The sequence below is a fragment of the Pseudophryne corroboree genome, assembly GCF_028390025.1.
Source record: "Pseudophryne corroboree isolate aPseCor3 chromosome 3 unlocalized genomic scaffold, aPseCor3.hap2 SUPER_3_unloc_43, whole genome shotgun sequence".
Classification (NCBI taxonomy): Eukaryota; Metazoa; Chordata; class Amphibia; order Anura; family Myobatrachidae; genus Pseudophryne; species Pseudophryne corroboree.
In genome coordinates this window covers 16352-88440 of record NW_026967534.1, presented here as the reverse complement: position 1 = coordinate 88440, position 72089 = coordinate 16352, and the positions used below count along the sequence as shown (strand labels likewise).

At 46.6% G+C, this 72089-nt stretch overlaps 1 protein-coding gene across 1 annotated transcript; it reads left to right on the top strand.

Moving 5' to 3' along the window:
* The first annotated feature begins 41277 nt into the window (after positions 1-41277).
* Positions 41278-55883, top strand: LOC134984246 (gastrula zinc finger protein XlCGF26.1-like). The gene is made up of 2 exons (XM_063949870.1): positions 41278-41619; positions 54341-55883. Exons 1-2 carry the CDS (start codon positions 41349-41351, stop codon positions 55708-55710), a joined length of 1641 nt encoding a protein of 546 aa, XP_063805940.1. The 5' UTR covers positions 41278-41348; the 3' UTR covers positions 55711-55883.
* Positions 55884-72089: the final 16206 nt, after the last annotated feature.

Here is a 72089-nt window from a genome sequence, read left to right as displayed (position 1 = left end):
CTGCAGTAACGTCGTTGAGAGGGCAATGCTGTGTAACAACTTCTCCCTGGATGGTGCTTTGATCAGCAGGTTATCCAGGTATGGTATTATGTTCACTCCTCACAAGCGGAGGAGCAACATCAACTCTGCCATCACCTTGGTGAGCACCCGTGGTGCCGTGGAGAGTCCAAATGGCAGGGCCTGGAACTGGTAGTGGCAGTCCTGTAGCACAAACCTGTGATAAGCCTGATGAGGCGGCCAAATCGGGACATGAAGATACGCATCCTTGATGTCCAGAGACACCAGGAATTCCCCATCCTCCAGACCCGAGATCACCGCTCTCAGAGACTCCATCTTGAATTTGAACATCTTTAAATATGGGTTCAGAGACTTGAGGTTTAAAATGGGTCATACCGAACCGTCCGGTTTCGGCACTACAAACAGTTTGGAATCATAACCCTTGTTTTGTAGGTGAGGTGGAACTGGAACAATGACCTGATGTTGTACCAGTTTTTGAATTGCTGCCTGTAAGGTCAAACTTGCTTCTGGAGAAGCTGGTAAGCCGGATTTGAAGAATCTGGGAGGTGGGAGTTCTTGAAATTCCAGTCTGTATCACTGTGCGATAAGATCGATCACCCAGGGATCTAGGCATGATGTTGCCCAGATGTGACTGAAATAATGTAACCGGGCTCCCACCTGCCTGTCTTCCAGGCAGTGTGGTCCACACCATCATGCTGAAGGCTTTGAGGAAGCAGAACCAGAGGTCTCTTCCTGAGAACCTGCAGCTGCGGCTTTTCTGGGGTTACCTTTACCGCCTCTGCAGGCTGTAGAAGAATCCTTGGACTTGTTTTTAAATTTAGCCATCCGAAAGGACTGCAAAGTGAGAGCAGAGGGTCGCTGCAGAAGGAAGGTATGTAGACTTACCCGCAGTGGCCTTAGATATCCAAGTATCTAGTTCATCTCCAAGCAGAGCTTCGCCCGTGAATGGTAGGCTCTCCACGCCTTTTCTGGAATCCGCATCCGCAGTCCACTAGTGTAGCCACAAGCCCCTGCGTGCGGACACTACCATGGCAGTGGTGCATGCGTTGAGTAAACCAATTTCTTTTATGGCCTCCACCATAGAGTTAGCAGCATCTTGGATGTGATATAGGAGTTAATGTCATCCCTGGTTAGTGAATCTAAATCTTCAATTAGATTATCAGACCATCTTGCAATTGCCCTAGTGATCCATGCACAAGCAATATTGGGTCTCTGGGCTACCCCAGCCGACGAGTATATAGATTTGAGAGTAGTCACAATCTTACGGTCAGCCGCGTCCTATAAGGATGCCGCCCCGGGAACCGGTAAGACTATCTTATGTGACATCCTGGACACAGATGCGTCCACTATCGGCGGGTTTTCCCATTTTTTTCTATCCTCCAAAGTAAAGGGGAAGGAAGAAAATAGGATTTTGGTACTTACCAGGTAAATCTTGGGATATGGACGGCTTCCACCGGAAGAAGGCACTGAATAAATAAATTTTTGAGACTACACCTCCCCTCCATATCCTCGGGCACTTCAGTGTTTTTTACTGAGCCGAACAGGATCGATAGAGAGATTGACAAAAAGGAGAATTACGTATAGTCTCACAGACAACAATAAAGTTGACACAAACCTAACAGATAACTAAACAGTTGACACCATTGTTAAATTTAAACCAGTCGTGAAAGTGTGTTACCATAAGAACCACTGAACTTCCTAAAACAGGCAAACTGCTCTGGGTGGGCGTCCAGTGCCCCCTATGGATTCAAAGAAAAGGATTTACCTGGTAAGTACCAAAATCCTATTTTCTTTTTCATCCACTAGGGGTCACTGAAGTACTCTTGGGATGTACCAAAGTTCACTCCGTGGTGGGAGAGCTGTTTGGCACCTGTAACACTAAACGGCCAAAGCTAGATGCTGATGCCGCGAACGTATCAAACTTGTAAAAGCGCACAAACGTGTGCACTGAAGACCAAGTAGCCGCACGGCAAAGCTGTGTCGTAGAAGCTCCACGACTTGCTGCCCATGATGTTCCCACAGAACGTGTGGAATGAGCTGTTACTGAAGTAGGTGGCTGTAACCTAGCATAAAGGTAAGCCTGACGTATGGTCAGTTTGATCCATCTGGATAAGGTCTGCTTAGAGGCTGGCCAACCCCTCTTAGCCGCATCATAGAGAACAAACAACGTATCCGTCTTACGCACAGTAGACGTTCAGGATACATAGATGCGCAACGCGCGAACCACATCCAACCTTCCAGAATCTCCTGTTAATACAGGAACTACTATTGGTTGATTGATGTGAAAAGACGACACTACCTTTGGTAGAAAAGCGGGATTCGTCCGAAGTTCCGCTCTGTCATCATGAAAAACCAAATATGGTGACTTGCACGACAAGGCACCCAGATCTGAAACACGCCTAGCCGAAGCTAAGGCTAAAAGAAAAATAGTTTTCCAAGTGAGAAATTTAATATCCACTTGTTGTAAGGGTTCAAAGTAATCGGACTGTAAGAAATCTAAAACCAGATTCAAGTCCCATGGTGCTGTAGGTGGAATGAAAGGAGGCTGTATCCTCTTTACACCCTGTAGGAACGTATGTATTAATGGCAACGAGGCCAATTTCCTTTGAAAGTAAATTGACAACGCAGATACCTGCACCTTTAGTGTGGAAAGACGTAGTCCTCCATCTAACCCCATCTGTAAAAATGACAAAAGACGGGATAAATTAAAAGATGATGTCGGAAATTTCCGAGCTTCACACCAACTTATATAAGTACGCCAGACTCTGTAATAATGAGCTGCCGTAACCGGCTTCCTAGCTCGTACCATGGTTGGTATAACAGACTCAGGAATGCCCTCTCTCCTTAAGATGGCCTTTTCAACAGCCACCCCGTCAAACGCAGCCGCGCTAAATCGGGGTAAAGGAACGGACCCTGTTGTAACAGGTCCGGACGTAGTGGGAGTGGCCACGGATCGTCTGCGAGTAAACAGAGGAGATCCGAGAACCAAGCCCCCCGAGGCCAATGAGGCGCTATTAGTATGACTGTGACGGACCCTCTCTTGATCCATTTTAGTAACAGCGGGAGCAGCGGAAACGGTGGAAACAGATACACGAGGCTGTACGGCCACGCGGCTGTGAGAGCATCCACCGCCACTGCCCTTGGATCTCTTGTTCTGGACAGATATCGTGACACCTGATGATTGTGGCGGGATGCCATCAGATCCACCTGAGGGTACCCCCACTTCTGGATCAACGTCTGAAATACTTCTGGATTTAATGCCCACTCTCCTGGATGAAAATCCAGACGACTGAGAAAATCTGCCTCCCAGTTGTCCACTCCCGGAATGAACACTGCCGACAATATCACCTGGTGATATTCGGCCCATCTGAGGATCCGAGCTACTTCCCGCATTGCCATGCGGCTTCTCGTTCCTCCTTGTTTGTTTATGTATGCGACTGCCGTCGCATTGTCTGACTGCACCTGAACAGTCAGAAAACGAAACATGTGCACTGCTTGTCTTAGCGCATTGTAAATCGCCCGGAGTTCCAGGACATTTATAGATAGCAATCTCTCGTGATCTGCCCAGAGGCCCTGGAGCCGATGACTCTGAACTACAGCTCCCCAACCTCTGAGACTTGCGTCTGTTGTCAGAATTATCCAATTCACGACGCCGAATCGTCTCCCTGCAGATAGATTGTGTATTTTTAACCACCAGAGAAGAGACACCCTGACTTGTGGCGACAATCTCACCCTGTGGTGCAACTGCAGATGTGATCCCGACCATTGTGCTAACACCTCCAGTTGAAACGGACGTGAGTGAAACCTTCCGAACTGAAGTGCTTCGAAAGTCGCCACCATTGTGCCTAAAAGGCGAATGCACAAATGTACTGAGACTGTGCGTGGCCTGAGCACTAATTGCACCAGATGACGAATGACATGTACTTTCTGTTGTGGCAGGTAAACCTTTTGTTTTACTGTGTCGAGAATCATCCCTAGGAATTGAAGTCGTTGACACGGAATTAGATGTGATTTCTTTAAACTGACTATCCAACCGTGCTGAACTAGTACATTGTACGTTAGCAAAGCATGCTGGAGAAGCAATTGTTGAGACGGAGCCTTTATGAGTAGATCGTCCAAATACGGAACAATTATTACCCCTAGGGACCTGAGATGAGCTATCATCACGGACATTACCTTGGTGAATACCCGAGGCGCTGATGAGAGGCCAAACGGGAGAGCCTGAAACTGGTAATGGTCTCGCCTTATCGCAAACCTTAAGAAACTCTGGTGAGGTGGCCAAATTGGAATGTGTAAGTACGCATCCTTGAGATCCAGTGCAATCATGAATTCCTGCGGCTCTAACCCTGCAATTACTGACCTGAGAGATTCCATCTTGAATCTGTGGTAAGTGACGTAATGATTGAGACCCTTTAGGTTCAATATTGGCCTGACTGAGCCATCTGGTTTTGGTACCAGAAACAGACTGGAATAATAACCCTGCCCCTGTTCCTGCACGGGGACCGGAATTACAACCGCAGCATTCAGCAGAGACTGAATGGCAACCTGCAGAACTGCTTTCTTGTCGTCCGACACAGGCAGTCCTGTCGTGAAAAATCTTCCTGTCGGAAGATAGTCGAACTCTATTTTGTAACCCTCTAATACTAACTTGCGGATCCACCCATCTGTGGACGTCTGTAGCCACGCCCCCTGAAAGCTCTGAAGGCGTGCTCCCACAATTGGAGATCCGAGATGGGCTGGGAGCCCGTCATGCCACTGGTTTGTTAGTGGTCTTAGTGTCTTGACGACGTGCATTGGTTTGTTGGGCACTACGTCCCCGACCTCTTCTACCAGGCGTGACTGCTCCTGTGCCCTGCCCACGAAAGGGCTGAGTTCTAAAGGATTTGAACGCCGGACCAGAATATTTCCGTTTAGGTATAGTTGTAGGCGATGGAAGAAACACAGACTTTCCTCCAGTAGCCTCAGAAATCCATTTGTCCAATTCAGGACCGAAAAGCTTCTCGCCATCATAAGGCAATGCCTCTATACCTTTTTTAACCTCCGTCTCCGCTTGCCAAGAACGCAGCCAAAGTGCTCGTCGAGCTGTGACTAGCGATGAAGACAGGCGAAAAGTAAGCTGACAGACGTCAGTAGAAGCTGTACATAGATATTCAGCAGCTTCCCAGATCTGATCCGCGAGAAGTATAAGATGGTCATCTTGCAGAGCCGACTTGAGCTCTTTTATCCATACCATTAATGCTTTAGTAACCCAAATGCCAACCAACCCAGGTCTCAGCAGCACTCCAGCTGCTGTATACATGGACCTTAGCATAGCCTCTATTTTACGATCTGCAGGGTCTTTAAGCGTAGTAGCAGTTGGTACTGGTATGGTTCACTTCCTTGTAAGTTTAGATACGGATGAATTCACCAATGGTGGGTTCTCCCAAGTACCTGTCATGGACTCTGGAAACGGGTAACTCGATTTAAATCTACGAGGAATAGAAAACCGTTTATCCGGATTTTTCCGTGATTCCAGTAACATTTTATTAAGAGATTCCGAAATAGGGAAACACATCGGAGATCTCTGTCGTTTAGTAAAAACTACCTCATCATTCGTCAGGGGCTCCTCAGTTTCCGTAAACTCCAGCGACTGACGTACTGCTCTGATGAGATTGTCAATACCTGGGCTGTCAAACTCGTCACTATCTGACTGTTGGTCTATTTCGCCCTCCTCATACTCCTGTTCAGTGAGGTCTAGTATCCCAGAGACTGGAGAATTAATAGGAAAGGGAAATTTATCTTTTCCACTCAAGGTGGGCCTCTGACCAGATTGAGACTCTGGTACCTCAAATGGTCTCATTTTAAACTCAGATCTTGCCGCCTCTCTTTCTTCACGAGAGGCGGCCAGTTCTGATTGTAAACCAACTAATACATCTGCAAGTAAAGCCCATGGAGGGTCCAGAGATGGTGGCTTTACTTCTGAAATCGTATTTATAGCTGTATTAACAACACATACTGTACAAGTGGTGGATCCATCAGGCAACACACTCTTACAGACATGACATGAAAAATGTTTCTTAGATTTTGCTGGTGTCTTACTCATTATAAAGACAGACAATACAAACTCCACACAGACAGACTGCACGACTCAGTAATAACACCAAAGTTCCTGGTATATATCAGGCAAGTGCAGTGCCTGCCAGCAATAAGAAACTGACCCCCAAAATTCCCCTAGTACCACTCTTAGCCGAGATGTAATATGGGAAAACCTGGAACAGACAGGAGAACATTAACATTTTAAGCACCAAGTGTTTCTTAAAGCTTAACACTGCCAAATACTGCCAATGTCTCCCCCCCCCCCACTCCCACGACCTCCGTGTACAGCACCGGGTCGGGGCCTGTGGAAGTCTGCATAGGGCCGTGTGAGCGGCCTGTACCTGTAGGCCGAGGCAGCGGGAACCTGGCTACTGCGGCGGATAGCAGAAGCAGCGAGTGTGCTGCATAGAGCCTTGGAGCGGCCTATGCACACACGCTTCCGGCCGCCACACACACTTTCTGTGTAGCCAGGCAGCGCTGCTGCGGCGCCGGGGAGCAGCGGTCTGGGAGCGGAGAGTGAGAGCGCGCCGCATGGAGCCGTGAAGCGGCCCATGCACACGCGCTCCGGGCAGCGGTGAGTACCCATACAATCCCCCAACAGTGGAGCGGCAGCAAGAGCTGACCGCCCCTAACATACCTGGACCGTGACCCAAGTCTATGACGGGGCTTTTCATCCAAGCTCCGTCCAGCTTTTTGCAGGCAGCCTGCAGGTGGAGTGAGGGAGCTCTTTACAGAGAGGTCCGACACTCACGGCTGTTCTCAGCCACTTCCACTGTCCCTGACCCACGCCTGTTAGAAGGGGGGAAAGGACGTGGAAATCTTGAAAGAATAAAAAAGAAAAATTCCAATACTTCGTGGACGAGCTCCACTATGCCTTCTAACTGTGTCGAGCACAGAAAAAACACTGAAGTGCCCGAGGATATGGAGGGGAGGTGTAGTCTCAAAAATTAATTTATTCAGTGCCTTCTTCCGGTGGAAGCCGTCCATATCCCAAGAGTACTCCAGTGACCCCTAGTGGATGAAAAAGAAATTAACCTTTTTGGGATCTGAAATTTTTGGTCAGGGTTCACCCAAGCTTCTTCAAAGAGGACATTTAACTCCTTTGAAGCCGGAAAAGTAGCTGAGGATTTCTTTTTTGTATTAAAGTAAGATTCCTCAATTACTTCCTCTGCCCTGACAGGAATATGTAAGACAGTTCTAACCGCCTCTATGAGGGCCTGGATTCCCTGTGACAGGACAACATCCCCCCACTGGCATCCATATCATCCAGATCCGGATCAGGATCAGTGTCACCCTGCATAAGTTGGTCAGAGTACGCTTTTGTAGGCAAATGGCGAGGGATTGAGACACAGGTATGGGAGCTGAATCTTTGTTGATCAGGTCATCCATAGACTGCCTTAAGAATTGTGTCTCCCTTTCATTATGAGATAGCTTAGTGCAAATATTAGAAATCATCCCTTTAATGGAAGCCAACCATGCGGGTTCAGCCCCACTAGCTTGAGAGGGAGCACTATCGGGGGTGCAGGGTAGTGAGTCCTCAGTGGATGAGAGACATTCTGCAGTACAAGAGGCACAATCCGTGGACATGATTGTGAAAGGGACACCTACACACACACATACACACGTGAAACACAGTATATGTAGGCAGGGTCCTCAGAAATCAGAGCCAGACACATAGCGCCCCTTTAGCAAAGTTAAACTGAGCTGGGTCACAATAACAAGCACTTTAGTAGAGCTTTATAAATTTACCCCCCCCTTTCACTAAGACCCCCTGGTACCGCTGAGGAGACCTGGAGTCCTTGTGGAGGAGCAGCGCTTCCCTGTGAATGCTTCCTGTAGGAGCTGCAGAGGGAAAATGGTGCTGGAGAGCTGTAGGATCCGCTCTGAGTGAAGCCCCGCCCCCTGTAATGGCGACAGCTTCCCGCATTTTTTATACTGGCCTGAGGAATTAAATGTCTAACCAAGTGATTAAAATCCCTGTTAGCACAGTGTGGCCAGTGTGGACATTATAGGAGTCTCAGTGCGGCCCTCTCAGTGGGACCCGCTGCAGCGTGCGTCCTTCTGAGCCTCCCTGGAGCACAGCCTGCATGAAGAGCTGCGCTCCTACCCTTGTGCCGCCATTCCTACCGGCGACCCACTAACCGGGACGCCGGCGCTGTACTCACCACTCTTCTGTCTTCAGGCTCTGTTAGGGGGTGGCGGAATGCTGCGGGAGGGTACACTGTGCCGTGGTGTGGCTTGCGAATGGCTCCCTCAGGAGCTCAGTGTCCTGACAGCTGAGAAACGGGACCATTAACTCTCTAGGAATTTGGGCCGTTCTCCCCCCTAAGTGCCACGAAGAAGTCAGTCTGCTGCCTAAACAGGCCTGACTGAAAATAAACATTAAATAAAAAAAATGGAAATCTCTTCAGGAGCTCTCCAAAGCGTGACCGGCTCCTCCAGGCACATTTTCTAAACTGTGTCTGGTAGGAGGGGCATAGAGGGAGGAGCCAGCCCACACTATTCATTTCTTGAAATGCCCATGGCTCCTAGTGGACCCGTCTATACCCCATGGTACTAATGTGGACCCCAGTATCCTCTAGGACGTAAGAGAAAAGTATTTCCCCAAGTCAGGTGTGTCAGGGTGGGTGCACTGTGGATCCTATGGACCTCGAAGAAAAAGAGTTCACCATGGTAAGTCTAACATAACTTGTTTTCTTCATCAGGATCCATAGTGATCCACAGTCCTTACATTGGGGATGTCCTAAAGCAGTTTCCCCTAAGGGTGGCGACGCTCCTGAGTAGACGGGAGAATCCGACGCCCTAAGGAAGATTCCTGAGAGGCAAAGGTATCAAAAGGCATAAAAACCTCAGGAACGTGTTAATAGAAGACAACGTAGCTGCCTAGCAGAGTTGTTCAGCAGTAGCACCTCAGCGAGCCACCCATGAGGGACCTGCTGAACGTATCGAATGAGCAGAGACCGGAACAGGAAGATCATCTCGAATGTAAGCCTCTGCAATAGTCATGTGAAGCCACCTGGACAACGTTTGTTTACTAGCTGGCCAACCTTGCTTATAGAATCCATACAGGACAAATAGAGAATCCGGTTTCCTGATCACTCTGGTACATTCCACATAAATCCTTAGTGCACGAACCTCATCCAATAAGGCCTCACCAATAACAGGACTAAAAGGCTGGAACCAATATCTCTGTATTTAGATGAAATTTGGACACCACCTTGACCCGCCTTGGTCCGGAGAACTGCCCTATCTTGATGGAAGATCAGAAACGAAGGAGGACAGGAAAGCACTCCTAAATCAGACACCCTTCTCGCAGAGGCAATAGCCAGGAGAAATAACACCTTTATAGACAGCCACTTAAGGTCCACTGACTCTAAAGGCTCAATTGAGGAAATCTTAAGAGCTTGCAGGACCAGGGATAAATCCCAGAGGCCACTGGATGTACAAAGGGAGTCTGGATATGGAGTATTCCTTGAAAAAAGGTACTAGAAAATGAACTACCGTGGTAGAAATGGCGCTGACATGTGTTGTAGGTCCTCGAGCAGCTGAATTAAAGAGGGTTAGTCAAACCCTTTTAATAGAACAAAGTAGAAGAAAGGTGATTCTTGAATCACCTTTCTTCTACTTTGAAAAAAGGTACGCCCATCTTGTAGTGGCGCGATCTTTCGTTGAAACCACACTGATCGTGCAGAAACGTGTACTTTCAGGAATGCTAGGCAAAGACCAAGGTCTAACCCTGCTTGTAGAATGGCCAGTACTACCCTGGAGACCCTAAAAAGGTAGGAGGGTCATAGCGCCTAGACGCACACCACTGAAAATAAGCGTGCCAAATCTGGTAATAGATGCGGGTTGAAGACGCAGATTGTCAATATCACTGCATCCGAGAACCCCTTAGCTCTGAAAACTGATGACTCAAGAGCAAAGCCGTCAAAGACAGTCGAGCCAAGTTCCGATGCAGACAGGGACCCCGAGACAACACGTCTGCTCGCTGTGGCAGTAGGAATGGCATGTCTATGGATAGATTTCGGAGATCGGCGAACCAATGTTGCCTGGGCCATACGGGAGTAATCAGTATAATGGGGCCTCCTTCCCATTTAAACTACAAGGAAATCTGGGTAACAGCGATACTGGAGAAAACAGGTATCCCTGAAGGAAGGTCCACCGTACTGATAAAAGGTCCACGAATGCTGCCTGCGGATCTTTGGTCCTGGATCTATAGATTGGGACCTTGTGATTGTGATGCAAGTCCATCAGGTCTACATCCGACAGACCCCATCTGTTTACCAGGTTCTGGAACACTTCAGGGTGCAGAGCCCATTCGCCGCTGTGGACATCCTGCCGACTGGGGAAGTCTGCTCCCCAGTTGAGTATTCCTGGCAGAAACTCTGCTGAGATGGCAGGAAGGCGAGTCTCAGCCCACTAGAGCGTGCGCTCCACCTTTGCCATAGCCAGATGGCTGTGAGTGCCCCCTTGGTAGTTTAGATAGGCAACTGTAGTGGCATTGTCGGACTGAATCTGAACAGGCCTGCCTTGGAGGAGATCCTGAGCCCAAACGAAAGCTCTGTAGACTGCCCAAAGTTCCAGGACGTTGATTGGCAAGCTACTTTCGTCTGGAGTCCGCCGACCTTGAAGATGTGAGGACCACCCAATCCAGAATCCAAAAAAGGACATCCTTTGTCCAAGTGTGACATCTGTAGCCACCAGGTGAGAGACAGATGTACCTCCAGAGATAGTATCATCTTCTCAGCCCTGATCCAACAATACTGCCTGTTCCACCTGTAAAGGATCATATGTTGTAGGGGCCTGGGGGGAAACTGGGCATACTCCACCATATCGAAGGTGGAGACCAAGGACCACAGAAACTGCATTGCTGGTTGTACGGACACCCGGAGTTTGTGCAGTAAGTTGTGGACCATTGACTGCAGTTTGGTAACTTTGTCCACTGGCAGGAAGAGCCTCTGTTCCCACAAATCCAGGAGAGCCCCTAGATGCAACATCTGTTGTGAAGGGACAAGGAAGGGCTTTTGCCAATTGATCAGCCACCTGTGGGTCTGTAGAAAGGCAACGGTTATTTGAAGATAGCGGTGCAAAACTTCCTGAGATTGTGCCAGGAGCAACAAGTCGTCCAAATATGGGAGAACGCTGATCCCTTGACGACGCAGCTGAGCACCAATCACCGCCATCAGCTTGGTAAATACCCATGTAGCTGTAGCCAGCCCAAAGGGTAGTGCCTGAAACGGTTATTACTGTTGCAGAACAGCAAAGCGGAGGAATCTCTGATGAGTAGGTGCTATAGGAACATGTAGGTAGGCATCCTGAGTATCCAGGGATACCATAAAGTCCCCTGGCTCTGACATCAGAGCAATAGACCGTATTGTTTAAATACAGAATCTGGGCATCCACAAAAACTTGTTAAGCGATTTCAGATTGAGGATAGGCCGATAGGTCTCATTGGGCTACTGAATCAGGAAAAGGGGGTAGTGAAAACCTTTCCTCTGTTGTTCTTGAGGAATAGGGATAATAACCCCTATGTTCAGTAAAAAATTAACAGCTCCTTGGAGCGCCATGGCTGCGCCTTGATCCAATGGAGGAGTCGTGCAAAAAAACTGCTGGGGTGGCGGTCTCACAAATGAGAGGGGATACCCGTGAGGCCACTTCTCGCACCTAGGCGTCTATACTTGACTAGAGCTATGAGCCTGCGAATCGCAGAAGTCTGCCTGCCACCCTGGGGTCCCACAGGAGTAGGCCCGCCTCGTCAGGTGGAGGGCTTATCCCTCTGCTTGGGGTTCGGGGCATCTGGCCGTCCAGGTTTACTTAGTCTGCGACTTAGCTGACTTGCTGGAGACAACCTGCCATGGAAAAGCCTGCCCTTTCACTTTGCCTTGAAACCGAAAATTCCAAAAGAAAGACATCCCAGCCTTCGGGTTAGATGCTGACAGCAAAAAAGCAGATTTAGAAGCTGACAGTGTAGCCACAATATTATCCAATTCTGCACCAAACAGAATGTTTCCAGCGAAAGACAGAACTTCCAACACCCTTTTAGACTCTGTCCACCATCCAGGAGTATAGCCAGGGTACACAGCGAGCTACCACTGAAGTAGTCGAGGCCCTGGAAGCCAACAGACTCGTATCCCAGGATGCCTCTTCTAAATATCGGGCTGATTGCTTGAGGTTAGCAATAAGAGACAGTTGGTCTATGGAACCATCTAACTTCAGACTGTCCTCTAGTGCATCAGCCTAATTAATGTGGAGGAGTGCACCAGGCGTGCCACGTGAACATCCACACAAGGGTGAATTTACCATTTTGCACACTCTCCTTGTGGTAAAGGGTAACGAGATGCTCTTAGGCACCAGGACCTTCTTACTAGGAGCATTCCAAGTTTCCTGAAGGAGTTCAGCACGATACTCAGTGAGGGAACTCAGCCTTAACCACCTTCTGACGCTTAAAGATGATCCTCCTCACCCGACAGAGCCAGAGAGAGAGAGGTGTCCAACTCTTCCTCTGAGGACTCCAGAGTCTGACCACTGTGTAGACTGTAAGGATAACAGAGAGAGAGAGAGGTGTCCAACTCTTCCTCTGAGGACACCAGAGTCTGACCACTGTGTAGACTGTAAGGATAACGGAGAGCGCTTATGTGCCATACTCATCTGAGGACGGTCTGCTGCAACAACTGCTGAGAGGTGGCCGACGTGTGGTCTGAGTAGGTCAATAAGTTCATCCATGGAGAATACCCCGGGGAATGCAATGCATGGGGCAATTGCTGCAGAAACCCCACATTAGGCAGCAAAGCAGGAGGCACCAATCGCTCCACCTGTGCAAAAGAAGCCACCCAGGGTGGTTCCTGCACAGGGCCTGGTTGGAGCAGCCGTTGTAGGTTTGGCACATAGCATTTATAACAAATGGTCCTGCACAAGGTCCTGTGGAGATAATGCTGCCGCACAGGCCTTACATGGAACCAGCACAGGTGCTATATCCTATTTCTTACACTTTGGAAGACAGTGCAAACGGATAACCAGAAGCTAAGCACACACAATGTACACAGCCCGGAACACCTGTACTCACATGTAAGAGATAGATACAATGCAGTCACACAGCCCGGAACACCAGCACTCACATGTAAGGGATAGATACAATGCAGTCACACAGCCCGGAACACCTGTACTCACATGTAAGAGATAGATGCAATGCAGTCACACATCCCGGAACACCTGTACTCACATGTAAGGGATAGATACAATGCAGTCACACAGCCCGGAACACCTGTACTCACATGTAAGGGATAGATACAATGCAGTCACACAGCCCGGAACACCTGCACTCACATGTAAGGGACAGATACAATGCAGTCACACAGCCCGGAACACCTGTACTCACATGTAAGGGATAGATACAATGCAGTCACACAGCCCGGAACACCTGCACTCACATGTAAGGGACAGATACAATGCAGTCACACAGCCCGGAACACCTGCACTCACATGTAAGGGATAGATACAATGCAGTCACACAGCCCGGAACACCTGTACTCACATGTAAGGGACAGATACAATGCAGTCACACAGCCCGGAACACCTGCACTCACATGTAAGGGACAGATACAATGCAGTCACACAGCCCGGAACACCTGTACTCACATGTAAGGGATAGATACAATGCAGTCACACAGCCCGGAACACTGTACTCACATGTAAGGGATAGATACAATGCAGTCACACAGCCCGGAACACTGTACTCACATGTAAGGGATAGATACAATGCAGTCACACAGCCCGGAACACCTGCACTCACATGTAAGGGATAGATACAATGCAGTCACACAGCCCGGAACACCTGTACTCACATGTAAGGGACAGATACAATGCAGTCACACAGCCCGGAACACCTGCACTCACATGTAAGGGATAGATACAATGCAGTCACACAGCCCGGAACACCTGCACTCACATGTAAGGGATAGATACAATGCAGTCACACAGCCCGGAACACCTGCACTCACATGTAAGAGATAGATACAATGCAGTCACACAGCCCGGAACACCTGCACTCACATGTAAGGGATAGATACAATGCAGTCACACAGCCCGGAACACCCGCACTCACATGTAAGGGATAGATACAATGCAGTCACACAGCCCGGAACACCTGCACTCACATGTAAGGGATAGATACAATGCAGTCACACAGCCCGGAACACTGTACTCACATGTAAGGGATAGATACAATGCAGTCACACAGCCCGGAACACCTGCACTGACATGTAAGGGATAGATACAATGCAGTCACACAGCCCGGAACACCTGCACTCACATGTAAGGGATAGATACAATGCAGTCACACAGCCCGGAACACCTGTACTCACATGTAAGGGACAGATACAATGCAGTCACACAGCCCGGAACACCTGCACTCACATGTAAGGGACAGATACAATGCAGTCACACAGCCCGGAACACCTGTACTCACATGTAAGGGATAGATACAATGCAGTCACACAGCCCGGAACACCTGCACTCACATGTAAGGGATAGATACAATGCAGTCACACAGCCCGGAACACCTGTACTCACATGTAAGGGATAGATACAATGCAGTCACACAGCCCGGAACACCTGTACTCACATGTAAGGGATAGATACAATGCAGTCACACAGCCCGGAACACCTGCACTCACATGTAAGGGATAGATACAATGCAGTCACACAGCCCGGAACACCTGTACTCACATGTAAGGGATAGATACAATGCAGTCACACAGCCCGGAACACCTGCACTCACATGTAAGGGACAGATACAATGCAGTCACACAGCCCGGAACACCTGTACTCACATGTAAGGGATAGATACCATGCAGTCACACAGCCCGGAACACCTGCACTCACATGTAAGGGATAGATACAATGCAGTCACACAGCCCGGAACACCTGTACTTACATGTAAGGGACAGATACAATGCAGTCACACAGCCCGGAACACCTGCACTCACATGTAAGGGACAGACACAATGCAGTCACACAGCCCGGAACACCTGCACTCACATGTAAGGGATAGATACAATGCAGTCACACAGCCCGGAACGCCTGTACTCACATGTAAGGGGCAGATACAATGCAGTCACACAGCCCGGAACACCTGTACTCACATGTAAGGGATAGATACAATGCAGTCACACAGCCCGGAACACCTGTACTCACATGTAAGGGACAGATACAATGCAGTCACACAGCCCGGAACACCTGTACTCACATGTAAGGGACAGATACAATGCAGTCACACAGCCTGGAACACCTGCACTCACATGTAAGGGACAGATACCATGCAGTCACACAGCCCGGAACACCTGCACTCACATGTAAGGGACAGATACAATGCAGTCACATGTAAGGGATAGATACAATGCAGTCACACAGCCCGGAACACCTGTACTCACATGTAAGGGATAGATACAATGCAGTCACACAGCCCGGAACACCTGCACTCACATGTAAGGGATAGATACAATGCAGTCACACAGCCCGGAACACCTGCACTCACATGTAAGGGATAGATACAGTGCAGTCACACAGCCCGGAACACCTGTACTCACATGTAAGGGACAGATACAATGCAGTCACACAGCCCGGAACACCTGTACTCACATGTAAGGGACAGATACAATGCAGTCACACAGGACGGAACACCTGCACTCACATGTAAGGGACAGATACAATGCAGTCACATGTAAGTGATAGATACAATGCAGTCACACAGCCCGGAACACCTGCACTCACATGTAAGGGACAGATACAATGCAGTCACACAGCCCGGAACACCTGTACTCACATGTAAGGGATAGATACAATGCAGTCACACAGCCCGGAACACCTGTACTCACATGTAAGGGACAGATACAATGCAGTCACATGTAAGGGATAGATACAATGCAGTCACACAGCCCGGAACACCTGCACTCACATGTAAGGGATAGATACAATGCAGTCACACAGCCCGGAACACCTGCACTCACATGTAAGGGATAGATACAATGCAGTCACACAGCCCGGAACACCTGTACTCACATGTAAGGGACAGATACAATGCAGTCACATGTAAGGGATAGATACAATGCAGTCACACAGCCCGGAACACCTGCACTCACATGTAAGGGATAGATACAATGCAGTCACACAGCCCGGAACACCTGCACTCACATGTAAGGGATAGATAAAATGCAGTCACACAGCCCGGAACACCTGCACTCACATGTAAGGGACAGATACAATGCAGTCACACAGCCCGGAACACCTGCACTCACATGTAAGGGACAGATACAATGCAGTCACACAGCCCGGAACACCTGCACTCACATGTAAGGGACAGATACAATGCAGTCACACAGCCCGGAACACCTGCACTCACATGTAAGGGATAGATACAATGCAATCACACAGCCCAGAACACCTGCACTCACATGTAAGGGATAGATACAATGCAGTCACACAGCCCGGAACACCTGCACTCACATGTAAGGGATAGATACAATGCAGTCACACAGCCCAGAACACCTGCACTCACATGTAAGGGATAGATACAATGCAGTCACACAGCCCGGAACACCTGCACTCACATGTAAGGGATAGATACAATGCAGTCACACAGCCCGGAACACCTGTACTCACATGTAAGGGATAGCTACAATGCAGTCACACAGCCCGGAACACCTGCACTCACATGTAAGGGACAGATACAATGCAGTCACACAGCCCGGAACACCTGCACTCACATGTAAGGGACAGATACAATGCAGTCACACAGCCCGGAACACCTGTACTCACATGTAAGGGATAGATACAATGCAGTCACACAGCCCGGAACACCTGTACTCACATGTAAGGGATAGATACAATGCAGTCACACAGCCCGGAACACCTGTACTCACATGTAAGGGATAGATACAATGCAGTCACACAGCCCGGAACACCTGTACTCACATGTAAGGGATAGATACAATGCAGTCACACAGCCCGGAACACTGTACTCACATGTAAGGGACAGATACAATGCAGTCACACAGCCCGGAACACCTGTACTCACATGTAAGGGATAGATACAATGCAGTCACACAGCCCGGAACACCTGTACTCACATGTAAGGGACAGATACAATGCAGTCACACAGCCCGAAACACCTGCACTCACATGTAAGGGATAGATACAATGCAGTCACACAGCCCGGAACACCCGCACTCACATGTAAGGGACAGATACAATGCAGTCACACAGCCCGGAACACCTGCACTCACATGTAAGGGATAGATACAATGCAGTCACACAGCCCGGAACACCTGTACTCACATGTAAGGGATAGATACAAGGCAGTCACATGTAAGGGATAGATACAATGCAGTCACACAGCCCGGAACACCTGTACTCACATGTAAGGGATAGATACAATGCAGTCACACAGCCCGGAACACCTGCACTCACATGTAAGGGACAGATATAATGCAGTCACACAGCCCGGAACACCTGCAGTCACATGTAAGGGATAGATACAATGCAATCACACAGCCCGGAACACCTGTACTCACATGTAAGGGACAGATATAATGCAGTCACACAGCCCGGAACACCTGCAGTCACATGTAAGGGATAGATACAATGCAATCACACAGCCCGGGACACCTGTACTCACATGTAAGGGACAGATACAATGCAGTCACACAGCCCAGAACACCTGCACTCACATGTAAGGGATAGATACAATGCAGTCACACAGCCCGGAACACCTGCACTCACATGTATGGGACAGATACAATGCAGTCACACAGCCCGGAACACCCGCACTCACATGTAAGGGATAGATACAATGCAGTCACACAGCCCGGAACACCTGCACTCACATGTAAGGGATAGATACAATGCAGTCACACAGCCCGGAACACCTGTACTCACATGTAAGGGATAGATACAGTGCAGTCACACAGCCCGGAACACCTGCACTCACATGTAAGGGATAGATACAATGCAGTCACACAGCCCGGAACACCTGCACTCACATGTAAGGGATAGATACAATGCAGTCACACAGCCCGGAACACCTGTACTCACATGTAAGGGATAGATACAATGCAGTCACACAGCCCAGAACACCTGCACTCACATGTAAGGGATAGATACAATGCAGTCACACAGCCCGGAACACCTGCACTCACATGTAAGGGATAGATACAATGCAGTCACACAGCCCGGAACACCTGCACTCACATGTAAGGGACAGATACAATGCAGTCACACAGCCCAGAACACCTGCACTCACATGTAAGGGATAGATACAATGCAGTCACACAGCCCGGAACACCTGCACTCACATGTAAGGAATAGATACAATGCAGTCACACAGCCCGGAACACCTGTACTCACATGTAAGGAATAGATACAATGCAGTCACACAGCCCGGAACACCTGCACTCACATGTAAGGGATAGATACAATGCAGTCACACAGCCCGGAACACCTGTACTCACATGTAAGGGACAGATACAATGCAGTCACACAGCCTGGAACACCTGCACTCACATGTAAGGGACAGATACCATGCAGTCACACAGCCCGGAACACCTGCACTCACATGTAAGGGACAGATACAATGCAGTCACATGTAAGGGATAGATACAATGCAGTCACACAGCCCGGAACACCTGTACTCACATGTAAGGGATAGATACAATGCACTCACATGTAAGGGATAGATACAATGCAGTCACACAGCCCGGAACACCTGCACTCACATGTAAGGGATAGATACAATGCAGTCACACAGCCCGGAACTCCTGTACTCACATGTAAGGGATAGATACAATGCAGTCACACAGCCCGGAACACCTGTACTCACATGTAAGGGGCAGATACAATGCAGTCACACAGCCCGGAACACCTGCACTCACATGTAAGGAATAGATACAATGCACTCACATGTAAGGGATAGATACAATGCAGTCACATGTAAGGGATAGATACAATGCAGTCACACAGCCCGGAACACCTGTACTCACATGTAAGGGATAGATACAATGCACTCACATGTAAGGGATAGATACAATGCAGTCACATGTAAGGGATAGATACAATGCAGTCACACAGCCCGGAACACCTGTACTCACATGTAAGGGATAGATACAATGCAGTCACATGTAAGGGATAGATACAATGCACTCACATGTAAGGGATAGATACAATGCAGTCACATGTAAGGGATAGATACAATGCACTTACATGTAAGGGATAGATACAATGCACTCACATGTAAGAGACAGATACAATGCAGTCACACAGCCCGGAACACCTGCACTCACATGTAAGGGATAGATACAATGCAGTCACACAGCCCGGAACACCTGCACTCACATGTAAGGGATAGATACAATGCAGTCACACAGCCCGGAACACCTGTACTCACATGTAAGGGGCAGATACAATGCAGTCACACAGCCCGGAACACCTGCACTCACATGTAAGGGATAGATACAATGCAGTCACACAGCCCGGAACACCTGCACTCACATGTAAGGGATAGATACAATGCAGTCACACAGCCCGGAACACCTGCACTCACATGTAAGGGATAGATACAATGCAGTCACACAGCCCGGAACACCTGTACTCACATGTAAGGGACAGATACAATGCAGTCACACAGCCCGGAACACCTGCACTCACATGTAAGGGATAGATACAATGCAGTCACACAGCCCGGAACACCTGTACTCACATGTAAGGGATAGATACAATGCAGTCACACAGCCCGGAACACCAGCACTCACATGTAAGGGATAGATACAATGCAGTCACACAGCCCGGAACACCTGCACTCACATGTAAGGGACAGATACAATGCAGTCACACAGCCCGGAACACCTGTACTCACATGTAAGGGATAGATACAATGCAGTCACACACCTGCAGTCACATGTAAGGGACAGATACAATACAGTCACACAGCCCGGAATACCTGTACTCACATGTAAGGGATAGATACAGTGCAGTCACACAGCCCGGAACACCTGCACTCACATGTAAGGGATAGATACAATGCAGTCACACAGCCCGGAACACCTGCACTCACATGTAAGGGATAGATACAATGCAGTCACACAGCCCGGAACACCTGTACTCACATGTAAGGGATAGATACAATGCAGTCACACAGCCCAGAACACCTGCACTCACATGTAAGGGATAGATACAATGCAGTCACACAGCCCGGAACACCTGCACTCACATGTAAGGGATAGATACAATGCAGTCACACAGCCCGGAACACCTGCACTCACATGTAAGGGACAGATACAATGCAGTCACACAGCCCAGAACACCTGCACTCACATGTAAGGGATAGATACAATGCAGTCACACAGCCCGGAACACCTGCACTCACATGTAAGGAATAGATACAATGCAGTCACACAGCCCGGAACACCTGTACTCACATGTAAGGAATAGATACAATGCAGTCACACAGCCCGGAACACCTGCACTCACATGTAAGGGATAGATACAATGCAGTCACACAGCCCGGAACACCTGTACTCACATGTAAGGGACAGATACAATGCAGTCACACAGCCTGGAACACCTGCACTCACATGTAAGGGACAGATACCATGCAGTCACACAGCCCGGAACACCTGCACTCACATGTAAGGGACAGATACAATGCAGTCACATGTAAGGGATAGATACAATGCAGTCACACAGCCCGGAACACCTGTACTCACATGTAAGGGATAGATACAATGCACTCACATGTAAGGGATAGATACAATGCAGTCACACAGCCCGGAACACCTGCACTCACATGTAAGGGATAGATACAATGCAGTCACACAGCCCGGAACTCCTGTACTCACATGTAAGGGATAGATACAATGCAGTCACACAGCCCGGAACACCTGTACTCACATGTAAGGGGCAGATACAATGCAGTCACACAGCCCGGAACACCTGCACTCACATGTAAGGAATAGATACAATGCACTCACATGTAAGGGATAGATACAATGCAGTCACATGTAAGGGATAGATACAATGCAGTCACACAGCCCGGAACACCTGTACTCACATGTAAGGGATAGATACAATGCACTCACATGTAAGGGATAGATACAATGCAGTCACATGTAAGGGATAGATACAATGCAGTCACACAGCCCGGAACACCTGTACTCACATGTAAGGGACAGATACAATGCAGTCACACAGCCTGGAACACCTGCACTCACATGTAAGGGACAGATACCATGCAGTCACACAGCCCGGAACACCTGCACTCACATGTAAGGGACAGATACAATGCAGTCACATGTAAGGGATAGATACAATGCAGTCACACAGCCCGGAACACCTGTACTCACATGTAAGGGATAGATACAATGCACTCACATGTAAGGGATAGATACAATGCAGTCACACAGCCCGGAACACCTGCACTCACATGTAAGGGATAGATACAATGCAGTCACACAGCCCGGAACTCCTGTACTCACATGTAAGGGATAGATACAATGCAGTCACACAGCCCGGAACACCTGTACTCACATGTAAGGGGCAGATACAATGCAGTCACACAGCCCGGAACACCTGCACTCACATGTAAGGAATAGATACAATGCACTCACATGTAAGGGATAGATACAATGCAGTCACATGTAAGGGATAGATACAATGCAGTCACACAGCCCGGAACACCTGTACTCACATGTAAGGGATAGATACAATGCACTCACATGTAAGGGATAGATACAATGCAGTCACATGTAAGGGATAGATACAATGCAGTCACACAGCCCGGAACACCTGTACTCACATGTAAGGGATAGATACAATGCAGTCACATGTAAGGGATAGATACAATGCACTCACATGTAAGGGATAGATACAATGCAGTCACATGTAAGGGATAGATACAATGCACTTACATGTAAGGGATAGATACAATGCACTCACATGTAAGAGACAGATACAATGCAGTCACACAGCCCGGAACACCTGCACTCACATGTAAGGGATAGATACAATGCAGTCACACAGCCCGGAACACCTGCACTCACATGTAAGGGATAGATACAATGCAGTCACACAGCCCGGAACACCTGTACTCACATGTAAGGGGCAGATACAATGCAGTCACACAGCCCGGAACACCTGCACTCACATGTAAGGGATAGATACAATGCAGTCACACAGCCCGGAACACCTGCACTCACATGTAAGGGATAGATACAATGCAGTCACACAGCCCGGAACACCTGCACTCACATGTAAGGGATAGATACAATGCAGTCACACAGCCCGGAACACCTGTACTCACATGTAAGGGACAGATACAATGCAGTCACACACCTGTACTCACATGTAAGGGATAGATACAATGCAGTCACACACCTGCAGTCACATGTAAGGGACAGATACAATACAGTCACACAGCCCGGAATACCTGTACTCACATGTAAGGGATAGATACAATGCACTCACATGTAAGGGATAGATACAATGCAGTCACATGTAAGGGATAGATACAATGCACTTACATGTAAGGGATAGATACAATGCACTCACATGTAAGAGACAGATACAATGCAGTCACACAGCCCGGAACACCTGCACTCACATGTAAGGGATAGATACAATGCAGTCACACAGCCCGGAACACCTGCACTCACATGTAAGGGATAGATACAATGCAGTCACACAGCCCGGAACACCTGTACTCACATGTAAGGGGCAGATACAATGCAGTCACACAGCCCGGAACACCTGCACTCACATGTAAGGGATAGATACAATGCAGTCACACAGCCCGGAACACCTGCACTCACATGTAAGGGATAGATACAATGCAGTCACACAGCCCGGAACACCTGCACTCACATGTAAGGGATAGATACAATGCAGTCACACAGCCCGGAACACCTGTACTCACATGTAAGGGACAGATACAATGCAGTCACACACCTGTACTCACATGTAAGGGATAGATACAATGCAGTCACACACCTGCAGTCACATGTAAGGGACAGATACAATACAGTCACACAGCCCGGAATACCTGTACTCACATGTAAGGGCACAGCATGGAGCAGTGACAGACTCGAGCGGCACTCACCGTTGCATAGAAGGAGGGCGCTGGTGACACTGCTGGGTGAGCGGGGCCAGTCTCTGCCAGTGCTGCGGCACAGATACATACCAGCATACGTCCTGGCAGCGGAGCCTAGGATCAGTGCACAGCGGGAGCAGGATTCAAAGCCGCAGCGTGCCGGACTGGCGGGCAATGAGAGGGAGACACAGCAGGCTATGATTCGCTGGAGACTACAGGAGGTGATTGGTTGGGGAAGCAGCCAGTCACCTCCTGTGTGCCGCTGATTGGTTAGGGCGCTGACACACAGATCTAGAATGAGCGCGTCCTGTGGGACCCGCTCATCTTCTAAAAGTGAGTCCCAGGTGACAGTTTCAGGGTAATCACTGCACACAATACAAGTACATAACAATTACAATGGGCACTGAAGTCATCTCCTCACACCACATTGGTAGGTAGGACTAGGACATGTATAACCTGGCCACTTCTGGAGACAGAACCCAGCATTCCCAGAGCCTGGCATCACACTCATTCCCATTGGAATGTCACTCAGAGACTCTTATAAGGGAAGCATGTGGGGAAGGGGCAGCCGAGAGGGAATCCCAGCTGTGGAATCAGGCTCTGGGAGAGGACCTACCTCCCCTGGCTGACATCACCCACCAGGCACCCTGGCCTCCATTATACTATATATGTATTATATGCATGCCCTGGTGGTCTAGTGTAACCCGTAGCAGCAGCCAGGGATCACATTAGAGCCTGCAGAAGCATGGACTACATGTATTGTGGGTCCCACGTGCCGGAGAATGCCTTACCTGTCCTCCGGCTGCAGTCCGGGGCCCTGGATGCTGTACTAGCGTGGCGATCAGGAAGTAACCACGCCGGAATCATCAGTCTCTTAGCCTCACTGACGTTGCGGCACCAGCGGGGGATTGTTGGAGCAGCAGCGGCGGTGCTCAGAGAGACTCCCAGCGCTGCTCATTCATTCCTCTCCGCTGTGTGACCGGTGCTCTGGCTTCTGCCAGCACCAACACTAAAACTGCCCACTAGCCAGGGGCGGGGTACATGGGGAGGAGGTCCGGAGCATCCTGGGAAATAAAAGCTTAACTGTGTGATGCCCGGTCATCTCCTACCACCTACACCCCGATGTAAGGACTGTGGATCACTATGGACTCACTTTTACACTGTAACTATTATAAGGAAATTGATCATATAAAAAGTAATATTTACAAAGCACAGAAGAGTTAACCCTTCAGACCCTAATGAAGAAAACGCCTTTAACAGAAAACACCTGATACAAATGTTGCTGCTGACGGGCGCAATATTAGCATTTCAGATCACCACCCCCAGGTAAGGCGAGCTGATATGCACAAAACTTTTTGTGATTGCGCCCATGATGTTAGTTGAGTTAAATAGCTTTACAAAGCTAATCCAGACTGCTATGGGCGCGATATGACCAAACATGGGGGACAACTGAATATTGCCCCGCAAACTCCTGTCACTGTAGACGGTAGATCGGGCGTGATATTACAATTGAATATCACCCCTTGTGTTATAAACACCCAACTGAGAACAGGGCTGATGGTCCTAGACTACATCACTGGGCAGATACATTTCCATCATTAGTCTGTACTGACAGAGGAGGGTGTAGGATAAGAGATTGCTGTAGTGACTGAGCAAGGAGAATATGTGACTTCTGTAATAAGTGTTTATTACTCACCTGTGCTGATATCTGTAGGGATCTCCTCCTCCTTACACTGCTGATCTCCCCTCACATACGTCTCTTCTTCTCCCTCTAGATCTTCTGCCTTTATACCACTCAGACAGTCATCCTAAATAGCCCACAAAACAATATACATTAATAATGTCCGATTTCTGATAGTGTAATATCAGTGTATAATACACACAGCTTCTCTACACATCATATAGTGACAGTCAATTTGGGCGACACCCTAAATTCCACCTACCTGATCCTCCTGTGGGATCCTGTGATTCTCCTCTGTACAATCCTGGGAATACAGAGGACGGGGACATCTCTCTGGGGTATCTCTGTTACTGGGTCCATCTGTAGGAGACACACAGTGACTGAGTATAGTGTATATATGTGATTATCAGGTGATGTGTGTATATAGGGGCCCCCATACCTGCTCTCCCCTGTACATGACATGACAGTCTCCTCTTACCCAGTGATGTGAGGGGCCGCTGATTCTCCATCATCACGTCCTTGTACAGACCCCTGTGTTCCTCTATATACTCCCCCTCCTGCATGGAGACATAGACAGTGACATCCTGACACCTTATAGGTACCTGACAGACACAGTGATACAGTCATCACCCAGACACATCCCCTGGTGTTACTGTATAATGCCCCATTCCCAGCAGTCACCTCTCCAGTCATCACCCAGACACATTCCCTGGTGTTACTGTATAATGTCCCATTCCCAGCAGTCACCTCTCCAGTCATCACCCAGACACATCCCCTGGTGTTACTGTATAATGCCCCATTCCCAGCAGTCACCTCTCCAGTCATCACCCAGACACATCCCCTGGTGTTACTGTATAATGCCCCATTCCCAGCAGCCACCTCTCCAGTCATCACCCAGACACATCCCCTGGTGTTACTGTATAATTTCCCATTTCCAGCAGTCACCTCTCCAGTCATCACCCAGACACATTCCCTGGTGTTACTGTATAATGTCCCATTCCCAGCAGTCACCTCTCCAGTCATCACCCAGACACATCCCCTGGTGTTACTGTATAATGCCCCATTCCCAGCAGTCACCTCTCCAGTCATCACCCATACACGTCCCATGGTGTTACTGTATAATGCCCCATTCCCAGCAGCCACCTCTCCAGTCATCACCCAGACACGTCCCCTGGTGTTACTGTATAATGTCCCATTCCCAGCAGTCACCTATCCAGTCATCACACAGACACGTCCCCCAGTGTTACTGTATAATGTCCCATTCCCAGCAGTCACATCTCCAGTCATCACCCAGACACGTCCCCTGGTGTTACTGTATAATGCCCCATTCCCAGCAGTCACCTCTCCAGTCATCATCCAGACACGTCCCCTGGTGTTACTGTATAATGTCCCATTCCCAGCAGTCACTTCTCCAGTCATCACCCAGACGCGTCCCCTGGTGTTACTGTATAATGTCCCATTCCCAGCAGTCACCTCTCCAGTCATCACCCAGACACATCCCCTGGTGTTACTGAATAATGCCCCACACCCAGTAGTCACCTCTCCAGTCATCACCCAGACACATCCCCCGGTGTTACTGTATAATGTCCCATTCCCAGCAGTCACATCTCCAGTCATCAACCAGACACATCCCCTGGTGTTACTGTATAATGTCCCATTCCCAGCAGCCACCTCTCCAGTTATCACCCAGACACGTCCCCTGGTGTTACTGTATAATGTCCCATTCCCAGCAGTCACCTCTCCAGTCATCACCCAGACACATCCCCTGGTGTTACTGTATAATGCCCCATTCCCAGCAGTCACCTCTCCAGTCATCACCCAGACACATCCCCTGGTGTTACTGTATAATGTCCCATTCCCGGCAGTCACCTCTCCGGTCATCACCCAGACACGTCCCCTGGTGTTACTGTATAATGCCCCATTCCCAGCAGTCACCTCTCCTGTCATCACCCAGACATGTTCCCTGGTGTTACTGTATAATGTCCCATTCCCAGCAGTCACCTCTCCAGTCATCACCCAGACACATCCCCTGGTGTTACTGTATAATGTCCCATTCCCAGCAATCACCTCTCCAGTCAACCCCCAGACACTTCCCCTGGGGCTATTGTAGAATGTCCCAGTCACCTCTCTAGTCATCACCCAGACACATCCCCTGGTGTTACTGTATAATGTCCCATTCCCAGCAGTCACCTCTCCAGTCATCACCCAGACACATCCCCTGGTGTTACTGTATAATATCCCATTCCCAGCAGTCACCTCTCCAGGCATCAGCCAGATACATCCCCTGGTATTACTGTATAATGTCCCATTCCCAGCAGTCACCTTTCCAGTCATCACCCAGACACATCCTCTGGTATTACTATATAATGTCCCATTCCCAGCAGTCACCTCTCCAGTCATCACCCAGACACATCCCCTGGTGTTACTGTATAATGCCCCATTCCCAGCAGTCACCTCTCCAGACACATCCCCCGGTGTTACTGTATAATGTCCCATTCCCAGCAGTCACCCCTCCAGTCATCACCCAGACACATTCCCTGGTGTTACTGTATAATGTCCCATTCCCAGCAGTCACCTCTCCAGTCATCACCCAGACACATTCCCTGGTGTTACTGTATAATGTCCCATTCCCAGCAGTCACCTCTGCAGTCATCACCCAGACACATTCCCTGGTGTTACTGTATAATGTCCCATTCCCAGCAGTCACCTCTCTAGTCATCACCCAGACACATTCCCTGGTGTTACTGTATAATGTCCCATTCCCAGCAGTCACCTCTCCAGTCAACGCCCAGACACGTCCCTTGGTGTTACTGTATAATATCCCATTCCCAGCAGTCACCTCTGCAGTCATCACCCAGCCACTTCCTCTGGTGTTACTGTATAATGTCCCATTCCCAGCAGTCACCTCTCCAGTCATCACCCAGACACATCCCCTGGTGTTACTGTATAATGTCCCATTCCCAGCAGTCACCTCTCCAGTCACCACCCAGACACGTCCCCTTATGTTACTGTATAATGTCCCATTACCGGTAGTCACCTCTCCAGTCGTCACCCAGACACATCCCCTGGTATTACTGTATAATGTCCCATTCCCAGCAGTTACCTCTGCAGTCATTACCCAGACACATTCCTTGGTGTTACTGTATAATGTCCCATTCCCAGCAGTCACCTCTCCAGTCATCACCCAGACACATCCCCCCTGGTGTTACTGTATAATGTCCCATTCCCAGCAGTCACCTCTCCAGTCAACGCCCAGACACGTCCCTTGGTGTTACTGTATAATGTCCCATTCCCAGCAATCACCCCTCCAGTCATCACCCAGACACATCCCCTGGTGTTACTGTATAATGTCCCATTCCCAGCAGTCACCTCTCCAGTCAACGCCCAGACACGTCCCTTGGTGTTACCGTATAACGTCCCATTCCCAGCAGTCACCTCTGCAGTCATCACCCAGACACATCCCCTGGTGTTACTGTATAATGTCCCATTCCCAGCAGTCACCTCCCCAGTCATCACCCAGACACATCCCCTGGTGTTACTGTATAATGCCCCATTCCCAGCAGTCACCACCCAGACACGTCCCCTGGTGTTACTGTATAATGTCCCATTCCCAGCAGTCACCTCTCCAGTCATCACCCAGACACATTCCCTGGTGTTACTGTATAATGTCCCATTCCCAGCAGTCACCTCTGCAGTCATCACCCAGACACGTCCCCTGGTGTTACTGTATAATGTCCCATTCCCAGCAGTCACCTCTCCTGTCATCACCCAGACACATCCCCTGGTGTTACTGTATAATGTCCCATTCCCGGCAGCCACCTCTCCAGTCATCACCCAGACACATTCCCTGGTGTTACTGTATAATGCCCCATTCCCAGCAGTCACCTCTGCAGTCATCACCCAGACACATTCCCTGGTGTTACTGTATAATGCCCCATTCCCAGCAGTCACCTCTCCAGTCATCACCCAGACACATCCCCTGGTGTTACTGTATAATGTCCCATTCCCAGCAGTCACCACCCAGACACGTCCCCTGGTGTTACTGTATAATGTCCCATTCCCAGCAGTCACCTCTGCAGTCATCACCCAGACACATCCCCCGGTGTTACTGTATAATGCCCCATTCCCAGCAGACACCTCTCCAGTCATCACCCAGATACATCCCCTGGTGTTACTGTACACGTCCCCTGGTGTTACTGTATAATGTCCCATTCCCAGCAGTCACCTCTCTAGTCATCACCCAGATACATCCCCTGGTGTTACTGTATAATGTCCCATTCCCGGCAGCCACCTCTCCAGTCATCACCCAGACACATTCCCTGGTGTTACTGTATAATGTCCCATTCCCAGCAGTCACCACCCAGACACATCCCCTGGTGTTACTGTATAATGTCCCATTCCCGGCAGTCACCTCCCCAGTCATCAACCAGACACATCCCCCGGTGTTCCTGTATAATGTCCCATTCATGGCAGTCACCTCTCCAATCATCACACAGACACATCCCCTGGTGTTACTGTATAATGCCCCATTCCCAGATGTCACCTCTCCAGTCAGCAGCTGAATGATCTTGTTGGCGAGTTCCAGGATCTTCTGGTCATTGTACCTCATGTGTCAGTGACTGAGATGGAGGCACCGTGATGGGGCTCTGGGTCCTGCTCAGTCCTACACACAATGTGATGGCTGCTGGGTGTCTCACACTCACCGGAAGTCTTCTTCACTACTGTGTTAACCTGCAAAATGGAGGAGACATGAATATTAATGTAAATGCTCTGAGATCCCTCACCTCTCCAGTCATGTCCCTGTAATATTACTGTAGATATTAGTAATGTCACTGTGACACTCCCAGATCCCCTCACCTCCCCAGTCATGTCCCTGTATTATTACTATAGAGATAAGTGATGTCATAGGGACACTCCCAGGATATACATTTGCTTCATACTGCTCCAATTATCATCTGTTACACATGCCAGGGATATTATGGTCTCTGCTTTAATATAATCTAGAATTTTAGCAATATTTTCAATCCCTACAATTACATAATAAATTAATAATAATAGTGACACTAATGGCTGCACCCAGTATACAAATAACGTGTCTTTAAAAGCAGGACACCTCAGACCATTCCTCCTGTATTGTAGGACATTACCACCAGTCCCAATGTATAATAATAATACCAGGACTCCACAAGCTGCTGTCCCTGTATAATAATAACTGTACAAAAAAAAACTGCTCCCCCTGTACAGCACTAATAACAACAGGACACCCCATTCTGCTCTCCTTTATAGTAATAATAAAATGACATTACAGGATGCTCCCCCTGTATAATAATAACAACAGGACACTACAGGCCGCTCCTTCTGTATAATAATAACAGCAGCAGCAACAGGCTGCTCCTGCTGTATAATAACAACAACAACAGGCTGCTCCTGCTGTATAATAACAACAACAACAACAACAACAACAACAACAACAGGCTGCTCCTGCTGTATAACAACAACAACAACAGGCTGCTCCTGCTGTATAATAATAATAACAACAACAACAACAGGCTGCTCCTGCTGTATAATAATAATAACAACAACAGGCTGCTCCTGCTGTATAATAATAATAACAACAACAACAACAACAACAGGCTGCTCCTGCTGTATAATAATAACAACAACAGCAACAGGCTGCTCCTGCTGTATAATAATAACAACAACAACAACAACAACAACAACAACAACAGGCTGCTCCTGCTGTATAATAACAACAACAACAACAGGCTGCTCCTGCTGTATAATAACAACAACAGGCTGCTCCTGCTGTATAATAATAACAACAACAACAACAACAGGCTGCTCCTGCTGTATAATAATAATAATAATAATAATAACAACAACAACAGGCTGCTCCTGCTGTATAATAATAATAACAACAACCAACAACAACAGGCTGCTCCTGCTGTATAATAATAACAACAACAACAACAACAGGACACTACTGGCTGCTCCCCGTGTATAATAACAGGACACCACAGGCTGCTCACTGTGTATAATAATATTAACAGGACACCACAGGTTGCTTCTCCTGAATAACAACAACAACAACAACAGGACACTGCAGGCTGCTCCCCTTGTATAAAAATAATAACAACAACAACAACAACAACAACAGGACACCACAGGCCGCTCCCTTTGTATAATAACACGATACTTAAGGCTGCTCTTCCTGTATAATAATTACAGGACACCACAGTCTGCTCATACTGTATAATAATAACAGGACACCAAAGGCTGTTGCTCCTAAATAATAATAACAACAACAACAGGCTGCTCCTGCTGTATAACAACAACAACAGGCTGCTCCTGCTGTATAATAATAATAACAACAACAACAGGCTGCTCCTGCTGTATAATAATAATAACAACAACAGGCTGCTCCTGCTGTATAATAATAACAACAACAACAACAACAACAACAACAACAACAACAACAGGCTGCTCCTGCTGTATAATAATAACAACAACAGCAACAGGCTGCTCCTGCTGTATAATAATAACAACAACAACAACAACAACAGGCTGCTCCTGCTGTATAATAACAACAACAACAACAGGCTGCTCCTGCTGTATAATGACAACAACAGGCTGCTCCTGCTGTATAATAATAACAACAACAACAACAGGCTGCTCCTGCTGTATAATAATAATAATAATAATAACAACAACAGGCTGCTCCTGCTGTATAATAATAATAACAACAACCAACAACAACAGGCTGCTCCTGCTGTATAATAATAACAACAACAACAACAACAGGACACTACTGGCTGCTCCCCGTGTATAATAACAGGACACCACAGGCTGCTCACTGTGTATAATAATATTAACAGGACACCACAGGTTGCTTCTCCTGAATAACAACAACAACAACAACAGGACACTGCAGGCTGCTCCCCTTGTATAAAAATAATAATAATAACAACAACAACAACAACAACAACAACAACAACAACAGGACACCACAGGCCGCTCCCTTTGTATAATAACACGATACTTAAGGCTGCTCTTCCTGTATAATAATTACAGGACACCACAGTCTGCTCATACTGTATAATAATAACAGGACACCAAAGGCTGTTGCTCCTAAATAATAATAACAACAACAACAACAGGCAGCTCCCCCTGTATAATAATAACAGGATAGCTCACACTGTATAATAATAGTAACGGGACACCACAGGCAGCTCCGTCTGTATATTAATAACAGTACACCACTGGCCACTATCACTGTATAATTATAACAACAACAGTACAGTACAGGCCGCTCCACCTGTAAAACAATAACAGGAAACCCCAGACTGCTCCTCCTGTATAATAACAACAGGACAACATAGACTGCTCCCGCTGTATAATAACAACAACAACAACAACAACAACAGGTAGCTCCCCCTGTATAATAACAACAACAACAGGACACCACAGGTAGCTCCCCCTGTATAATGAAAATAACAGGACACCACAGGCTGCTCCTCTTGTATAACAATAATAAGAGGACACCACAGGCTGCTCCCGCTGTATAATAACAACAACAACAACAACAGGAGACCACAGGCCACTTACCGTGTATAATAATAATAGGACACCACAGGCTGCTCCCGCTGTATAACAACAACAACAGGAGACCACAGGCCACTTCCCCTGTATAATAATAATAGGACACCACAGGCTGCTCCACTTGTATAATAATAATAATAGTAATAATAACAACAACAACAGGAGAACACAGGCCACTTCCCCTGTATAATAATAATAATAGGACACCACAGGCTGCTCCCCCTGTATAATAATAACAACAGTGCACCACAGGCTGCTCCCCTGTATAATAACAGGATACCACAGGCTGCTCCTCCTGTACAATAATAATAACAAGACATCACAGGCCGCTACTTTTGTATAATAATAACAACAACAACAAAAACAGGACACCACAGGCCCCCCCCTGTATAACAATAATAACAGGACACCACAGGTTGCTCCCCCTGTACAATAATATTAACAGACCACAGGCTGCTCCCCCTGTACAATAATATTAACGGACTACAGGCTGCTCCCCCTGTACAATAATAGTAACAGGACACAACTGGCTGCTACCCCTGTAAAATAATAAAAATCAGACACCACAGGCTACTCCCCGTGTATAATAATATTAACAGAACATCACAGGCTATTCCTCCTGTATAAAAATAATACCAGGACACCACAGGCTGCTCCTCTTGTATAATAACAGTACACTGCAGGCCGCTCCCTCAGTATAATAACACGACACCACAGGCTGCTCTTCCTGTATAATAATTACAGAACACCACAGTCTGCTCACCCGGTATAATAATAATAGGACACCACAGGCTGATATTCCTGTATAATAATAATAATAGGACACCACAGGCCGCTCCCCCTGTATAATAATAATATCAGGACATCATAGGCCAACATCCCGGTATAATAACAACAACAACAACAACAACAACAACAACAAGCTGCTCCTGCTGTATAATAATAACAACAACAACAAGCTGCTCCTGCTGTATAATAACAACAACAACAGGCTGCTCCTGCTGTATAATAATAACAACAACAACAACAACAACAACAACAGGCTGCTCCTGCTGTATAATAATAACAACAACAAGCTGCTCCTGCTGTATAATAATAACAACAACAACAACAACAGGCTGCTCCTGCTGTATAATAACAACAACAACAGGCTGCTCCTGCTGTATAACAACAACAACAACAGGCTGCTCCTGCTGTATAATAACAACAACAACAACAGGCTGCTCCTGCTGTATAATAATAACAACAACAACAGCAACAGGCTGCTCCTGCTGTATAATAATAACAACAACAACAACAACAACAACAACAACAGGCTGCTCCTGCTGTATAATAACAACAACAACAGGCTGCTCCTGCTGTATAATAATAACAACAACAACAACAGGCTGCTCCTGCTGTATAATAATAACAACAACAACAACAGGCTGCTCCTGCTGTATAATAATAATAATAATAATAACAACAGGCTGCTCCTGCTGTATAATAATAATAATAACAACAACCAACAACAACAGGCTGCTCCTGCTGTATAATAATAACAACAACAACCAACAACAACAGGCTGCTCCTGCTGTATAATAATAACAACAACAGGCTGCTCCTGCTGTATAATAATAACAACAACAACACACCACAGGCTGCTCCTGCTGTATAATAATAAGATTTTACTTACCGATAAATCTATTTCTCATAGTCCGTAGTGGATGCTGGGACTCCGTAAGGACCATGGGGAATAGCGGCTCCGCAGGAGACAGGGCACAAAATAAAAGCTTAAGGATCAGGTGGTGTGCACTGGCTCCTCCCCCTATGACCCTCCTCCAAGCCTCAGTTAGATTTTTGTGCCCGGCCGAGAAGGGTGCAATCTAGGTGGCTCTCCTGAGCTGCTTAGAATAAAAGTTTATTTAGGTTTTTTTATTTTCAGTGAGTCCTGCTGGCAACAGGCTCACTGCATCGTGGGACTAAGGGGAGAAGAAGCGAACTCACCTGAGTGCAGAGTGGATTGGGCTTCTTAGGCTACTGGACATTAGCTCCAGAGGGACGATCACAGGTACAGCCTGGATGGGTCACCGGAGCCGTGCCGCCGTCCCCCTTACAGAGCCAGAAGAGACGAAGAGGTCCGGTGAAATCGGCGGCAGAAGACATCCTGTCTTCAGACTAAGGTAGCGCACAGCACCGCAGCTGTGCGCCATTGCTCTCAGCACACTAAACACTCCGGTCACTGAGGGTGCAGGGCGCTGGGGGGGGAGCGCCCTGAGACGCAATATAAATCAGATACCTTAGCTGGCTAAAGGAATACATCACATAATACAGGTGGCGCAGACCCCGCCGTTACCGTAATACAAGTGGTGCAGACCCCGCCGTTACCGTAATACAGGTGGCGCAGATCCCGCCGTTACCGTAATACAGGTGGTGCAGACCCCGCCGTTACCATAATACAGGTGGCGCAGACCCAGCCGTTACCGTAATACAGGTGGCGCAGACCCTGCCATTACCGCAATACAGGTGGCGCGGAGCGCGCCGTTACCGCACACACGAGACATTAATGTGTTCTGTCCTGTGGCATTGTACTATACAGGGGTAGCGACCTGTATTGTCTTGCTATACAGAGATAGGGGCCTGTGTTTTATTACTATACAGAGGGAGTGGACTGTGTTGTTTTAATATACAGAGGAGCTGTTTAATACACAGGGGAGCAGCATGTGTTTTTCTACTCTACAGGGGGAGTGGCCTGTGGCATCCTCCTATGCAGGGGTAGTGGATTGTGACGTCCTACTATACAGGGGAGGGGGCTGTGGTGTCTTGTTACTAATATTATATAGTGTGAGTGGCATGTATTGTCTTTCTATACAGAAGGAGTGACCTGTGTTGTCATAATAGACAGGAGGAGTGGCCTGTGTTATAATATACAGGGGTAGCATCCTGTGCTGTCATAGCATACAGGGGGAGCGGCCAGTGTTGTCATAGTATACAGAGTGAGCGGCCTGTGTTGTTATAATATACAGGGGGAGTGGCCTGTACTGTCATAATATACAGGGGTAGCATCCTGTGCTGTCATAGTAAATGGGGAGCGGCCTGTGTTGTCATAATATACAGGGGTAGCATCCTGTGCTGTCATAGTATACAGGGGTAGCATCCTGTGTTGTCATAGTATACAGGGGGAGCAGCCTTTATTGTCATAATATACAGGGGGAGTGGCCTGTGTTGTCATAATATACAGAGGGAGCGGCCTGTGTTGTCATAATATACAGGGGTAGCATCCTGTGTTGTCATAATAGAGAAGAGGAGAGGCCTGTGTTGTCATAATAGACAGGAGGAGCGGCCTGTGGCATCCTACTCTACAGGGGGAGCGGCCTGTGTTATAATATTTACTTCCTTTCTTTCCTCACACTCCCTGCTTGACCCATTCCAGTCTGGCTTCTGTCCTCCCCACTCCAGTGAAACTGCCCTTACAAAAGTCTGCAATGACCTCCATGCTGCTAAATTCTACTCTCTACTTGTTCTTCTTGACCTCTCTGCTGCTTTTGACACTGTGGACCACACTCTCCTACTGCAAATCCTTCACTCCATTGGTCTGCGTGATACTGCCCTCTCCTGGCTGTCTTCCTACCTCTCTGGCCGTTGCTTCTCTGTCTCCTCTCATGACTCCACCTCCCCCCACTTCCACTAACTGTAGGTGTCCCCCAAGGTTCTGTCCTTGGTCCTCTTCTTTTCTCTCTCTATACATCCTCACTAGGTAAGCTCATTAGTTCTTTTGATTTTCAATATCATCTCTATGCTGATGACACTCAAATCTATCTTTCCTCTCTCCGGACCTCTCTCCTGCTCTTCTTACTCGTATCTCCAACTGTCTCTGGATGTTCCAGCGCTTTATTACACCTAACATGTCTAAGACCGAGCTGATCATCTTCCCTCCCGCATAACCTCACCTCCTACAATCTCATTATCTACTGATGGCACTACTATCTCCTCTAGCCCCCAAGTGCGCTGTCTTGGAGTAATCCTTCCATCCTCCCTCTCCTTCACACCACACATTCAGCATCTCTCACGGTGCTGCCGTTTTCATCTAAAAAATATTTCCAAGATTAGACCCTTTCTCACCCAGAATTCCACCAAGACCCTGATCCACTCACTGGTCATCTCCAAACTGGACTACTGTAATCTCCTGCTGACTGGCACCCCTAACACATACCTATCTCCACTCCAATCTACCCTCAGTGCTGCTGACCTACTCATCTTCCTTACCAAATGTACTACATCCACCTCCCCTCTCCTACAAGCCCTTCACTGGCTCCCCTTCCCCTTCAGAATCCAATTCAAACTTCTCACACTCACAAAGCCCTCACCCACTCCTCTCCCATTTACATCTCTGCCCTTATCTCCCTTTACACCACCACCTGTCCTCTTCGCTCTGCTAATGCACGCCGCCTCTCCTGCCAACTGATTACCTCCTCCCACTCCTACCTACAAGATTTCTCACGTGCTGCTCTCTTTCTCTGGAATTCTCTACCTCTCCCCATCCGACTCTCCACATTCCTACAAAACTTCAATTGGGCTCTCAAGACCCACTTCTTCACCAACCCCAGCTAACTATCCTCCTAACCGTCTTGTCCACGCTCACAGTCTACTTCTACTATGTCACCCTGGTGTCTTAGCCCTTCACCTTTTAGATTGTAAGCTCGCAAGAGCAGGGCCTTCTCCATCATGTGCCTTGCCTTCTCTTACACTATCTTATACTCCATACTCCCTTTGATGGCACCTAACCCCCGATTTTCTGTATATATCTTGTATTTTTCCTATATTGTCTCAAACTGTAAGTTTATTTTATTTTTGCTCATTTGTTTATGTACTGTGTAAGGGGTGCTGTGGATCCCTTATGGCACCATATAAATACAGGATAATACTAAATAGTTTTCTTTAACTGATACAATTCGCCATTATTGTTTCTTTTAAATACTTTGTATCCATTTGTTGTTGAAACATTAGTATCCAAGTGACATAACTGGGGAGGTGAGGGAATCTGGGTGTATCACTGTGACGTTGCTTATATATATAATAATACAGGGACATGACTGGGGAGGTCAAGGGATCTGGGAGTGTCAAAGTGACATCACCTATATCTACAGTAATAATAAAGGGACATGATGTCACGAACCGATCTCTCACCTCTGCGGGTTCTGGGGTTCATCCATTGCCGGTGCGGTTGCTCGCGGTGCTCTGCGGCCGTGTGGGGACGCGGCGTGATCGGTGGCACAGGTGATGCAGGAGCTGGGAGTGCGGGGACCGAATAGCCAAAGGCACCGCTGTGTGTCTGCAGTATAGGAGGCGGCCATGTTGGAGACCAAATAAGCAATACAGAGCACTAGTGAAAACACCTGTGGGTAAGTGCAAGCCAATCCCGTGCTTGTGCTGCCTTTAAGTAGGCTGGGATTATGCTACTCTGAGCCAGTGCTTCATTGTATCTACGCTATGCCTTAGCTCTGTGCTCTCTCCGTGCATTCCTGTGTGATTCCCGTGATCCAGATATCGCCTCCGCTCCCAGAGGTCTGTCTGCAGCCATCACTGTTAAAGATCCTCCAGCTCCCTGCTGTGCTGTCAGTCAATCACTCACCCAGTGGCAAACAATTGGATTCCCAGAGTCTTGTATGAGGTTACCCTGTCTGCCTGTTTCAACCACACAGACTTTGGAGGATTCTACTAACATCAGCTGTTCGTTTGCTCTGCTCTAAACTTAACCCATTCATCACCTTTGTCGTCTGCTGCAGTTTCTCAGTGATCTTCAGAACTCGCAAGTAACCCATTTCAGTACTTTGTTTTCTGTGTGCTACAATCAAGGACAATTCTTCACAGCCTCTCAGTTAAATCTTTAAAGTTCATTACAAATATCTACAGTTACTTATTCATGTCTGCATTATCCAGTTAACACAATATACAGTTCTGCATCAAATCTTGTTGCTTTTGGACAATTCATCATTCATTCACAAGCCTGTTTTAAACTCAGTTCTATGAACATTTCCTCAATGTATCTTTAAGACTGTTCCTGTTTATCATTTTACCACTTCATGCATTACGTCAGTTTATACAGGTTGAGTCTCCCTTATCCAAAATGCTTGGGACCAGAGGTATTTTGGATATCGGATTCTTCCGGATTTTGGAATAATTTCTTACCATAATGAGATATCATGGTGATGGGACCTAAATCTAAGCACAGAATGCATTTATGTTTCATATACACCTTATACACACAGCCTGAAGGTCATTTTAGCCAATATTTCTTAGAACTTTGTGCATTAAACAAAGTGTGCCTACATTCACACAACTAATTTATGTTTCATATACACCCTATTCACACAGCCTGAAGGACATTTAATACAATATTTTTAATAACTTTGTGTATTAAACAAAGTTTGTGTACATTGAGACATCAAAAAACAAAGGTTTCACTATCTCACTCTAACTCAAAAAAGTCCGTATTTCGGAATATTCCGTATTTCGGAATATATGGATATGGGATACTCAACCTGTATATGGTGATTTATAATTTGTCATTCAACTTCTTACTGAAATTGTTGCTTTCAATAAATATATGAAACGGAACTTTCTTCGTCCTCCTTGCTTCCATTATACCCCAGCACCTACACCTGTGGTTGTCCAGGGTTAACGGATTCACTAAAACACCCGGCCCTGACACATGACTGGGGAGGTGAGGGGATTTGGGACCATCACAGTGATGTCACTTATATTTATAATAATAATACAAGGACATGACTGGGTAGGTGAGGGGATCTGGGAGTGCCACAGTGACATCACTTATATCTATAGTAATACAGGGTCATGACTGGGGAGGTGAAGGGATCTGAGAGCGTCACAATGATGTCACTTATATTTATAGTAATAATACAAGATCATGACTAGAGAGGCGGGGGAGTCTGGTAGTGTCACAGTTACATCACTTATATCTATAATAATAATAATACAGAGACATAACTGGGGAGGTGAGGGGGTCTAGGAGTGTCACAGTGACATCACTCATATCTATAGTAATAACATAGGGACATGACTGGAGAGGTGAGGGGATCTGGGAGTGTCACAGTGACATCACTAATATCTATAATAATATAGGGACATGACTGGGGAGGTGAGGGGGTCTGGGAGCGTCACAGTGACATCACTCATATCTATAATAATACAGGGACATGATTGGGGTGGTCAGTGGATCTGGCAGCATCACAGTGACATCACTTATATATGTAATAATAATAATACTGGGACGTGACTGGGTTGGTGAAAGGGTCTGGGAACGTCACAGTGACATCACTTATATCTATAGTAATAATTCAGGGACATGATTGGGGAGGTGAGGGGATCTGGGAGTGTCACAGTGACCACTTATATCTATAGTAATAATTCGGGGACATGACTGGGGAGGTGAGGGGATCTGGACGTGTCACAGTGACAGCACTTATATCTATAGTAATAATACAGGGACATGACTGGGGAGGTGAGGGGATCTGGGAGCATCACAGTGACCACTTATATCTATAGTAATAATACAGGGACATGACTGGGGAGGTAAGGGGATCTGTGAGTGTCACAGTGACATCACTTATATCTCTAGTAATAATACAAGGATATGACTGGGGAGGTGAGTGGGTCTGGGAGCATCATAGTGACATCACATTTTTATAATAATAATAATACTACAGGGACTTGACTGGGGAGGTGAGTCGCAGTGACATCACTTACTACTGTAGTAATAATACAGGGACATGACTGGGGTGGTGAGGGGATCTGGGAGTGCCACAGTGACATCACTTATATATCTGTAGTAATAATACAGGTACATGACTGAGTAGGTGAAGGGATCTGGGAGCGTCACAATGATGTCACTTATATTTATAGTAATAATACAAGGACATGACTGGGGAGGCGGGGGAGTCTGGTAGTGTCACAGTGACATCACATATCTCTATAGTAATAATACAGGGACATGACTGGGGAGAAGAGGGGGTCTGGGAGTGTCACAATAACATCACTTATATCTATAGTAATAATATAGGGACATGACTGGGGAAGTGAGGGGATCTGGTAGTATTTACAATGATATTGATGGGGCATTATACAGTAACACAAGGGGATGTGTACGGGTGATGACTGGAGAGGTGACTGCTGGGAATGGGACATTATACAGTAACACCAGGGGATGTGTATGGGTGATGACAGGAGAGGTGACTGCTGGGAATGGTACATTATACAATAACACCAGGGGACGTGTCTGGGTGATGACTGGAGAGGTGACTGCTGGGAATGTGGCATTATACAGTAACACCAGGGGATGTGTCCGGGTGATGACTGGAGTGGTGACTGCTGGGAATGGGGCATTATACAATAACTCCGGGGGACGTGTCTGGGTGATGACTGGAGAGGTGACTGCCGGGTATGGGACATTATACAGTAACACCAGGGGATGTGTATGGGTGATGACTGGAGAGGTGACTGCTGGGAATGGTACATTATACAGTAACACCAGAGGACGTGTCTGGGAGATGACTGGAGAGGTGACTGCTGGAAAAGGGGCATTGTACAGTATCCCACAGGAGGATCAGGTAGGTGGGATTTAGGGTCTCCTCAATATACCAAAGTGACTATCACTATATGATCTGTAGAGGAGCTGTGTGTCTCATACACTGATATTATAATGTTTCACCTCAGTTTAATCTGACTGTATGCAAATGTCATTATAGTGTTTTTTTTTCTTTTTAGGTACAACGTCTGTCTGATATTAAAACAGAAGATATAGAGGGAGAAGAAGAGACGTATGTGGCTGATATAAAGGCAGAAGATATGGAGGGAGAAGAAGAGACATATGTGACTGATATAAAGGCAGAAGATACAGAGGAAGAAAAAGAGACGTATGTGACTGATATAAACACAGAAGATATAGAGGGAGAAGAAGAGACGTATGTGACTGATATAAAGGCAGAAGATATAGAGGGAGAAGAAGAGACGTATGTGACTGATATAAAGGCAGAAGATATAGAGGGAGAAGAAGAGACGTATGTTAGGGGTGATCAACAGTGTAAGGAGGAGGAGATCCCTACAGATATCAGCACAGGTGAGTAATAAACACTTATTACAGAACAGAGTTACATATTCTCCTTCCTCAGTCACTACAACAATCTCTTATCCTACACCCTCCTCTGTCAGTACAAACTAATGAGGGAACTGTATCTGCCCTGTGAGGGAGTCAGGAGCCATCAGCCCTTATTATACTCCTGCTCTCCCCTCACATCATGTCACTGTGTGTTACCAGCCCAGAGATCTGACCAGTCTCCTCCCCACACTTTCTTGTGTATCTCATACATCAGGACCCGTCAGCCCCTATTATACTCCTGCTCTCCCCCTCACATCATGTCACTGTGTGTTACCAGCCCAGAGATGTGACCAGTCTCCTCCCCACACTCTCTGGTGTATCTCATACATCAGGAGCCACCAGCCCCTATTATACTCCTGCTGTCCCCCTCACATCATGTCACTGTGTGTTACCCGCACAGAGATCTGACCAGTCTCCTCCCCACACTCTCTGGTGTATCTCATACATCAGGAGCCATAAGCCCTTATTATGCACCTGCTCTCCCCCTCACATCATGTCACTGTGTGTTACCAGCCCAGAGATCTGACCAGTCTCCTCCCCACACTCTCTGGTGTATCTCATACATCAGGGGCCAGCAGCCCCTATTATACTCTTGCTCTCCCCCTCACATCATGTCACTATGTGTTACCAGTCCAGAGATCTGACCAGTCTCCTCCCCACACTCTCTGGTGTATCTCATACATCAGGAGCCATCAGCCCCTGTTATACTCATGCTCTGCCCCTCACATCATGTCACTGTGTGTCACCAGCCCAGAGATCTGACCAGTCTCCTCCCCACACTCTCTGGTGTATCTCATACATCAGGAGCCATCAGCCCCTATTATACTCCTGCTCTCCCCCTCACATCATGTCACTGTGTGTTACCAGCCCTGAGATCTGACCAGTCTCCTCCCCACACTCTCTGGTGTATCTCATACATCAGGAGCCATCAGCCCCTATTATACTCCTGCTCTCCCCCTCACATCATGTCACTGTGTGTTACCAGCCCAGAGATGTGACCAGTCTCCTCCCACACTCTCTGGTGTATCTCATACATCAGGAGCTATCAGCCCCTATTATACTCATGCTCTCACCCTCACATCATATCACTGTATGTTACCAGCCCAGAAATCTGACCAGTCTCTTCCCCACACTCTCTGGTGTATCTCATACATCAGGAGCCATCAGCCCCTATTATACTCCTGCTCTCCCCCTCACATCATGTCACTGTGTGTTTCCAGCCTAGAGATCTGACCAGTCTCCTCCCCACACTCTCTGGTGTATCTCATACATCAGGAGCCATCAGCCCCTATTATACTCCTGCTCTCCCCCTCACATCATGTCACTGTGTGTTTTCAGCCTAGAGATCTGACCAGTCTCCTCCCCACACTCTCTGGTGTATCTCATACATCAGGAGCCATCAGCCCCTATTATACTCCTGCTCTCCCCCTCACATCATGTCACTGTGTGTTTCCAGCCCAGAGATCTGACCAGTCTCCTCCCCATACTCTCTGGTGTATCTCATACATCAGGAGCCATCAGCCCCTGTTATACTCCTGCTCTCCCCCTCACATCATGTCACTGTGTGTCACCAGCCCAGAGATCTGACCAGTCTCCTCCCCACACTCTCTGGTGTATCGCATACATCAGGAGCCATCAGCCCCTATTATACTCCTGCTCTCTCCCTCACATTATGTCACTGTGTGTTACCAGCCCAGAGATCTGACCAGTCTCCTCCCCACACTTTCTGGTGTATCTCATACATCAGGACCCATCAGCCCCTATTATACTCCTGCTCTCCCCCTCACATCATGTCACTGTGTGTTTCCAGCCCAGAGATCTGACCAGTCTCCTCCCCACACTCTCTGGTGTATCTCATACATCAGGAGCCATAAGCCCTTATTATGCACCTGCTCTCCCCCTCACATCATGTCACTGTGTGTTACCAGCCCAGAGATCTGACCAGTCTCCTCCCCACACTCTCTGGTGTATCTCATACATCAGGGGCCAGCAGCCCCTATTATACTCTTGCTCTCCCCCTCACATCATGTCACTATGTGTTACCAGTCCAGAGATCTGACCAGTCTCCTCCCCACACTCTCTGGTGTATCTCATACATCAGGAGCCATCAGCCCCTGTTATACTCATGCTCTGCCCCTCACATCATGTCACTGTGTGTCACCAGCCCAGAGATCTGACCAGTCTCCTCCCCACACTCTCTGGTGTATCTCATACATCAGGAGCCATCAGCCCCTATTATACTCCTGCTCTCCCCCTCACATCATGTCACTGTGTGTTACCAGCCCTGAGATCTGACCAGTCTCCTCCCCACACTCTCTGGTGTATCTCATACATCAGGACCCATCAGCCCCTATTATACTCCTGCTCTCCCCCTCACATCATGTCACTGTGTGTTACCAGCCCAGAGATCTGACCAGTCTCCTCCCCACACTCTCTGGTGTATCTTATATATCAGGAGCCATAAGCCATTATTATACTCCTGCTCTCCCCCTCACATCATGTCACTGTGTGTTTCCAGCCTAGAGATCTGACCAGTCTCCTCCCCACACTCTCTGGTGTATCTCATACATCAGGAGCCATCAGCCCCTATTATACTCCTGCTCTCCCCCTCACATCATTTCACTGTGTGTTTCCAGCCTAGAGATCTGACCAGTCTCCTCCCCACACTCTGGTGTATCTCATACATCAGGAGCCATCAGCCCCTGTTATACTCATGCTCTCCCCCTCACATCATGTCACTGTGTGTCACCAGCCCAGAGATCTGACCAGTCTCCTCCCCACACTCTCTGGTGTATCTCATACATCAGGAGCCATCAGCCCCTATTATACTCCTGCTCTCCCCATCACATCATGTCACTGTGTGTCACCAGCCCAGAGATCTGACCAGTCTCCTCCCCACACTTTCTGGTGTATATCATACATCAGGACCCATCAGCCCCTATTATTCTCCTGCTCTCCCCCTCACATCATGTCACTGTGTGTTACCAGCCCAGAGATGTGACCAGTCTCCTTCCCACACTCTCTGGTGTATCTCATACATCAGGAGCCATCAGCCCCTATTATACTCCTGCTCTCCCCCTCACATCATGTCACTGTGTGTTACCCGCACAGAGATTTGACCAGTCTCCTCCCCACACTCTCTGGTGTATCTCATACATCAGGAGCCATAAGCCCTTATTATGCACCTGCTCTCCCCCTCACATCATGTCACTGTGTGTTACCAGCCCAGAGATCTGACCAGTCTCCTCCCCACACTCTCTGGTGTATCTCATACATCAGGAGCCATCAGCCCCTGTTATACTCATGCTCTCCCCCTCACATCATGTCACTGTGTGTCACCAGCCCAGAGGTCTGACCAGTCTTCTCCCCACACTCTCTGGTGTATCTTATACATCAGGAGCCATAAGCCCTTATTATGCACCTGCTCTCCCCCTCACATCATGTCACTGTGTGTTACCAGCCCAGAGATCTGACCAGTCTCCTCCCCACACTCTCTGGTGTATCTCATACATCAGGAGCCATCAGCCCCTATTATACTCCTGCTCTCCCCCTCACATCATGTCACTGTGTGTTTCCAGCCCAGAGATCTGACCAGTCTCCTCCCCATACTCTCTGGTGTATCTCATACATCAGGAGCCATCAGCCCCTGTTATACTCATGCTCTCCCCCTCACATCATGTCACTGTGTGTCACCAGCCCAGAGATCTGACCAGTCTCCTCCCCACACTCTCTGGTGTATCGCATACATCAGGAGCTATGAGCCCCTATTATACTCATGCTCTCACCCTCACATCATATCACTGTATGTTACCAGCCCAGAGATCTGACCAGTCTCCTCCCCACACTCTCTGGTGTATCTCATACATCAGGAGCCATCAGCCCCTATTATACTCCTGCTCTCCCCCTCACATCATGTCACTGTGTGTTTCCAGCCTAGAGATCTGACCAGTCTCCTCCCCACACTCTCTGGTGTATCTCATACATCAGGAGCCATCAGCCCCTATTATACTCCTGCTCTCCCCCTCACATCATGTCACTGTGTGTTTTCAGCCTAGAGATCTGACCAGTCTCCTCCCCACACTCTCTGGTGTATCTCATACATCAGGAGCCATCAGTCCCTATTATACTCCTGCTCTCCCCCTCACATCATGTCACTGTGTGTTTCCAGCCCAGAGATCTGACCAGTCTCCTCCCCATACTCTCTGGTGTATCTCATACATCAGGAGCCATCAGCCCCTGTTATACTCATGCTCTCCCCCTCACATCATGTCACTGTGTGTCACCAGCCCAGAGATCTGACCAGTCTCCTCCCCACACTCTCTGGTGTATCGCATACATCAGGAGCCATCAGCCCCTATTATACTCCTGCTCTCCCCCTCACATCATGTCACTGTGTGTTACCAGCCCTGAGATCTGACCAGTCTCCTCCCCACACTCTCTGGTGTATCTCATACATCAGGACCCATCAGCCCCTATTATACTCCTGCTCTCCCCCTCACATCATGTCACTGTGTGTTACCAGCCCAGAGATCTGACCAGTCTCCTCCCCACACTTTCTGGTGTATCTCATACATCAGGACCCATCAGCCCCTATTATACTCCTGCTCTCCCCCTCACATCATGTCACTGTGTGTTACCAGCCCAGAGATCTGACCAGTCTCCTCCCCACACTCTCTGGTGTATCTTATATATCAGGAGCCATAAGCCCTTATTATGCACCTGCTCTCCCCCTCACATCATGTCACTGTGTGTTACCAGCCCAGAGATCTGACCAGTCTCCTCCCCACACTCTCTGGTGTATCTCATACATCAGGAGCCATCAGCCCCTATTATACTCCTGCTCTCCCCCTCACATCATGTCACTGTGTGTTACCAGCCCAGAGATCTGACCAGTCTCCTCCCCACACTCTCTGGTGTATCTCATACATCAGGAGCCATCAGCCCCTATTATACTCCTGCTCTCCCCCTCACATCATGTCACTGTGTGTTTCCAGCCTAGAGATCTGACCAGTCTCCTCCCCACACTCTGGTGTATCTCATACATCAGGAGCCATCAGCCCCTGTTATACTCATGCTCTCCCCCTCACATCATGTCACTGTGTGTCACCAGCCCAGAGATCTGACCAGTCTCCTCCCCACACTCTCTGGTGTATCTCATACATCAGGAGTCATCAGCCCCTATTATACTCCTGCTCTCCCCATCACATCATGTCACTGTGTGTCACCAGCCCAGAGATCTGACCAGTCTCCTCCCCACACTTTCTGGTGTATATCATACATCAGGACCCATCAGCCCCTATTATACTCCTGCTCTCCCCCTCACATCATGTCACTGTGTGTTACCAGCCCAGAGATGTGACCAGTCTCCTTCCCACACTCTCTGGTGTATCTCATACATCAGGAGCCATCAGCCCCTATTATACTCCTGCTCTCCCCCTCACATCATGTCACTGTGTGTTACCCGCACAGAGATTTGACCAGTCTCCTCCCCACACTCTCTGGTGTATCTCATACATCAGGAGCCATCAGCCCTTATTATGCACCTGCTCTCCCCCTCACATCATGTCACTGTGTGTTACCAGCCCAGAGATCTGACCAGTCTCCTCCCCACACTCTCTGGTGTATCTCATACATCAGGAGCCATCAGCCCCTATTATACTCCTGCTCTCCCCCTCACATCATGTCACTGTGTGTTTCCAGCCTAGAGATCTGACCAGTCTCCTCCCCACACTCTCTGGTGTATCTCATACATCAGGAGCCATCAGCCCCTATTATACTCCTGCTCTCCCCCTCACATCATGTCACTGTGTGTTTTCAGCCTAGAGATCTGACCAGTCTCCTCCCCACACTCTCTGGTGTATCTCATACATCAGGAGCCATCAGCCCCTATTATACTCCTGCTCTCCCCCTCACATCATGTCACTGTGTGTTTCCAGCCCAGAGATCTGACCAGTCTCCTCCCCATACTCTCTGGTGTATCTCATACATCAGGAGCCATCAGCCCCTGTTATACTCCTGCTCTCCCCCTCACATCATGTCACTGTGTGTCACCAGCCCAGAGATCTGACCAGTCTCCTCCCCACACTCTCTGGTGTATCGCATACATCAGGAGCCATCAGCCCCTATTATACTCCTGCTCTCTCCCTCACATTATGTCACTGTGTGTTACCAGCCCAGAGATCTGACCAGTCTCCTCCCCACACTTTCTGGTGTATCTCATACATCAGGACCCATCAGCCCCTATTATACTCCTGCTCTCCCCCTCACATCATGTCACTGTGTGTTTCCAGCCCAGAGATCTGACCAGTCTCCTCCCCACACTCTCTGGTGTATCTCATACATCAGGAGCCATAAGCCCTTATTATGCACCTGCTCTCCCCCTCACATCATGTCACTGTGTGTTACCAGCCCAGAGATCTGACCAGTCTCCTCCCCACACTCTCTGGTGTATCTCATACATCAGGGGCCAGCAGCCCCTATTATACTCTTGCTCTCCCCCTCACATCATGTCACTATGTGTTACCAGTCCAGAGATCTGACCAGTCTCCTCCCCACACTCTCTGGTGTATCTCATACATCAGGAGCCATCAGCCCCTGTTATACTCATGCTCTGCCCCTCACATCATGTCACTGTGTGTCACCAGCCCAGAGATCTGACCAGTCTCCTCCCCACACTCTCTGGTGTATCTCATACATCAGGAGCCATCAGCCCCTATTATACTCCTGCTCTCCCCCTCACATCATGTCACTGTGTGTTACCAGCCCTGAGATCTGACCAGTCTCCTCCCCACACTCTCTGGTGTATCTCATACATCAGGACCCATCAGCCCCTATTATACTCCTGCTCTCCCCGTCACATCATGTCACTGTGTGTTACCAGCCCAGAGATCTGACCAGTCTCCTCCCCACACTCTCTGGTGTATCTTATATATCAGGAGCCATAAGCCATTATTATACTCCTGCTCTCCCCCTCACATCATGTCACTGTGTGTTTCCAGCCTAGAGATCTGACCAGTCTCCTCCCCACACTCTCTGGTGTATCTCATACATCAGGAGCCATCAGCCCCTATTATACTCCTGCTCTCCCCCTCACATCATTTCACTGTGTGTTTCCAGCCTAGAGATCTGACCAGTCTCCTCCCCACACTCTGGTGTATCTCATACATCAGGAGCCATCAGCCCCTGTTATACTCATGCTCTCCCCCTCACATCATGTCACTGTGTGTCACCAGCCCAGAGATCTGACCAGTCTCCTCCCCACACTCTCTGGTGTATCTCATACATCAGGAGCCATCAGCCCCTATTATACTCCTGCTCTCCCCATCACATCATGTCACTGTGTGTCACCAGCCCAGAGATCTGACCAGTCTCCTCCCCACACTTTCTGGTGTATATCATACATCAGGACCCATCAGCCCCTATTATTCTCCTGCTCTCCCCCTCACATCATGTCACTGTGTGTTACCAGCCCAGAGATGTGACCAGTCTCCTTCCCACACTCTCTGGTGTATCTCATACATCAGGAGCCATCAGCCCCTATTATACTCCTGCTCTCCCCCTCACATCATGTCACTGTGTGTTACCCGCACAGAGATTTGACCAGTCTCCTCCCCACACTCTCTGGTGTATCTCATACATCAGGAGCCATAAGCCCTTATTATGCACCTGCTCTCCCCCTCACATCATGTCACTGTGTGTTACCAGCCCAGAGATCTGACCAGTCTCCTCCCCACACTCTCTGGTGTATCTCATACATCAGGAGCCATCAGCCCCTGTTATACTCATGCTCTCCCCCTCACATCATGTCACTGTGTGTCACCAGCCCAGAGGTCTGACCAGTCTTCTCCCCACACTCTCTGGTGTATCTTATACATCAGGAGCCATAAGCCCTTATTATGCACCTGCTCTCCCCCTCACATCATGTCACTGTGTGTTACCAGCCCAGAGATCTGACCAGTCTCCTCCCCACACTCTCTGGTGTATCTCATACATCAGGAGCCATCAGCCCCTATTATACTCCTGCTCTCCCCCTCACATCATGTCACTGTGTGTTTCCAGCCCAGAGATCTGACCAGTCTCCTCCCCATACTCTCTGGTGTATCTCATACATCAGGAGCCATCAGCCCCTGTTATACTCATGCTCTCCCCCTCACATCATGTCACTGTGTGTCACCAGCCCAGAGATCTGACCAGTCTCCTCCCCACACTCTCTGGTGTATCGCATACATCAGGAGCTATGAGCCCCTATTATACTCATGCTCTCACCCTCACATCATATCACTGTATGTTACCAGCCCAGAGATCTGACCAGTCTCCTCCCCACACTCTCTGGTGTATCTCATACATCAGGAGCCATCAGCCCCTATTATACTCCTGCTCTCCCCCTCACATCATGTCACTGTGTGTTTCCAGCCTAGAGATCTGACCAGTCTCCTCCCCACACTCTCTGGTGTATCTCATACATCAGGAGCCATCAGCCCCTATTATACTCCTGCTCTCCCCCTCACATCATGTCACTGTGTGTTTTCAGCCTAGAGATCTGACCAGTCTCCTCCCCACACTCTCTGGTGTATCTCATACATCAGGAGCCATCAGTCCCTATTATACTCCTGCTCTCCCCCTCACATCATGTCACTGTGTGTTTCCAGCCCAGAGATCTGACCAGTCTCCTCCCCATACTCTCTGGTGTATCTCATACATCAGGAGCCATCAGCCCCTGTTATACTCATGCTCTCCCCCTCACATCATGTCACTGTGTGTCACCAGCCCAGAGATCTGACCAGTCTCCTCCCCACACTCTCTGGTGTATCGCATACATCAGGAGCCATCAGCCCCTATTATACTCCTGCTCTCCCCCTCACATCATGTCACTGTGTGTTACCAGCCCTGAGATCTGACCAGTCTCCTCCCCACACTCTCTGGTGTATCTCATACATCAGGACCCATCAGCCCCTATTATACTCCTGCTCTCCCCCTCACATCATGTCACTGTGTGTTACCAGCCCAGAGATCTGACCAGTCTCCTCCCCACACTTTCTGGTGTATCTCATACATCAGGACCCATCAGCCCCTATTATACTCCTGCTCTCCCCCTCACATCATGTCACTGTGTGTTACCAGCCCAGAGATCTGACCAGTCTCCTCCCCACACTCTCTGGTGTATCTTATATATCAGGAGCCATAAGCCCTTATTATGCACCTGCTCTCCCCCTCACATCATGTCACTGTGTGTTACCAGCCCAGAGATCTGACCAGTCTCCTCCCCACACTCTCTGGTGTATCTCATACATCAGGAGCCATCAGCCCCTATTATACTCCTGCTCTCCCCCTCACATCATGTCACTGTGTGTTACCAGCCCAGAGATCTGACCAGTCTCCTCCCCACACTCTCTGGTGTATCTCATACATCAGGAGCCATCAGCCCCTATTATACTCCTGCTCTCCCCCTCACATCATGTCACTGTGTGTTTCCAGCCTAGAGATCTGACCAGTCTCCTCCCCACACTCTGGTGTATCTCATACATCAGGAGCCATCAGCCCCTGTTATACTCATGCTCTCCCCCTCACATCATGTCACTGTGTGTCACCAGCCCAGAGATCTGACCAGTCTCCTCCCCACACTCTCTGGTGTATCTCATACATCAGGAGTCATCAGCCCCTATTATACTCCTGCTCTCCCCATCACATCATGTCACTGTGTGTCACCAGCCCAGAGATCTGACCAGTCTCCTCCCCACACTTTCTGGTGTATATCATACATCAGGACCCATCAGCCCCTATTATACTCCTGCTCTCCCCCTCACATCATGTCACTGTGTGTTACCAGCCCAGAGATGTGACCAGTCTCCTTCCCACACTCTCTGGTGTATCTCATACATCAGGAGCCATCAGCCCCTATTATACTCCTGCTCTCCCCCTCACATCATGTCACTGTGTGTTACCCGCACAGAGATTTGACCAGTCTCCTCCCCACACTCTCTGGTGTATCTCATACATCAGGAGCCATCAGCCCTTATTATGCACCTGCTCTCCCCCTCACATCATGTCACTGTGTGTTACCAGCCCAGAGATCTGACCAGTCTCCTCCCCACACTCTCTGGTGTATCTCATACATCAGGAGCCATCAGCCCCTGTTATACTCATGCTCTCCCCCTCACATCATGTCACTGTGTGTCACCAGCCCAGAGATCTGACCAGTCTTCTCCCCACACTCTCTGGTGTATCTTATACATCAGGAGCCATAAGCCCTTATTATGCACCTGCTCTCCCCCTCACATCATGTCACTGTGTGTTACCAGCCCAGAGATCTGACCAGTCTCCTCCCCACACTCTCTGGTGTATCTCATACATCCGGAGCCATCAGCCCCTATTATACTCCTGCTCTCCCCCTCACATCATGTCACTGTGTGTTACCAGCCCAGAGATGTGACCAGTCTCCTTCCCACACTCTCTGGTGTATCTCATACATCAGGAGCCATCAGCCCCTATTATACTCCTGCTCTCCCCCTCACATCATGTCACTGTGTGTTACCCGCACAGAGATTTGACCAGTCTCCTCCCCACACTCTCTGGTGTATCTCATACATCAGGAGCCATAAGCCCTTATTATGCACCTGCTCTCCCCCTCACATCATGTCACTGTGTGTTACCAGCCCAGAGATCTGACCAGTCTCCTCCCCACACTCTCTGGTGTATCTCATACATCAGGAGCCATCAGCCCCTGTTATACTCATGCTCTCCCCCTCACATCATGTCACTGTGTGTCACCAGCCCAGAGATCTGACCAGTCTTCTCCCCACACTCTCTGGTGTATCTTATACATCAGGAGCCATAAGCCCTTATTATGCACCTGCTCTCCCCCTCACATCATGTCACTGTGTGTTACCAGCCCAGAGATCTGTCCAGTCTCCTCCCCACACTCTCTGGTGTATCTCATACATTAGGAGCCATCAGCCCCTGTTATACTCATGCTCTCCCCCTCACATCATGTCACTGTGTGTCACCAGCCCAGAGATCTGACCAGTCTCCTCCCCACACTCTCTGGTGTATCTCATACATCAGGAGCCATCAGCCCCTATTATACTCCTGCTCTCCCCATCACATCATGTCACTGTGTGTCACCAGCCCAGAGATCTGACCAGTCTCCTCCCCACACTTTCTGGTGTATATCATACATCAGGACCCATCAGCCCCTATTATTCTCCTGCTCTCCCCCTCACATCATGTCACTGTGTGTTACCAGCCCAGAGATGTGACCAGTCTCCTTCCCACACTCTCTGGTGTATCTCATACATCAGGAGCCATCAGCCCCTATTATACTCCTGCTCTCCCCCTCACATCATGTCACTGTGTTACCCGCACAGAGATTTGACCAGTCTCCTCCCCACACTCTCTGGTGTATCTCATACATCAGGAGCCATAAGCCCTTATTATGCACCTGCTCTCCACCTCACATCATGTCACTGTGTGTTACCAGCCCAGAGATCTGACCAGTCTCCTCCCCACACTCTCTGGTGTATCTCATACATCAGGAGCCATCAGCCCCTGTTATACTCATGCTCTCCCCCTCACATCATTTCACTGTGTGTCACCAGCCCAGAGATCTGACCAGTCTCCTCCCCACACTCTCTGGTGTATCTCATACATCAGGAGCCATCAGCCCCTATTATACTCCTGCTCTCCCCCTCACATCATGTCACTGTGTGTTTCCAGCCTAGAGATCTGACCAGTCTCCTCCCCACACTCTCTGGTGTATCTCATACATCAGGAGCCATCAGCCCCTATTATACTCCTGCTCTCCCCCTCACATCATGTCACTGTGTGTTACCAGCCCAGAGATCTGACCAGTCTCCTCCCTACACTCTCTGGTGTATCTCATACATCAGGAGCCATCAGCCCCTATTATACTCCTGCTCTCCTCACATCATGTCACTGTGTGTGTTACCAGCCCAGAGATCTGACCAGTCTCCTCCCCACACTCTCTGGTGTATCTCATACATCAGAAGCCAGCAGCCCCTATTATACTCCTGCTCTCCCCCTCACATCATATCACTGTGTGTTACAGGACGATAGTATAAGGTATATAGTCACGGGAAGAGATGTGTCACATAAATGTAATGTACATCAGAGCGGTATGGACAGTAGATCAATGTTTCTATCAGTAGTTACTGGAGAAGCATCTCCGAGTATTCTCAGACAGCGGTTTTGCCAGGAAAGCAATGGGATTATGGCAGAGGTGGGAAAGCTGATATATTGTGTAGAGAGAGTCACCTCAAGCGTTCCATGTATCAGGCTAGGAGTATACAGTGGCCGAATAGCTGAGACTGAGGCAGGATATTCCAAGGGACTGGTCCCTACATCAGGAAGTCTTCCAGCTACCGATAGAAAGATTTGGGCTTCAAGTAGACATTATGGCAGCAGCTCATGTCACCTGTAGTAATCCCACATGATCTCTCAGTGTTAGTTATACTCCAGTCCAATCATCCTAGTTTAAAAATAAAATAAATATAACCGCAATGCTTACATGTAATAATGTCATTTATATAATTATATATTGTACCATGGGACACCCTGGGTCTCGTCTACTCATTTTATAGTAAACAGACATTTTTCATTATAATCTTTACAATATTAATGTTACAGGAAAATGTCACATTTCCATAATGTATTTTATTTCCAGCAGATGGACACACAAGCAGGAATATCTCAGAAGGACATCTAATGTTATCCCCGGATTGTGACATAAAAGATAATGACAGTAGACCGGATTCTCCAGGAGCTAACCCCATTACCCCAATTATACATCCAACTCTATTTGCTGATTCTGGGAAATGTTCTCCTGATCACTCTGATATTGATGCATCTGTCACAGCTCTGACAGTAGATACAGAGTTTCCCTGTTCTATAGATGCCAAATGTTTTACACAGAACACAAAGCTTATTACCCATCAGACAGCTAAGGCAGGACAGAGGCCATTTCCATGTTCTGAGTGTGGGAAATGTTTTACATACAAATCACTTCTTGTAAGACATGAGAGAAGTCACACAGGTGAGAAGCCATTTCCATGTTCTGAGTGTGGAAAATCTTTTATACAAAAATCAGCTCTTGTTATACATGAGAGAAGTCACACAGGTGAGAAACCATTTCCATGTTCCGAGTGTGGGAAATGTTTTACACTGAAATCACATCTTCTTAGACATGTGAAAATCCATACAGGTGATAGGCCATTTCCATGTTCTGAGTGTGGGAAATGTTTTATAGATAAGTCACATCTTGTTAGACATGAGAGAAGTCATACAGGTGAGAAACAATTTCCATGTTCTGAGTGTGGGAAATGTTTTATAGATAAGTCACATCTTGTTAGACATGAGAGAAGTCATACAGGTGAGAAACAATTTCCATGTTCTGAGTGTGGGAAATGTTTTATAGATAAGTCAAATCTTGTTAGACATGAGAGAAGTCATACAGGTGAGAAACAATTTCCATGTTCTGAGTGTGGGAAATGTTTTCTAGAGAAATCACATCTTGTTACACATGAGAGAAAACACACCGGTGAGAAACCATTTCAATGTTCTGAGTGTGGGAAATGTTTTGGACAGAAATCATATCTTGTTACACATCACAGAAGTCACACAGGTGAGAAGCCATTTCCATGTTCTGAGTGTGGGAAATGTTTTACACATAAGTCACAACTTGTTAGACATGAGATAAGTCATACAGGTGAAGAACCATTTCCATGTTCTGAGTGTGGGAAATGTTTTATAGTTAAGTCACAACTTATTAGACATGAGAGACATCACACAGGTGAGAAGCCATTTCCATGTTCTGAGTGTGGGAAATGTTTTGTACAGAAATCAGAACTTGTTACACATAGGAGAATACACACAGGTGAGAAACCATTTCCATGTTCTGAGTGTGGGAAATGTTTTATACAAAAATCAAATCTTGTTCGACATGAGAGAAGTCACACCTACAAAGGGCAAGGCTTCAGCGTTACCATCCAACATGGGGGAAGCTTTCTCTCTGACCTCTCATTACACAACGTATCCTGATCCCGGTTCTATGTGACCTCTCACATCTATCACTTGTGTCACATTACATCTCATACCTGTAGTTTTATGTTTCTGTTGTTTCCCTGTTACCTGTTCTGTAAGATCACCTGCTCTCATTGTGTGGATGGGGGAGGTGGGGGGGCCCGGTCACTTTCTAGCATGAGTGGTAGTTTCTGGAACTAGATTGCCCAGAGGAGTGTGTTAGTACCAGCCTGGGGTGATGGAGTGTGGGAGTACCATCCTGGAGGTGACGGGGGTGAGCGCTTATTACCTAATAATAGGGATACGATCTGACTATCATGTCCCTGCTACACTTCCGCTCTGCCTAATAATGAGTGCCACTTTATATACGGGCAGCTGTGCCAGTGTCACCCCACGTCTGTATCTCACAGGCTGTCACATAAGCCCCTATATCTGTTGTAGATGCAATAATCAGCCTTGGGCACAATTATATATATAAGTCAATTTGTGGCAGTACTCCCACGACATGAGTTAAAGTCCGGTACCCGTGCAGCGACGAAGCAATGGGCGGCACTCAGGTCACAGAAAATACAAACAGACATACCTTATATCCCCCCTCATGTGCAATGAATTTCCACGTGGTTGCAGCGTTCTGACGCCCACAGATGACGTCATCATGCCGCCCCGCCTACCGGAGATTTCATAATAGATACAAACTGAAACATAGAAACAAGAATTGTTATACACAAAACAATTTAAGATGTAAAATCCAGGTGCAACAATTAAATTGGAAAGTGGAAGAAGAAGAAGAAAGAATGCAAGGAAATGACAGACTGAATGTTTTTAAACTAAATTATAACACATTTATTCAATAAACATAAAAAATGCTATATAAGCACAATAAAAAGGACGGTTCGTATCTAGAACTTATTTCCAGTGTCAGTCCCTTTAAATAAAATTGATCCACAAAGTCACAGCCTAATCGGCTTCAAGTGTCCTGAGACCTGTTTTCCTTTGCCACAAGGGTTTCTGATATTGTAAACCGTGCTTTTTACATATGGTGTGCTATAAAAGTCACACTGTGGTCTCATAAAGTGCCTTTGCGTAAGTAAAACAAAACGGTAGGACCATATACACCCTATTTGCATTAGTGTATGCCGACGCAGTTACTCCTGATAACAATATACGCTGCTTGTACTTTCTGATATTAGTTCGTACTGATCGTATACCTTTTACACTCCGCTCCGTCCGCCGGGTCTCCGTCTCTGTCCGGGCTCTCTGTCTGGACTCCCACTTTAGTTATTAGCCGGCCGCCGCCTCCCAGAGCCGCAGTGCTTCTCCGTTCTGCACTGCTGGTGGGCTTTGGAACGCACCACTCTGGCTTCCGGTTTCGCGGTCCGCGGCTTCCGGGGGTGTGTGCGGTCAGCTTTCACTTGGGTGATTGAGTCCTCTCGGTGCAGCTCCAACGCGTTTCCCCCCCTCAGGGGCTTCGTTAGGGATAGCTGCATACCCAATCTATTAGCTTTATATAGGCTAAGTCCATGCATTGATTGAACTTAATTATCCAATCAGTTATTAATCACTTGGTTATTCCGTTAATTGAAACACATTGTTGCGCCTGGATTTTACATCCTAATTCTATAACCAGCAAGGGCAACGGTTTATCCTACGGCTGCAGATTTAAATTCTAAACACTTTTTCTCTAAGGAGTTTGCGCAGATAATATTTCCTTCACTTTATTTTTCTAACCCCTAACATTGTCAGCAGCACTCCGAACCCATCAGATACATATAAAGAAAATTTTAATTTTAAGGCAGGAACGAATGAAAAAACTAAAAGATATATTTAGTGAGGAAGACCCGCCGCAGGCAACACCAATACAGGTGGATAATGTCTGCACGCTTTTTCTGAGATATGAAAAACTACTCATCTCATATCTGAGATAAAGCAGTGGTGGGACGCCACCACCCTAACAAAATATCTGGAAAACAAATTAATCCCAAGAGGTTTACGGATCAGTAAGGAAGCTTCGTTCAGTTCAAAAGATGAGTCCTTTGGGACCGAATGGAATCAAGTCCTGGACGATTGCTCTTGTAAATAGATGGAACTTATCGTCAAGGACAGACAAAGATCTCTAAAGGAAATTGAGAAAGAAATTGTGCTAATACAGGAAAAATTATCTCCAGTCCAGCACCTAGATGAATACAAAAAATTGGAAGATCTAACACAGCAACATTTAGATACTGTGGAGGATGAAGTGATAAAAATCAAACAAAAGAAATATAGAAGAGATCTTCAAGATCGCAAGGAAGGCTATGGGAAGAAATCCATCAACAAACCTCAAGCTGCCAATTATCAGCAATTTAATCAGGAAAACAAACACAACAGAGACTATGAAGAGAACAATTCAAAAGAGATGGATAGAGTACATAACTATCCCAGGAATCGTCACCAGGAACAGCAATCCAGGGGAAGAGGTCGACTATATTCATTAAGAAGAACCGAATATACAGGGAACAAGTGGAATCACTATAAAGGAAATTATGAAAAAAGTCGGGAAAGGCAGTATATCCACCCCAAAGTGTATAGACACCAAAATGAATGGAGGAATAACGGGGGCAGAAATGGAAGTCAAAGAAGAGACAGAACGCATTCTAATCAAAGGAACCATAAAGGTAATCAAGATAACAGATTCGGCTTTGGACAATGATCCACTAAAGCATGGGAAGGCTACCAAAAGGGGATTAATGAAGCGAAGAAGGAAAGTGTCAGAACTAAAAAGGAACTCCTTATGAATTTAGAAACCTACATGAAAGGAGGAGGGACGACAGTAAAGCACCGGAATGAGAAGAATGATCAGGACTATGAAAGTGCTGAGGAGAACATGAATCTTTTTTTAGAGTTGGCAGAGCGGCACATGCCCATGGAGAAAGCAGAGTGGAGTTTGACTCAAAAAAGAAAACTAACACCAAGCGAGGAAAAAGAGGAGGAATACGCGAAAGGAGCAAGGGCCAAAATAAGGAAATAAAGACCGAAGGAATATTCAACATTAGCAGTGTCACTCTAACAAAACAACAAGAAGCAGTTCTAAGTAAAGGGTTAAAATATGCACCCCAAAAGATTTTAAATAAATTCAAAACATACATTAGCCTACATAAATTCGTAAGGAATCTGACACTGAAAAAATATTTTATGAAAACTCGGGAGGAAAATGCAAATGCAATGGAATCCTCCATCTATCAACATACCTCTTTGAAAAATAAGTCCAAATTCTACCCTATTCATCAGAAAGGTCCCTTTGTAGAGACATTCCAGCGTATGGTGGAGAAGGAACTGGAAGACCTTACAACAAAAAATAAGAAGTACAACTTGACAACAGAAGAACACAAGGCATTAAAAGAATTGGAAGCTAATCCAGACATATGTATCAAACCAGCAGATAAGGGAGGTGGTTTGGTGATTTTGGATAGGTCGCAGTATATAGGAGAAGCCATGAAGATTCTAGGAGATACTTCCACCTATGAAAAGCTCCCCAAGGACCCCACGGGGGAATTTAAAGTGGAATTGGGAAGTATGCTAAAGGAAGCACTCCATTTGGGGATTCTGAACAAATAAGAATACGACTACATCTATCAAGACCATCCGAAATTGCCAGTGTTCTACATCTTGCCCAAGATCCATAAGGATAAGAGGAATCCGCCAGGCAGGCCCATAGTAGCTGGAATAGATTCTCTCACAAGCAACCTCTCGGAATACATCGATCAATTCCTTCAGCCACTAGTACCGAAACAACAGAGTCACCTAAGGGATTCTATGGACATTCTGCAAACCCTAGCGGAGTTTGATTGGAAAGAAGGTTACATTCTAGCCACTTGCGACATCACTTCGTTATACAGTGTGATTGAACACGAGGAGGGATGTGAATACGTGGAAAGAATCCTATGTGAAGATAATACCATCCATCACCGACAGATTAACTTTATCATTGAGGCGATTAGATTCATCCTGAGCCACAACTACTTCTGGTTCGAAGACACTTACTACAGGCAGGTTCGCGGTACCGCGATGGGAACAAAGTTCGCACCGGGGTACGCAAACCTGTTTGTGGCGGAATGGGAGAAGCAAAGGATCTGGAATAATAATCCTATGAGAGACAATATAAAATTGTGGAAAAGATTCATAGATGATGTGATATTCATCTGGTCAGGGACACAAGAGGACCTGGATAGATTCATTATATATATGAACCAGAATGAACTGAATCTCCGCTTCACTGCAAATTGCAGTGAAGAAAAAGTAGTTTTTCTTGATTTGGAAATCTATGTGGAGAACAATCTACTTGAGACCCGAACCCATATAAAGGAAGTTGATTGCAACACCTATATCGAGAAGACCAGCGCCCATCATCCAAACTGGCTTCGAAATATCCCGAAGGTCCAGTTTAAGCGATTGAAAAGAAACTGCTCCAGGAATGATGAATATCAGAAGCAGGCCGAGGATATGGCGGAAAGGTTCATAGAAAAGGGATATGACAAAACCGAACTAAAAAGGGACCACGAAGAAGTCGGTGAACTAAGCAGAAATAGCCTCATGATCCCCAAGAACAAAAAGAAAGAAGAGAGGATGGAAAATGAAGTGTCCTTTATCACTCAATACAGCTCCCAAGCAAGGGACTTGGAAGGAATTCTAACCAAATACTGGCCAATTTTATTAAAAGATGAGAAATTAAACAAAATACTCCCCAGAAAACCGCGCCTAATATACCGGAGAGCAAAAAAACCTTAGATCTTCACTAGTTAAAAGTGCCCTACAACCCAACACAAACAAGGTGAAAATGCAGACCTGGATGAACAGTGAAGATAGAAAGGGATTCCATTACTGTCTACGATGCCAGAACTGTAAAAACTTAAAGCAAACTAGCACAAGGAGTATACAGACCTTCTGTTCAAATACAAACAAAAAAGAATTCAAAATTGAAGATTCAGTTACATGCGACACTAAGGGAATCATCTATCTGCTGGAATGCCCATGTGGGCTACAATACATCGGGAGAACCATCAGACCCTTGAAAATGCGCATTGCAGAGCACATACGAAATATAAAAAAGAACGTAGAAACACATAGTGTCCCAGTACACTTTAAAAACTTCCATAACAGTGACCCCGCAGGTTTAAAATTTGTGGGCATCAAAAAGATCAAGAACAATTGGAGAGGTGGCGACAAGGTAATGGAGATATCCAAGGAAGAAGCAAAATGGATTTACCAGATCGACACAATTGCACCAAAGGGTCTTAATATAGATTTCGATTTAGCAGCCTTTTTGTGAATCAATAATTAAATGATTCATTGTAAAAATGATTTATTACAAATATTAAGATCACTGCCCCTTTATCATCTTAATCTTCACCTCCTTTTTTCCTTCTTTCTTTTCCTCTTTCCCTTTCTCCCCTCTTATGCTGACCCCCTTTATGTCAGACTGAATGTGTTTCAATTAACGGAATAACCAAGTGATTAATAACTGATTGGATAATTAAGTTCAATCAATGCATGGACTTAGCCTATATAAAGCTAATAGATTGGGTATGCAGCTATCCCTGACGAAGCCCCTGAGGGGGGGAAACGCGTTGGAGCTGCACCGAGAGGACTCAATCACCCAAGTGAAAGCTGACTGCACACACCCTGCACACACCCCCCGGAAGCCGCGGACCGCGAAACCGGAAGCCAGAGTGGTGCGTTCCAAAGCCCACCAGCAGTGCAGAACGGAGAAGCACTGCGGCTCTGGGAGGCGGCGGCCGGCTAATAACTAAAGTGGGAGTCCGGACAGAGACGGAGACCCGGCGGACGGAGCGGAGGGTAAAAGGTATACGATCAGTACGAACTAATATCAGAAAGTACAAGCAGCGTATATTGTTATCAGGAGTAACTGCGTCGGCATACACTAATGCAAATAGGGTGTATATGGTCCTACCGTTTTGTTTTACTTACGCAAAGGCACTTTATGAGACCACAGTGTGACTTTTATAGCACACCATATGTAAAAAGCACGGTTTACAATATCAGAAACCCTTGTGGCAAAGGAAAACAGGTCTCAGGACACTTGAAGCCGATTAGGCTGTGACTTTGTGGATCAATTTTATTTAAAGGGACTGACACTGGAAATAAGTTCTAGATACGAACCGTCCTTTTTATTGTGCTTATATAGCATTTTTTATGTTTATTGAATAAATGTGTTATAATTTAGTTTAAAAACATTCAGTCTGTCATTTCCTTGCATTCTTTCTTCTTCCACTTTCCCATTTAATTGTTGCGCCTGGATTTTACATCCTAATTCTATAACCAGCAAGGGCAACGGTTTATCCTACGGCTGCAGATTTAAATTCTAAACACTTTTTCTCTAAGGAGTTTGCGCAGATAATATTTCCTTCACAAAACAATTTAAACAAACCAGGAACAAGTACAGATGCCATGTAATAAATACAGATCACATATGTAGATACATACTTCTAGGTGATTATGAATGTAAAGGTTGCTGACCACATCTATACATCATTATAAAAAGCTATGAAGACCAAGAGACTCGTTAAGGCCTTTGGGAGAAAGAGTTTGCAGCTCATGAATCCATCTGGATTCTTTCTGCAATAACCGAAGTGATCTATTCCCGCCTCTCAGATTTGCAGGTTCGTGATCTATAATGATATATTTTAAACAGGCAGTGTTATGTTTGGCTTGGGCAAAGTGCCGAGCAACCGGCCGGTCGCTAGTCCCACTTTGTATGGCCTTTTCGAATGGCCAATTTGTGATAAGCCATACGTTCCCTTAGTGTACAGTCGGTTTCACCGACATAATGCAATCTGCATGGGCAGCTGATAAGATATATAATAAATCTAGTAGTGCACGTGACCCTATGCTTAATGATGTATTTTCTTCCACTGAACGGATGCCTGAACGTGCTCCCAGTAAGGAGAGATCTACATGTAGTGCAATCAAGGCATCTAAAGTAACCTTTTTGTAAAGACAAAAAGATGTTTTGTTCACTCTGTTTGGAGTGCAGACACGTAAATTACAACCTCTCGTGTATGTGGGCATGATGGCTTCCCGTAAGATTCAGATCCTTGTCAGTCTCTACCATGGGCCACAGGGATTTGGTAGTTTTGGCAATTGCCCTACTGTTAACATTATAGTGATTAACCCATGGAAACCGGGTGCTGCCAATTTTTTTCTCTTTTTTGGCCAATAAAGTATCCCGATTCATATTGAGAGCTTTGTTCTTAGCCGCAAACAACGTTTCAAGAGGGTATCCCCTCTGTCTAAATTTGCTAATCATGTTGTCAATTTGTATGGTAGCTTTGGATTTATCACTGCAAATTCTCACCGCCCACAGGAACTGAGAATAGGGTAAAGATAATTTGCATGAGAGGGGGTGAAAACTTTCAAAGTGAAGCAGCGTATTGCAGTCAGTGTTTTTATAATACAGGTCGGTGGATAAAATGCCCTCCTTACACTGTACTAGTACATCAAGGAAATTGACACACTCTTTGCTGATATTAAAGGTAAATTTGATCGGATGTTCCGTAGAGTTATGAAAATTCATAAATTCCCGGAACTTCTCCTCTGACTGTGACCAAATGACAAACACGTCATCTATGTACCGTACGTACATGATGATGGATTCCGAGACAGACCTGTCACTGAAAAAGATCTTGCTCTGCAGAGAACATGTAAGCATTTGCATATGACAGGGCCACAGGGGACCCCATCGCACAACCTGCTGTCCGCAGGTAAAACCTGCCATCGAAAATGAAATAATTATATGTTAGCGTCATAGTTAGAAGATCTAGTACAAACTCAATATCTGGACCAACATATAACGGGTTGCCTGTCAGTAATTTTCGTACAGCGCATATACCAGCCTCATTGTGAATGACAGTGTACAGACTGGCAGTATCTATACTGCATACAATATAGGAATGTTCTAATTGGACAATCTGGAATCGCACAACAAACCAAAAATGAAGCAGCCCAGAAGTAAAACAAACCCTGCGGAGTCTTTCTCCAGATAACGCCAAAGTAACAAGGGTATATATGGCTGGTGGGGATGTATTACCTCAGGCGCTAATGATGAGCGTAACTTATTAGAGTGACTAAGTGAAATCACAAATCCAGCATAATAGTGAACAAGGTGAAGCAATAAAAGAATTTCTTATCTTGAAAATAGATAGCCAGGAGTAATTTTTCCTCAATGAATATTTTTCAATTCACAGGTTCACATGTGAAAAAGAGAAAGGAATATCATGTGTAGCACAGTAACAACACTTTAATACTGACATACAAACATGACATAGATATGCAAATATAACAAGAAAGGACAAGCACAGTCTCAGTATGAGGGGAGTCAGAAAAATTACCAGCAGGTCTGAGAACCAATGAAATAGTTCTCAAACAAGTTCTTAAAATGTACAATCGCCTCTCCGGATAAGCTGACCGGACTCCGTTCTTGGCAAAAGTTCTGCAACCCAAATGTACCACAGAAGCTGCAAGGTCCACTGCTGATCCCTCAATAACCAACGCGTTTCCACCTGCTTTGCTGCAGGTCTTTTTCAAAGTGAGATGAAGGGCAGTCTGATGATCCAGAATTTAAACATGTTCAACCAATCCTCGTTTTTGTGCAATTATTTTGAACAGCTGTGTGTTCCCATAGTTACACTCTCCTCCAATCATATTAAGGGATTGATCATGATTGCGTCGTGTCACTTCCGGGGAGGCTGTGGAGGCCAATCGCATTTATCGAAAGGACTATTTCTTTCCCTTATTGGTGATGTCTAGTCCCTGCTTCCGCCTACCTCCCCAGTGCATGTACGCCAACCGGAAGTCTCGGGCACCGGCTTCCGCCAGCCCCGCCGATGGTATCCATGGTGAACTGAGGCCCGCCTTGTTGCGCCAACCAAGACCGGAAGTGATGTGGTTTAGACGATCCCTGCTTCCGACAACTATTCTGGGAGCAGGATTGCCGACCAAACCCGGAAGTGCCTCTTCACAATCATATCAGCCCTCGTAGATCATACGTCCAAAATTAAAACATAGAGGACTGTAAGAGAGTTTCTTTTTGGCTTCTGTCCAGATAGGCTAGAATTTAAAAGACATACATAAATATCCAGAAATAAATGCATAAAAATAAATTTTATTAAAAAATTATAAAAACCATTTCAATTCAAAATCATTATTCAGTCCAGATGGGTGTAGTGTATTAAATTCATATATAGCCTGCATTTCATTTTTCGCTAAAATCGACATAATATCCCTTTGTCTGTTGGTGCATTTAATTAATTTAAAACCCGCAAATCTAATGATGTGTTTTAGAGATTTGTTGTGATGGATTTTAAAGTGGTTAGACAGAGCGTGTGTAGTCAATCCATTTTTTATATTTCTGCAATGTTCGCTTATTCGTACTTTGAGTGGTCTGGTGGTACGGCCAATATAAAATAAATGACAAGAGCACTCAATAAAATATAAAACATTCTTAACATTACAAGTAATAAAATCATGTATTTTGGCAGTTTTCCCATTAATGCATATTGAATCTAATTTCTTGGAACCGTCATTTTTTATTTCCCTACACCCGATGCAAATACCGCATCGGTGAAACCCTTTTGTTAAAATCCTGCCTCTCTCCTTTTTGGTGGGAGATAACTTCTTACCAAGGAGTTTTTCAGATTCGGGGCTTTTTTATCAATAAAAATAGGGTGGTCTAGAATTACATCCCCAACTATTGGGTCCTTTTTTAGGATGTTCCAATTTTTTCTAAAAGACCTTTCTAATAACTTATGTTGTGTGTTAAAACTTGTAATGAAAACCCATTCATAATTTCCTTTCTTATGATGTTTTATATCATTACCTAATAATAGAGTTTTTCTGTCCAGAACCTCTACATCACCCAGTGCTGGCTTAATTCTCTTACTGTCATAGCCACTTTTTTCCAATCTACACTTTAACTCCTCAGCTTGTTGTTGATAAAACTGTTACAATCACTTACCCTTATAATTCTGTGAACAGGGAAGATTTCCTTGGGGTTTATTTATATTTAGTGAATGGTATACCAATGACAAGCTCTAGTGGTCATATTGTAGACTGAATAGATATTTTGTAACATCACACCATCAAGTCATCAAATATTTACAACATAGCAAAATAATTTTGTGAAATCGGTACTGCAAAGAATCACACTTGGACACGTTTTTTAATCTTTCATTCACATTTCTTTATTTTTTCTATTCACATGTTTGTTTTGTGATTTTAAACCTTATGTTTCACTGCGAGTTTGGGATAAACATATCAACGTATGTCTCATTTTAATGTATATCTAATAAAGGTTATTTCTTATGATATAATTGGTTCTCTCCAAGTGCATCAACGCTACAGATGACTTCTTATTTTTCCTCCCCAATTCTAATTTATTACATCTCCGCAATATGGAAAAGAGGAAACACAATTGTTACAGATCTGCAGCACAGTTACCAGCTGATATGTAGGCGTGAAGTCAGCACCAGAACCTGTGTAATCCATGTGTGAGGCAGGACAGCCAGCCCCAGAACCTGTGTAATCCATGTGTGAGGCAGGACAGCCAGCCCCAGAACCTGTGTAATCCATGTGTGAGGCAGGACAGCCAGCCCCAGAACCTGTGTAATCCATGTGTGAGGCAGGAAAAGGGTTCATATGGTCACAGTAAAGGAGCATTATGGTGGGAATGTTGTGTTATGGAACACACACAAATGTATTAATCAAGAAAACATGGCATGTATGTGGGATATAGAAATACAGTATGTGTATTCTGGATGTACAATGCAGTTTGATAGACAACTCAAAGCAACGTGTCATCACAAAGCAATGTGACCACAGAAAGAGGGCCTTCCAAATAACATAACCAGTTGTGTGTATGGTATTCAATTGCTTGTCAAACAACACATGTTGTACATGTGCAGTAAACATGTAATATTTGGAAATAAACGTGTGTAGATTGTGTTGCACATGTGTGTTGCAGGGTGTGGTGTGTGTTGCAGGGTGTGGTGTGTGTGTTGCTGGGTGTGGTGTGTGTAGCACATGTGTGTTGCAGGGTTTCATAACCTACATACCATATCAGAGGGAGCTGGAGGTGAAATGAGCTGTGGAGGCAGATGAATTGCATACAGGTGTGTGTGTGATTTACAACTAATCTCTGGGAGATGCCGGACAGGACACCCGCGCTGAGCATTTGCCAGTCGTGCGCAGCCCAAGACTTACTCGCCAGCTGTGAACGCCCAGTGCGCACTAGCAGTGATTTCCTTTGCAGCTGTGTAAAAACCACGCCTGCAGTCCCCAGCACACTCCCCTGCAAGACACTCACCTTCACGCCCCTTTTCACTATCCTGCGAAGCCACGTCCCCGCACCGCCTTCACCACACCTCTATGTCGTTGTCTGACAATGAACAGAAGATCCATGTGTATTGCTGCACATTCATCGCACAGCGAGGCAGCACATGTGCACTTCTGGCTTCACGCGTGCGCATTTGGCTAAAACCCGCCACTTGCGATGCAAATCCAAGCAGCGATCAGGTCTGAATTCCCCCCAATATGCTCACAGATGATACATTTACCACATTGGAAACACCCATGACAATCTAGAGGCTTCTTCATCTCTATTGTAGTGACCTTACTAGGAGCCAAAACCTCCATAAAAATCTGAGCCCTTCTGAAGACCACCTGAGGTTCATGTGGTAATACACCTCCAAGTCCGGGGTCTAGGAGTAAATGATTCCAATATTTTTTCAGGACCTCTTTGATGAGCTTTTCATAAGTGTTATATCTCGTAATGACTAATAAAGTGTCTTTCCCTTCTGGTCTATTATCAGGTTTATTTTTATATTCTAATAATTCCTCCCTGTTCAGACTTAGGGCCTCTTTTGATGCTTGTTCAATTAAGGTTTTTGGATATCAATTTTCTAAAAAGCATTTTCCATAAAATTCTATTTGTTTCTGACTTTTGGTTATCTCATTACAATTTCTATAAATCCTACGATACCCACATACATAAGTTCAGTTGATGGGCAACGCTGTAGCCCTGCCCTTTGTTGGTGAGCTTCTACGATAATGACCTGTTTCACCACGACTGAGTCACAGACAACTGGTATCACCCACACCTGGAGCTCAGCTAGACAGCCATCTCAGATTGTCATTTGGTTCTCAGTACCAGGAGCAAAAGACAGATCATCTACACAGCAGTGGTAGACAAGGGCATGATGTCTGATTGTTTCACCTAGTGGCAGCAGGTATATTGCAAAAAGCATAGGAGATAGGACAGGACTTTGAAGAACATTGCATGGCAATGGTGGGGAGATTAAAAAGGTTACTCACCTGTGTGATGTTTATTGTGTGCAACATAGCTGATTTATTTCTCACACTTCGAGAATGGAAATGGATTCTCACCTGTGTGACTTATCTCATGTTTAATAAGACTTGATTTGAGTGCAAAACATTTCCCACACTCAGAACATGGAAATGGCTACTCACCTGTGTGACATCTCTGATGTGTAATATGATCTGATTTCAGTGCAAAATATTTCCCACACTCAGAACATGGAAATTGAGATGTACCTGTTTGATTTGTCTTATGTGCATCAAGAGTTGTTTTGTATGTAAAACATTTCCCATACTCAGCACAGGAATATGGTTTCTCACCTGCATGTATTCTCTTATGTATTACAAGAAGTGATTTGTATGTATAACATTTCCCACACTGAGAACATGGAAATGCCTTCTCACCTGTGTGACTTCTCTGATGTCTAGCAAGTTGTGATTTCTGTGCAAAATATTTCCCACACTCAGAACATGGAAATGGCCTCTCACCTTCCTTACCTGTCTGATGGGTAATAAGCTTTGTGTTCTGTGTAAAACATTTGGCATCTATAGAACAGGGAAACTCTGTATCTACTGTCAGAGCTGTAACAGATGCACCAATATCAGAGTGATCAGGAGAACATTTCCCAGGATCAGAGGGATCAGCTGATAGAACTGGATGTATAATTGGGGTAATGGGGTTAGCTCCTGGAGAATCCTGTATACTGTCATTATCTTTTATTTCACAATCTGGGGGTTACCATTAGATGTCCTTCTGAAATATTCCCGCTTGTGTTTCTATCTGCTGGAAATAAAATACATTATACAAATATGAATTTTCATGAAACAAATTAAATATTGTATAGGTTATGTTTAAAAATTGCAAATTACTATAAAATGAGAAGAGAAGACCCAGAATGTTACATGGTACATTATATAATTCTGTAATTGATAATAACCAGTACTATAGTTCTGGCATTGCTTTTATGTTTAATTAAAAATACTATGAAGGTTGGATTTGAGTATAACATACACTGAAAGAGTGTGGAGAGGAGACTGATCAGACCTCTGGGCTGGTAACACACAGTGACATGTGAGGGTAGAGCAGGAGTATATTATGGGCTGATGGCGCCTGATGTATGAGATACACCAGAGAGTGTGGGGAGGAGACTGGCCAGATCTCTGGGCTGGTAACACACAGTGACATGATGTGAGGGGGAGAGCAGGAGTATAATAGGGGCTGATGGCTCCTGATGTATGAGATACACCAGAGTGTGGGGAGGAGACTGGTCAAATCTCTGGGCTGGTAACACACAGTGACATGATATGAGGAGAAGAGCAGGAGTATAATAAGAGCTGATGGCTCCTGATGTATTAGATACAGCAGACAGTGTGGGGAGGAGACTGGTCAGATCTCTGGGCTGATAACACACAGTGACATGATGTGAGGAGGAGCAGGAGTATAATAGGGGCTGATGGCTCCTGATATATGAGCTGATGGCTCCTGATATATGAGATACACCAGAGAGTATGGGGAGGAGACTGGTCAGACCTCAGGGCTGGTAACACACAGTGACATGATGTGAGGAGGAGCAGGAGTATAAAAGGGGCTGATGGCTCCTGATATATGAGCTGATGGCTCCTGATATATGAGATACACCAGAGAGTGTGGGGAGGAGACTGGTCAGATCTCTGGGCTGGTAACACAGTGACATGATGTGAGGGGGAGAGCAGGAGTATAATCGGGTCTGATGGCTCCTGATATATGAGCTGATGGCTCCTGATATATGAGATACACCAGAGAGTATGGGGAGGAGACTGGTCAGACCTCATGGCTGGTAACACAGTGACATGATGTGAGGGGGAGACCAGGAGTATAATAGGGTCTGATGGCTCCTGATGTATGAGATACACCGGAGAGTGTGGGGAGGAGACTGGTCAGATCTCTGGGGTGGTAACACACAGTGACATGATGTGAGGGGGAGAGCAGGAGTATAATAGGGGCTGATGTCTCCTGCTATATAAGATACACCGGAGAGTGTGGGGAGGAGACTGGTCAGATCTCTGGGCTGGTAACACAGTGACATGATGAGAGGGGGAGAGCAGGAGTATAATAGGGGCTGATGTCTCCTGACTCCCCCACTTGGCAGATACATTTCCCTCAGTTTGTACTGACACAGGAGGGTGTAGTATAAGAGACTGATGTAGTGACTGAGAAAGAAGAATGTGACTCTTTTCTGTGATTGTTTATTACTCACCTGTGCTGATATCTGTAGGCATTTTCTCCTCCTTATATTGCTGATAACACCTCACATACGTCTCTTCTCCTCCCTCTAAATCTTCTGCCTTTATATCAGTCACATATGTATAATCTTCTCCCTCTATATCTTCTGCCTTTATATCAGTCACATACGTCTCTTCTTCTCCCTCTATATCTTCTGCCTTTATATCAGTCACATACGTCTCTTCTTCTCCCTCTATATCTTCTGCCTTTATATCAGTCACATACGTCTCTTCTTCTCCCTCTATATCTTCTGCCTTTATATCAGTCACATACATCTCTTCTTCTCCCTCTATATCTTCTGTCTTTATATCAGTCACATACGTCTCTTCTTCTTCCTCTATATCTTCCTTTATATCAGTCACATACGTCTCTTCTTCTCCCTCTATATCTTCTGCCTTTATATCAGTCACATACGTCTCTTCTTCTCCCTCTGTATTTTCTGTCTTTATATCCGTCACATACGTCTCTTCTTCTCCCTCTTTATCTTCTTTCTTAATCTCAGTCTGACATTCATCCTAAACACAGGTCGAACCAGTGAACACAGGTCGAACCATGTGTGCAGTGTACATTACTGTGGGCAGAACTCTTAACCATTAGGCTATGGAGCCAGACCATGTTTTTGTACAGCAGAGAGAATTTTCTCAAGGTGTATTCGGAGTTTATTACCAATATCAATATGAGGTGGAAAATAACTAATACCATCAGGTTGAATCCAGGATTTTATTTCACTTTAAAAAAGGTAAATAAAAATAATCCTGGTAATTATAGACCAGTTAGTTTAACCTCTATAGTGGGTAAAATATTAGAAGGTATCTTGAGGGATAGCATAGAGGATCCCCTACAGGCTACAAAGTTTATTAGCAAAAGTCAGCATGGGTTTGTGAGGGACAGATCATGTCAAACCAACTTAATTAGCTTCTACGAGGAAGTGAGCGAGAATCTTGATCAGGGAAAAGCAGTGGATGTGGTGTATTTAGATTTTGCCTCACAGGAGACTGATCATCAAATTAAGGGAACTTGGTCTAGGATATACTATTTGTACATGGTTAGGTAATTGGCTGGATTACAGAGTACAATGAGTAGTGGTCAACGGGATGTTCTCCAGCTGGGCACCAGTAGTCAGCGGAATACCACAAGGGTCCGTAATTGGCCCGCTACTGTTCAATATATTTATCAACAATCTAGGGATAGTCCTGGAAAGCACAGTGTCAATCTTTGTGGATGATACTAAATTGTGTAAGGTAATTAATTCAGATAGCGATGTGGAGTCTCTACAAAATGACTTATTTATACTTGAAGCCTAAGCGTCTAAATGGGGAATGAGGTTCAATATAGAAAAATGCTAAATTATGCATTTTGGGAAAAAACACACAAGTATCGTACACTCTAAGGGGTATATTCAATTGAAGTCGAAAGCTGCCGTCTGTCGGTGATGGCAGTTTTCAACTTTTTAAGGTCGAATTGTGAGTCGACCTATTCAATGTAACCCAACATTTTTCGACAAGTCGATGAATTCAATTTGTCGAAAAGCACATGGATCGGCGAAATAGCTGCCGATCCACGTGCTTGTGTCGAAAACGGAGCCAAAACTGACAGATTTTTGGCCCCCTTTTCGACCATCTCAGTTCGACTATAAAAAAAAAGTCAAATGAGATTGGGACAGCAGCACCGGAGATGGGGAGAGCTGAGGCAGGGACGGGGTGAGCAGGGCTGGAGGACAGCCGCTGCTCACAGCAGCATCCACCCAGCTCCAGCAAGTGAGACCTTG

Coding starts and splice junctions, on each gene's coding strand:
- LOC134984246 (XM_063949870.1), top strand. CDS start 41,349: ATGGAGGGAGAAGAAGAGACATATGTGACTGATATAAAGGCAGAAGAT. Junction 41,620..54,340: donor CCCTACAGATATCAGCACAG/GTGAGTAATAAA, acceptor TATTTCCAGCAG/ATGGACACACAAGCAGGAAT.